General features: G+C 36.5%; 2 protein-coding genes across 5 annotated transcripts; both read left to right on the top strand.

Moving 5' to 3' along the window:
• The first annotated feature begins 26,031 nt into the window (after positions 1–26,031).
• Positions 26,032–28,608, top strand: LOC145062817 (F-box/kelch-repeat protein At3g06240-like). Of its 3 annotated transcripts, none has more exons than XM_079010406.1 (3): positions 26,032–26,192; positions 26,339–26,504; positions 26,891–28,608. In XM_079010406.1, the coding sequence occupies exon 3, from the start codon at positions 26,967–26,969 to the stop codon at positions 28,233–28,235; it is 1,269 nt and encodes a 422-aa protein (XP_078866532.1). In that variant the 5' UTR covers positions 26,032–26,192; positions 26,339–26,504; positions 26,891–26,966; the 3' UTR covers positions 28,236–28,608. The 3 variants fall into 3 exon arrangements, with proteins under 3 accessions (XP_078866532.1, XP_078866533.1, XP_078866534.1); XM_079010407.1 differs by having other exon boundaries at positions 26,339–26,459; XM_079010408.1 differs by lacking the exon at positions 26,339–26,504.
• Positions 28,609–35,957: 7,349 nt separating this feature from the next.
• LOC145064947 (F-box/kelch-repeat protein At3g06240-like) lies at positions 35,958–38,813 on the top strand. 2 transcript variants are annotated; one of them, XM_079012310.1, is made up of 4 exons: positions 35,958–36,037; positions 36,924–36,970; positions 37,348–37,403; positions 37,488–38,813. In XM_079012310.1, the coding sequence occupies exons 1-4, from the start codon at positions 35,977–35,979 to the stop codon at positions 38,680–38,682; spliced, it is 1,359 nt and encodes a 452-aa protein (XP_078868436.1). In that variant the 5' UTR covers positions 35,958–35,976; the 3' UTR covers positions 38,683–38,813. The 2 variants fall into 2 exon arrangements, with proteins under 2 accessions (XP_078868436.1, XP_078868435.1); XM_079012309.1 differs by having other exon boundaries at positions 35,967–36,100.
• The last annotated feature ends 33,276 nt before the right edge of the window (positions 38,814–72,089 follow it).

Raw genomic sequence — 72,089 nt, forward strand, 5'->3', positions numbered from 1 at the left:
AACTTACGCTTTAGCCCCTGACCCATAAAATCTTTTCACTTTAATCTCATATTTACCAAACAGCCCCTTATCCTCATAAACTCTTCAAATGAAGTCCCAAAAATCACCATTTAGTCCCTGCCTTCATAAATACTTACAAAACTAATCTGGAACTTACACTTTTAACCCCAAAATCCAATTTATAACATTTGGCATTAAAATACTCATAACGATTACATCTCATGGCTTCAAAGTTTATTATTTATTTATTAAATAAACGGGGTGTTAAAGATAGACATCCTGCATGAATACAAATGGGGCATCAAGATGGCAACTTTACTGCATAAGGGATCCTTTTAGCTTTGAGGGTGGCAACCCTAAGCCAAAAAAACGAGATTCCAACATACAGTTCCAAACTTGGGACCAAAACAACTCCAAAAATTCACTTCACAAGATCTATGCATTCATAAGTAAAGTTATGAACTTTATACCTCGGAAGAGCTCCAAACGATGATGGTATTCCAGATCTATGAGCTCCAAGCTCCCAAGTTCTTCCTTGCCAACTTCTTCTTTTGAAAAACTCAAGCTTACATCACCAAAATAACCCTCTTGAATACCAAAACACTCAAGGATGAAGATAAGATATGATATCATTGATATGTGCATAATTAGTTCATATTAAGTATACATTTTTATTCATTTATTAGCTAAATTATTGCATTTTATGGACAAAAGGTACTTAAAAGTGTTTGAATTATGTTTTCAGTCCAAAAATGAAGCTCGGAAGCGAAAGGAAGCGGGAGAAACAGTTGGAAGTTCGAGAATGGAACAAATAAGAAAAACATTGAAAAAAAGCCCCTACTCGGCGAGTAGGGCCGACTACTCGGCGAGTCCGATCGAAGAATCGAGAAGATAAAGACTCGAGATCCCAGAGAGTTATCACAATACGTGGAATGTGAGATGGACTCGACGAGTCGCCACCTGACTCGACGAGTCGATTCGTATATATAAAGATAACTTCACAGAACGATAAGGGGGGATTCTAGGACGATTCAGAAGAGCTTTGTTGCGAATAAGAAGTCAGAAAAACCCTGGAAGACGAAGTCATAAGCTAGAATTCAATCCCGAAGGAGAATTGAGGCAAATTTCATCATTATACTTAATCTTTCGTTTTATCATTATGGTTAAACAATTTGATTCTGTTTGTTTGCTGTTATCTACTTCAATTATGAGCTAAAACCTTTAGAATTCTGTTTGGGGATACAAAGTTGACAATATGGTTTGATTGATTGGTAGGATTAATTCTAAAGTTGGTGAATTTTTGTTATTTTAGCTTGCTAAAGAACCTTGTGTGTGAACAATAATTAATTTTCTGTTAATAGGAAGATAATTGATTAGCATGAACATCTATTGATTATTAACCTCATATGCTATGTGATCACTATGCCATATGTCTAGGATTAATGAATATGAAACTAGAATTAATAAGAAAATTGAGTAAATTCATGTGCAAGCTTGTGAGATGACCATCAAACAAGAAGTTAATTAAAAGAATAAATTAGTTAACTATTTCAAGTCTAACTTAAACCGAATAATTAATCTAGTAAATTTAATTAAATTAGACAACTGGCCACTGTTTAAGTTAGTTTATTTGCTAAGGATTAGTGTAGTGAATGCGAATCTAATCACTTGAATCGGTAACCAACGAAAGAATTAATCCATTACACCATTGACTTGAAATCAACCATAGAATCAACTAAGTTGAACTAAACAGAAGTTCCCTTCCATATATTGAATCTAGTTAGTATTTTGTTTTCTAGTTTTTAAGTAAGTAATAGTTAGTAAGTTTCTAGTCTTGTAAAACTAGATAAAACCCCTACTTATTAATTAACTTAGATAAAATTATTTTTTAGTTTTAATTTGTCGTTCCCTGTGATCGATACCCTGCTTATTTAACTATATCACAATTGATAGGTTCACTGCCTTTTGTGTGTTATTTGATAATTAAAAGTAGGTTTAAAACTAAGTGAGCTTTGCACACATCAAGTTTTTGGCGCCGTTGCCGGGGAACGGTTCAAATAGTTAATTTTATTTGCTAATTGTTATCGTTTTTATTTTAGTGATTAGTTTTATTTTTATTTTTATTTTTTTATTTTATTATGTATTTTCCAAATCTCGATGCTTTTGATGCTTTTCTTGAGGAAGTAATGCAGGAAATTGAGCAGGAAGATGAGGATTATGACTCAGATGATGATTTTAAGAAATTTGGAAGACGGTTAGATAACTTCTTGTCTAACGATCAAGAACAGTTTGAGTCACAAGAGCTAAAGATTTGGAGGAGCTGGAAAGGTTGCTAGCAGAGAGGTCGGATGAAGAACAAAAAACAAGCTGAATTGCAGGAACCAAGTTGTGGTTTGACCATTACCACGACATGGTCCCCTATTCTTCCGGTTTGTGTTTCGAAGCATGGGGTGATGATTCCAACTTTGGAGAAAGTTCTGAAGCGCGATCCATTTCTGATTAGTACCCGACCGGTTCCAACCCTTGTCAGAATTCTTGGGTTTTATGTATTCAAGCTCGTTTGGCCAATTTTAGAAGTAAAGAGCCAAATTTTACAAATTGGTCCAAAGAAAATATTTAATGCAACGGATGGATTGGCGTTGAGTTTATTGGAAGTTTATTAAGATGGGAGTCCAGCTCAAGACTCGCACAAAAAGAAGCGCTTGCGGGAGGCAACCCGTCATTAGAGTTTGCTTTTCTTTTTCTTTTAAACTTCTAGTATTTAGGGATAATTTAGGATTTTTATTTTGGTTTATTTTTATTATTACTTGGTATTTGTTTTTGATCTTTTCAGAATATAGGGTGAAGGATAGAATGAACGAATAAAGCATGAGGAAATAAAGTTAGGGGTCGAGTCGTAGACGAGAAGATTAGAAGATTTGAGTGATTTTATAAGTCTGATGGTTTTAACGGTTAAAAAGGAGTTTCGTCACTGAGGAATATAAGGAGGTGTATTACCTTAATACCCTCTTTGACCTCAAAAACAGACCCAATGCAGAAAGAAGAATTTGCACGATCAGAGCCGAAAACTCGTCGAGTGCACCCTTATAACTCGACGAGTTCCAACGAAAATTCACAAGTTCTGCCCATATGACGATTCAACTCGGCGAGTCTCCACATAAAACTCGACGAGTTGCTCATTCTTTTATCTTTGAGTCGACGATTTGATTCAATTCAAGGCGGCAATTGGCTATATTTTTGAAGACCATTTCTAGGCGATTCCAAGATGCTTTTTCCCACATATTTAGAGTTGTCAACCACACGAGATTTTGACACCCAAGACATGGATGAGCTGTTCCCATGTCTAAAGTCAATTGAAGATGGAGCTGAAGAGAAGATCAACCTCGCAACTACTATTCCAGGGGAGTTTGGTCAAATTCCCTCTTTATTTTATTGTTCTTTATCATGCATAATATGCAATGGGGACATTGCAAAAATTAAGTGTGGGGTAGGGGGTTGGTTATATTAGTTAAAATTTTAGTTAATTTTTGATAAATTTTGAAAATTTTGCATTAAAATTGCTAGGGCTAAATTAGAAAATTTTGGTAAAAGCAATTAGGTTTCATGCTAGTATTATGTTTGATGATTTTATGAAGACCCAAATGTTTAGTTGAGCCTATATACGTTCTAGTGCATTTGTGGCTTCCTTATTCTACTGAAATCATGGGACAAAAACACGACCTCGCTTAGTTTGAGGGATGCAATATGTTTAGCATCATGTACCAGAAATGTATCCAGGAAAATTATTATCGTTAACCAATAAAGGTTGAAGTTGAGCGCTCCTGCTTAAGCATGTAGGGTTTTGAGTGAAAAAAAGTGAGTTACATGTAAAATAAAAAATAAATACATATAAAAAAAAGAGAATTACAAGAAAAGTTGTAAGAATTTTGGAGCAATCAAAGTGAAGATCAAAAGATCAAAATTCCGAAGATTCAAAAAGTTGAAGATACCAAAAATCAAACAACAAGATGGTGAATTCAAAGAAATTAAAGATCAAATGTCAAAGAAGTGAAGAATTCCAAAGAGCTCCAATGTGGTATCATAAATTGTAATTGTCTAGATTATGTATGCTTGGGTTGCTCAACCAAAAATACCTTGAGGTTAGGAGATTTTCTGAGGATGGATTCGGAGGGATGCATAAAATGAGCATTGTTCGGAAAAAGTGGGCGAATGTTTATGAGGATTGTGAGTATTTGGAATATGGGGGGTACTTAGGACAATTTTAGACACAAATGCATGCGTTGCGATCTTGGCATAATGGCTGGGTTAGATTGGAATTGTCATATGTAATTCTAATGTGTTTAAAATTCAGTTTTGCTTGGCGGCAAGCAAAATACAAGTGTGGGGCATTTTGATATGTGCATAATTAGTTCATATTAAGTATACATTTTTATTCATTTATTAGCTAAATTATTGCATTTTATGGACAAAAGGTACTTAAAAGTGTTTGAATTATGTTTTCAGTCCAAAAATGAAGCTCGAAAGCGAAAGGAAGCGGGAGAAACAGTTGGAAGTTTGAGAATGGAACAAAGAAGAAAAACATTGAAAAAAAGCCCCTACTCGGCGAGTCCGATCGAAGAATCGAGAAGATAAAGACTCGAGATCCCAAAGAGTTATCACAATACGTGGAATGTGAGATGGACTCGACGAGTCGCCACCTGACTCGACGAGTCGATTCGTATATATAAAGATAACTTCACAGAACGATAAGGGGGAATTGTGGGACGATTCAGAAGAGCTTTGCTGCGAATAAGAAGTCAGAAAAACCCTGGAAGACGAAGTCATAAGCTAGAATTCAATCTCGAAGGAGAATTGAGGCAAATTTCATCATTCTACTTAATCTTTCGTTTTATCATTATGGTTAAACAATTTGATTCTGTTTGTTTGCTGTTATCTACTTCAATTATGAGCTAAAACCTTTAGAATTTTGTTTGGGGATACAAAGTTGACAATATGGTTTGATTGATTGGTAGGATTAATTCTAAAGTTGGTGAATTTTTGTTATTTTAGCTTGTTAAAGAACCTTGTGTGTGAACAATAATTAATTTTCTGTTAATAGGAAGATAATTGATTAGCATGAACATCTATTGATTATTAACCTCATATGCTATGTGATCACTATGCCATATGTCTAGGATTAATGAATATGAAACTAGAATTAATAAGAAAATTGAGTAAATTCATGTGCAAGCTTGTGAGATGACCATCAAACAAGAAGTTAATTAAAAGAATAAATTAGTTAACTATTGCAAGTCTAACTTAACCCGAATAATTAATCTAGTAAATTTAATTAAATTAGACAACTGGCCACTGTTTAAGTTAGTTTATTTGCTAAGGATTAGTGTAGTGAATGCGAATCTAATCACTTGAATCGGTAACCAACGAAAGAATTAATCCATTGCACCATTGCCTTGAAATCAACCATAGAATCAACTAAGTTGAACTAAACAGAAGTTCCCTTCCATATATTGAATCTAGTTAGTATTTTGTTTTCTAGTTTTTAAGTAAGTAATAGTTAGTAAGTTTCTAGTCTTGTAAAACTAGATAAAATCCCTACTTATTAATTAACTTAGATAAAATTAGTTTTTAGTTATAATTTGCCGTCCCCTGTGATCGATACCCTGCTTATTTAACTATACCACAATTGATAGGTTCACTGCCTTTTGTGTGTTATTTGATAATTAAAAGTAGGTTTAAAACTAAGTGAGCTTTGCACACATTAATCATAAAGCATAAAAGGTACTCTCCCTTCTTCTTAGAATGGAGAAACTTTTATCTTTTTGCCTACTTGATTCTTCTTATTCGTTCTGCTATTGATTTAAACTTTTGCAATCAATTCAGAATTACACTTAATCTTATAAGTATAATCATCTTAACTAAACCTTTAGTAAATCATGACGAATATCTTTGTTATTCTTGTGGTGAACTTGATCAGCACACAACTTTGTGTATTCGATCTCTTAGTAATCCGATCGAAATCCATTCCTTAAGCTTCCTCTCTTTTATTTGATCCTACAAAACATCAATTGTAATCTTATCACATTATGTATTAAGAATCTAGAATAGGAGCTTAAAAGAGTTAGTCAATGGATTTTACCTAAAGCGGGTGTGAATAACCATGCAAACTTACATGGTGCCCTCACATGTTACATTCACCTATTCGATGTGTCGGTAAACCACACACGCTCCATCGAACTATGAGAAACATTGAGTCACCCTTTGCTACCTTTTCTTAGAACCATTTAGTGTGTCGGTTAACCACACACGCTCCACTAACGTCTTCGCAAGGGCACAAAGTGTAATTTCATGGAATTGCATCAGTTCACTTTTGCCTAAGTAACTAAGATTGGGAATTTGTAAAAACATTTAGTTACTTTTGTACTTCATTATACTTATAATGGAAGGTTTTTGTCCTATCCTACCCGTTCGGCTAACGACCATCCACTAGTCAAGAGTGCGGTGGGTAAGAGTGGATACCCATTCAATCGTCATTTTATAGGCAATTTCCTTAAACACCCCTTATAGACCAGCTTCGTGAATGAGGCCTACTAACGGTAAGAGTGACTTTTACTCATACATATATATAATGTTAGACTTTTAATGTTATATATAATATAGGGTGTAATTTACACTTTTAAAATAATAGGAGGTAAAATTTAACAATTATACTTTTAATTCAATTAAATTGTAAACCTAAACTTTTATGGATTTATTAAACCTCTTTTAATTATACACCTTAATTAATTAATAAAACCATAAGGGTGTGATTTGAACTTTTCAAAACAATACTAGGGTTTTAGAATTTAACATTCCTAAATTAAACTTTTAATCAACTTTTAAATTCCAAAACTTGAGGACAAGTTTTTGAAACATTTCAAAACATTAGGTTTAGAATTTAAATATACATCAAAATTAAACTTTTAATCAAAATTTAAATTCCAAAACTTGAGGGAAAGTTTTGAAACCTTTCAAAACATTAGGGGATCAAATAACAAATAATCTAAATTAACATTTAATCACATAATTATCCATATTTGATTTATTTAATAATTTCTTGCAAAACAATTTACCAATTTAATCAAAATAATTAATCAATTATCACATAAGGAAATAAATATTTTATTAATTGATAAATATCTTCAATTAGATCAAGAATATACTCATATATATCATAAAATCGGATTTATATTGATTTAATATGATAAAGGCAAGTATCTCAAAGATCACAAAGCGGGTGTGAATAACCATGCAAACTTACATGGTGCCCTCACATGTTACATTCACCTATTCGATGTGTCGGTAAACCACACACGCTCCATCGAACTATGAGAAACATTGAGTCACCCTTTGCTACCTTTTCTTAGAACCATTTAGTGTGTCGGTTAACCACACACGCTCCACTAACGTCTTCGCAAGGGCACAAAGTGTAATTTCATGGAATTGCATCAGTTCACTTTTGCCTAAGTAACTAAGATTGGGAATTTGTAAAAACATTTAGTTACTTTTGTACTTCATTATACTTATAATGGAAGGTTTTTGTCCTATCCTACCCGTTCGGCTAACGACCATCCACTAGTCAAGAGTGCGGTGGGTAAGAGTGGATACCCATTCAATCGTCATTTTATAGGCAATTTCCTTAAACACCCCTTATAGACCAGCTTCGTGAATGAGGCCTACTAACGGTAAGAGTGACTTTTACTCATACATATATATAATGTTAGACTTTTAATGTTATATATAATATAGGGTGTAATTTACACTTTTAAAATAATAGGAGGTAAAATTTAACAATTATACTTTTAATTCAATTAAATTGTAAACCTAAACTTTTATGGATTTATTAAACCTCTTTTAATTATACACCTTAATTAATTAATAAAACCATAAGGGTGTGATTTGAACTTTTCAAAACAATACTAGGGTTTTAGAATTTAACATTCCTAAATTAAACTTTTAATCAACTTTTAAATTCCAAAACTTGAGGACAAGTTTTTGAAACATTTCAAAACATTAGGTTTAGAATTTAAATATACATCAAAATTAAACTTTTAATCAAAATTTAAATTCCAAAACTTGAGGGAAAGTTTTGAAACCTTTCAAAACATTAGGGGATCAAATAACAAATAATCTAAATTAACATTTAATCACATAATTATCCATATTTGATTTATTTAATAATTTTTTGCAAAACAATTTACCAATTTAATCAAAATAATTAATCAATTATCACATAAGGAAATAAATATTTTATTAATTGATAAATATCTTCAATTAGATCAAGAATATACTCATATATATCATAAAATCGGATTTATATTGATTTAATATGATAAAGGCAAGTATCTCAAAGATCACAAAGCGGGTGTGAATAACCATGCAAACTTACATGGTGCCCTCACATGTTACATTCACCTATTCGATGTTTCGGTAAACCACACACGCTCCATCGAACTATGACAAACATTGAGTCACCCTTTGCTACCTTTTCTTAGAACCATTTAGTGTGTCGGTTAACCACACACGCTCCACTAACGTCTTCGCAAGGGCACAAAGTGTAATTTCATGGAATTGCATCAGTTCACTTTTGCCTAAGTAACTAAGATTGGGAATTTGTAAAAACATTTAGTTACTTTTGTACTTCATTATACTTATAATGGAAGGTTTTTGTCCTATCCTACCCGTTCGGCTAACGACCATCCACTAGTCAAGAGTGCGGTGGGTAAGAGTGGATACCCATTCAATCGTCATTTTATAGGCAATTTCCTTAAACACCCCTTATAGACCAGCTTCGTGAATGAGGCCTACTAACGGTAAGAGTGACTTTTACTCATACATATATATAATGTTAGACTTTTAATGTTATATATAATATAGGGTGTAATTTACACTTTTAAAATAATAGGAGGTAAAATTTAACAATTATACTTTTAATTCAATTAAATTGTAAACCTAAACTTTTATGGATTTATTAAACCTCTTTTAATTATACACCTTAATTAATTAATAAAACCATAAGGGTGTGATTTGAACTTTTCAAAACAATACTAGGGTTTTAGAATTTAACATTCCTAAATTAAACTTTTAATCAACTTTTAAATTCCAAAACTTGAGGACAAGTTTTTGAAACATTTCAAAACATTAGGTTTAGAATTTAAATATACATCAAAATTAAACTTTTAATCAAAATTTAAATTCCAAAACTTGAGGGAAAGTTTTGAAACCTTTCAAAACATTAGGGGATCAAATAACAAATAATCTAAATTAACATTTAATCACATAATTATCCATATTTGATTTATTTAATAATTTCTTGCAAAACAATTTACCAATTTAATCAAAATAATTAATCAATTATCACATAAGGAAATAAATATTTTATTAATTGATAAATATCTTCAATTAGATCAAGAATATACTCATATATATCATAAAATCGGATTTATATTGATTTAATATGATAAAGGCAAGTATCTCAAAGATCACAAAGCGGGTGTGAATAACCATGCAAACTTACATGGTGCCCTCACATGTTACATTCACCTATTCGATGTGTCGGTAAACCACACACGCTCCATCGAACTATGACAAACATTGAGTCACCCTTTGCTACCTTTTCTTAGAACCATTTAGTGTGTCGGTTAACCACACACGCTCCACTAACGTCTTCGCAAGGGCACAAAGTGTAATTTCATGGAATTGCATCAGTTCACTTTTGCCTAAGTAACTAAGATTGGGAATTTGTAAAAACATTTAGTTACTTTTGTACTTCATTATACTTATAATGGAAGGTTTTTGTCCTATCCTACCCGTTCGGCTAACGACCATCCACTAGTCAAGAGTGCGGTGGGTAAGAGTGGATACCCATTCAATCGTCATTTTATAGGCAATTTCCTTAAACACCCCTTATAGACCAGCTTCGTGAATGAGGCCTACTAACGGTAAGAGTGACTTTTACTCATACATATATATAATGTTAGACTTTTAATGTTATATATAATATAGGGTGTAATTTACACTTTTAAAATAATAGGAGGTAAAATTTAACAATTATACTTTTAATTCAATTAAATTGTAAACCTAAACTTTTATGGATTTATTAAACCTCTTTTAATTATACACCTTAATTAATTAATAAAACCATAAGGGTGTGATTTGAACTTTTCAAAACAATACTAGGGTTTTAGAATTTAACATTCCTAAATTAAACTTTTAATCAACTTTTAAATTCCAAAACTTGAGGACAAGTTTTTGAAACATTTCAAAACATTAGGTTTAGAATTTAAATATACATCAAAATTAAACTTTTAATCAAAATTTAAATTCCAAAACTTGAGGGCAAGTTTTGAAACCTTTCAAAACATTAGGGGATCAAATAACAAATAATCTAAATTAACATTTAATCACATAATTATCCATATTTGATTTATTTAATAATTTCTTGCAAAACAATTTACCAATTTAATCAAAATAATTAATCAATTATCACATAAGGAAATAAATATTTTATTAATTGATAAATATCTTCAATTAGATCAAGAATATACTCATATATATCATAAAATCGGATTTATATTGATTTAATATGATAAAGGCAAGTATCTCAAAGATCACAAAGCGGGTGTGAATAACCATGCAAACTTACATGGTGCCCTCACATGTTACATTCACCTATTCGATGTGTCGGTAAACCACACACGCTCCATCGAACTATGACAAACATTGAGTCACCCTTTGCTACCTTTTCTTAGAACCATTTAGTGTGTCGGTTAACCACACACGCTCCACTAACGTCTTCGCAAGGGCACAAAGTGTAATTTCATGGAATTGCATCAGTTCACTTTTGCCTAAGTAACTAAGATTGGGAATTTGTAAAAACATTTAGTTACTTTTGTACTTCATTATACTTATAATGGAAGGTTTTTGTCCTATCCTACCCGTTCGGCTAACGACCATCCACTAGTCAAGAGTGCGGTGGGTAAGAGTGGATACCCATTCAATCGTCATTTTATAGGCAATTTCCTTAAACACCCCTTATAGACCAGCTTCGTGAATGAGGCCTACTAACGGTAAGAGTGACTTTTACTCATACATATATATAATGTTAGACTTTTAATGTTATATATAATATAGGGTGTAATTTACACTTTTAAAATAATAGGAGGTAAAATTTAACAATTATACTTTTAATTCAATTAAATTGTAAACCTAAACTTTTATGGATTTATTAAACCTCTTTTAATTATACACCTTAATTAATTAATAAAACCATAAGGGTGTGATTTGAACTTTTCAAAACAATACTAGGGTTTTAGAATTTAACATTCCTAAATTAAACTTTTAATCAACTTTTAAATTCCAAAACTTGAGGACAAGTTTTTGAAACATTTCAAAACATTAGGTTTAGAATTTAAATATACATCAAAATTAAACTTTTAATCAAAATTTAAATTCCAAAACTTGAGGGAAAGTTTTGAAACCTTTCAAAACATTAGGGGATCAAATAACAAATAATCTAAATTAACATTTAATCACATAATTATCCATATTTGATTTATTTAATAATTTCTTGCAAAACAATTTACCAATTTAATCAAAATAATTAATCAATTATCACATAAGGAAATAAATATTTTATTAATTGATAAATATCTTCAATTAGATCAAGAATATACTCATATATATCATAAAATCGGATTTATATTGATTTAATATGATAAAGGCAAGTATCTCAAAGATCACAAAGCGGGTGTGAATAACCATGCAAACTTACATGGTGCCCTCACATGTTACATTCACCTATTCGATGTGTCGGTAAACCACACACGCTCCATCGAACTATGACAAACATTGAGTCACCCTTTGCTACCTTTTCTTAGAACCATTTAGTGTGTCGGTTAACCACACACGCTCCACTAACGTCTTCGCAAGGGCACAAAGTGTAATTTCATGGAATTGCATCAGTTCACTTTTGCCTAAGTAACTAAGATTGGGAATTTGTAAAAACATTTAGTTACTTTTGTACTTCATTATACTTATAATGGAAGGTTTTTGTCCTATCCTACCCGTTCGGCTAACGACCATCCACTAGTCAAGAGTGCGGTGGGTAAGAGTGGATACCCATTCAATCGTCATTTTATAGGCAATTTCCTTAAACACCCCTTATAGACCAGCTTCGTGAATGAGGCCTACTAACGGTAAGAGTGACTTTTACTCATACATATATATAATGTTAGACTTTTAATGTTATATATAATATAGGGTGTAATTTACACTTTTAAAATAATAGGAGGTAAAATTTAACAATTATACTTTTAATTCAATTAAATTGTAAACCTAAACTTTTATGGATTTATTAAACCTCTTTTAATTATACACCTTAATTAATTAATAAAACCATAAGGGTGTGATTTGAACTTTTCAAAACAATACTAGGGTTTTAGAATTTAACATTCCTAAATTAAACTTTTAATCAACTTTTAAATTCCAAAACTTGAGGACAAGTTTTTGAAACATTTCAAAACATTAGGTTTAGAATTTAAATATACATCAAAATTAAACTTTTAATCAAAATTTAAATTCCAAAACTTGAGGGAAAGTTTTGAAACCTTTCAAAACATTAGGGGATCAAATAACAAATAATCTAAATTAACATTTAATCACATAATTATCCATATTTGATTTATTTAATAATTTCTTGCAAAACAATTTACCAATTTAATCAAAATAATTAATCAATTATCACATAAGGAAATAAATATTTTATTAATTGATAAATATCTTCAATTAGATCAAGAATATACTCATATATATCATAAAATCGGATTTATATTGATTTAATATGATAAAGGCAAGTATCTCAAAGATCACAAAGCGGGTGTGAATAACCATGCAAACTTACATGGTGCCCTCACATGTTACATTCACCTATTCGATGTGTCGGTAAACCACACACGCTCCATCGAACTATGACAAACATTGAGTCACCCTTTGCTACCTTTTCTTAGAACCATTTAGTGTGTCGGTTAACCACACACGCTCCACTAACGTCTTCGCAAGGGCACAAAGTGTAATTTCATGGAATTGCATCAGTTCACTTTTGCCTAAGTAACTAAGATTGGGAATTTGTAAAAACATTTAGTTACTTTTGTACTTCATTATACTTATAATGGAAGGTTTTTGTCCTATCCTACCCGTTCGGCTAACGACCATCCACTAGTCAAGAGTGCGGTGGGTAAGAGTGGATACCCATTCAATCGTCATTTTATAGGCAATTTCCTTAAACACCCCTTATAGACCAGCTTCGTGAATGAGGCCTACTAACGGTAAGAGTGACTTTTACTCATACATATATATAATGTTAGACTTTTAATGTTATATATAATATAGGGTGTAATTTACACTTTTAAAATAATAGGAGGTAAAATTTAACAATTATACTTTTAATTCAATTAAATTGTAAACCTAAACTTTTATGGATTTATTAAACCTCTTTTAATTATACACCTTAATTAATTAATAAAACCATAAGGGTGTGATTTGAACTTTTCAAAACAATACTAGGGTTTTAGAATTTAACATTCCTAAATTAAACTTTTAATCAACTTTTAAATTCCAAAACTTGAGGACAAGTTTTTGAAACATTTCAAAACATTAGGTTTAGAATTTAAATATACATCAAAATTAAACTTTTAATCAAAATTTAAATTCCAAAACTTGAGGGAAAGTTTTGAAACCTTTCAAAACATTAGGGGATCAAATAACAAATAATCTAAATTAACATTTAATCACATAATTATCCATATTTGATTTATTTAATAATTTCTTGCAAAACAATTTACCAATTTAATCAAAATAATTAATCAATTATCACATAAGGAAATAAATATTTTATTAATTGATAAATATCTTCAATTAGATCAAGAATATACTCATATATATCATAAAATCGGATTTATATTGATTTAATATGATAAAGGCAAGTATCTCAAAGATCACAAAGCGGGTGTGAATAACCATGCAAACTTACATGGTGCCCTCACATGTTACATTCACCTATTCGATGTGTCGGTAAACCACACACGCTCCATCGAACTATGACAAACATTGAGTCACCCTTTGCTACCTTTTCTTTGAACCATTTAGTGTGTCGGTTAACCACACACGCTCCACTAACGTCTTCGCAAGGGCACAAAGTGTAATTTCATGGAATTGCATCAGTTCACTTTTGCCTAAGTAACTAAGATTGGGAATTTGTAAAAACATTTAGTTACTTTTGTACTTCATTATACTTATAATGGAAGGTTTTTGTCCTATCCTACCCGTTCGGCTAACGACCATCCACTAGTCAAGAGTGCGGTGGGTAAGAGTGGATACCCATTCAATCGTCATTTTATAGGCAATTTCCTTAAACACCCCTTATAGACCAGCTTCGTGAAGGAGGCCTACTAACGGTAAGAGTGACTTTTACTCATACATATATATAATGTTAGACTTTTAATGTTATATATAATATAGGGTGTAATTTACACTTTTAAAATAATAGGAGGTAAAATTTAACAATTATACTTTTAATTCAATTAAATTGTAAACCTAAACTTTTATGGATTTATTAAACCTCTTTTAATTATACACCTTAATTAATTAATAAAACCATAAGGGTGTGATTTGAACTTTTCAAAACAATACTAGGGTTTTAGAATTTAACATTCCTAAATTAAACTTTTAATCAACTTTTAAATTCCAAAACTTGAGGACAAGTTTTTGAAACATTTCAAAACATTAGGTTTAGAATTTAAATATACATCAAAATTAAACTTTTAATCAAAATTTAAATTCCAAAACTTGAGGGAAAGTTTTGAAACCTTTCAAAACATTAGGGGATCAAATAACAAATAATCTAAATTAACATTTAATCACATAATTATCCATATTTGATTTATTTAATAATTTCTTGCAAAACAATTTACCAATTTAATCAAAATAATTAATCAATTATCACATAAGGAAATAAATATTTTATTAATTGATAAATATCTTCAATTAGATCAAGAATATACTCATATATATCATAAAATCGGATTTATATTGATTTAATATGATAAAGGCAAGTATCTCAAAGATCACAAAGCGGGTGTGAATAACCATGCAAACTTACATGGTGCCCTCACATGTTACATTCACCTATTCGATGTGTCGGTAAACCACACACGCTCCATCGAACTATGACAAACATTGAGTCACCCTTTGCTACCTTTTCTTAGAACCATTTAGTGTGTCGGTTAACCACACACGCTCCACTAACGTCTTCGCAAGGGCACAAAGTGTAATTTCATGGAATTGCATCAGTTCACTTTTGCCTAAGTAACTAAGATTGGGAATTTGTAAAAACATTTAGTTACTTTTGTACTTCATTATACTTATAATGGAAGGTTTTTGTCCTATCCTACCCGTTCGGCTAACGACCATCCACTAGTCAAGAGTGCGGTGGGTAAGAGTGGATACCCATTCAATCGTCATTTTATAGGCAATTTCCTTAAACACCCCTTATAGACCAGCTTCGTGAATGAGGCCTACTAACGGTAAGAGTGACTTTTACTCATACATATATATAATGTTAGACTTTTAATGTTATATATAATATAGGGTGTAATTTACACTTTTAAAATAATAGGAGGTAAAATTTAACAATTATACTTTTAATTCAATTAAATTGTAAACCTAAACTTTTATGGATTTATTAAACCTCTTTTAATTATACACCTTAATTAATTAATAAAACCATAAGGGTGTGATTTGAACTTTTCAAAACAATACTAAGGTTTTAGAATTTAACATTCCTAAATTAAACTTTTAATCAACTTTTAAATTCCAAAACTTGAGGACAAGTTTTTGAAACATTTCAAAACATTAGGTTTAGAATTTAAATATACATCAAAATTAAACTTTTAATCAAAATTTAAATTCCAAAACTTGAGGGAAAGTTTTGAAACCTTTCAAAACATTAGGGGATCAAATAACAAATAATCTAAATTAACATTTAATCACATAATTATCCATATTTGATTTATTTAATAATTTCTTGCAAAACAATTTACCAATTTAATCAAAATAATTAATCAATTATCACATAAGGAAATAAATATTTTATTAATTGATAAATATCTTCAATTAGATCAAGAATATACTCATATATATCATAAAATCGGATTTATATTGATTTAATATGATAAAGGCAAGTATCTCAAAGATCACAAAGCGGGTGTGAATAACCATGCAAACTTACATGGTGCCCTCACATGTTACATTCACCTATTCGATGTGTCGGTAAACCACACACGCTCCATCGAACTATGACAAACATTGAGTCACCCTTTGCTACCTTTTCTTAGAACCATTTAGTGTGTCGGTTAACCACACACGCTCCACTAACGTCTTCGCAAGGGCACAAAGTGTAATTTCATGGAATTGCATCAGTTCACTTTTGCCTAAGTAACTAAGATTGGGAATTTGTAAAAACATTTAGTTACTTTTGTACTTCATTATACTTATAATGGAAGGTTTTTGTCCTATCCTACCCGTTCGGCTAACGACCATCCACTAGTCAAGAGTGCGGTGGGTAAGAGTGGATACCCATTCAATCGTCATTTTATAGGCAATTTCCTTAAACACCCCTTATAGACCAGCTTCGTGAATGAGGCCTACTAACGGTAAGAGTGACTTTTACTCATACATATATATAATGTTAGACTTTTAATGTTATATATAATATAGGGTGTAATTTACACTTTTAAAATAATAGGAGGTAAAATTTAACAATTATACTTTTAATTCAATTAAATTGTAAACCTAAACTTTTATGGATTTATTAAACCTCTTTTAATTATACACCTTAATTAATTAATAAAACCATAAGGGTGTGATTTGAACTTTTCAAAACAATACTAGGGTTTTAGAATTTAACATTCCTAAATTAAACTTTTAATCAACTTTTAAATTCCAAAACTTGAGGACAAGTTTTTGAAACATTTCAAAACATTAGGTTTAGAATTTAAATATACATCAAAATTAAACTTTTAATCAAAATTTAAATTCCAAAACTTGAGGGAAAGTTTTGAAACCTTTCAAAACATTAGGGGATCAAATAACAAATAATCTAAATTAACATTTAATCACATAATTATCCATATTTGATTTATTTAATAATTTCTTGCAAAACAATTTACCAATTTAATCAAAATAATTAATCAATTATCACATAAGGAAATAAATATTTTATTAATTGATAAATATCTTCAATTAGATCAAGAATATACTCATATATATCATAAAATCGGATTTATATTGATTTAATATGATAAAGGCAAGTATCTCAAAGATCACAAAGCGGGTGTGAATAACCATGCAAACTTACATGGTGCCCTCACATGTTACATTCACCTATTCGATGTGTCGGTAAACCACACACGCTCCATCGAACTATGACAAACATTGAGTCACCCTTTGCTACCTTTTCTTAGAACCATTTAGTGTGTCGGTTAACCACACACGCTCCACTAACGTCTTCGCAAGGGCACAAAGTGTAATTTCATGGAATTGCATCAGTTCACTTTTGCCTAAGTAACTAAGATTGGGAATTTGTAAAAACATTTAGTTACTTTTGTACTTCATTATACTTATAATGGAAGGTTTTTGTCCTATCCTACCCGTTCGGCTAACGACCATCCACTAGTCAAGAGTGCGGTGGGTAAGAGTGGATACCCATTCAATCGTCATTTTATAGGCAATTTCCTTAAACACCCCTTATAGACCAGCTTCGTGAATGAGGCCTACTAACGGTAAGAGTGACTTTTACTCATACATATATATAATGTTAGACTTTTAATGTTATATATAATATAGGGTGTAATTTACACTTTTAAAATAATAGGAGGTAAAATTTAACAATTATACTTTTAATTCAATTAAATTGTAAACCTAAACTTTTATGGATTTATTAAACCTCTTTTAATTATACACCTTAATTAATTAATAAAACCATAAGGGTGTGATTTGAACTTTTCAAAACAATACTAGGGTTTTAGAATTTAACATTCCTAAATTAAACTTTTAATCAACTTTTAAATTCCAAAACTTGAGGACAAGTTTTTGAAACATTTCAAAACATTAGGTTTAGAATTTAAATATACATCAAAATTAAACTTTTAATCAAAATTTAAATTCCAAAACTTGAGGGCAAGTTTTGAAACCTTTCAAAACATTAGGGGATCAAATAACAAATAATCTAAATTAACATTTAATCACATAATTATCCATATTTGATTTATTTAATAATTTCTTGCAAAACAATTTACCAATTTAATCAAAATAATTAATCAATTATCACATAAGGAAATAAATATTTTATTAATTGATAAATATCTTCAATTAGATCAAGAATATACTCATATATATCATAAAATCGGATTTATATTGATTTAATATGATAAAGGCAAGTATCTCAAAGATAAACAGCAAGAAATCCCGAAAATAGCTCCATCTGACGCTCGAACTCACCGAGTACCCCCATGGACTCACCGAGTAGGGGGCAACTCGCCGAGTCCACAGTGGGACTCGCTGAGTCCGTCATGCAGAACCACAAAAAACGAATTTTTTCAACATACAAGGCATCAATACAATAGAAACCAATCTAGACTCTGATACCACTTATGGGTTTTAGTCATAAGAACATCCTATGTGCTCATACAAACCCTAATGCTTGGATCTAGGTTTCTCTATTGCACATGCAAGTTATCCAAGACTGTAAACCCTAATTCTAGCATACAAATAATCATATTAACATAAGAATGGGTTTAAGATATTACCTTGATTGTTATGTAGCAATAACAATCATAATTCCTTCTTGTATTGACTTTAGAAAGCTTAGAGTCACAAATGTCACTCCTCTAATGGTTCACAAACACCAAGAGAAAGAGGATGGAGGCTGCCCAAAACATGTTCTAACCCTAGAAGAGAAGTTCCCCACGTTTTTTGAGCCTTAAGGGTTCTATATATAGTGAGGCTATTAGGGTTATCTAACAAGGAAACCCTAATTTGGATGCTTAAGCCCTAAGCAACCCATGGACTCCTTTCCTTAAAGGCCTTGGACGATTTCTCATGGGTTTCCCCATAGAATTCGTCCACTCCTCAATATATATGGCAATCCATAGCCCAATTTGCAATTATCTTATAATTACAATTCCAGTCCCTTAATTTTAATTAATCTCTTTTACTCCATAATTCATCCTATCAAATTGTTTTGGTGAAGGCAACCCAAAAGGACCATGCACCATCGGGTCAAATACATACCAAAATAGTTATGGACCATGCTCATCGCGACACACGAGTCACACAGTTCACTTTATCCTAATAGAATACTACAACTTATCTGAAATCGTCTAACCTTCGACCTCCGTCGTCTACTAACCACTGATTCCATGTGGTTCGCGGTTCTTCCCATACTGACGAACTAACTCACTCTGCTCTAATACACCTGATGGAGAACAATACTTCTCAAATTGACCCCATCGATAAATCCGAAACCTCATCTTGCCTACTAAACACACGAACGAATCCTGACTCAAGCTCGAGATTCGGATTCAACAACATAGTTGGAACCACTGAATTCCAATCTGGTACACAACTCATGACCCATGACTTGCAACCCACACGTATACCACTTTTCCAATTCCCTTGGGTTGCGACAGCCACAACTCACTTCAGGGCATAACAATTCCCGAAAGATATGGAGACCCTAGTCACGCCCCTGGTTCGACCACCAGGCTCCCAAAAACTCAAATATTAGGGCTACTCAAGCCTAAAACTCTTTTGTGTCATGCTCTGACCAGAGAGTACCTTGCCACAACACCCCTTCATTGACTAGTGAGTGATATGACTCCCCGTGGCATCACAACAACCTCTCACTGACTAGTGAGTACTATAGCTCCCCGTAGCATCACAACATCCTCTCACTGAAGAGTGAGTACTACGGCTCCCTTCAATATCACAACATCCTCTCACTGACTGGTGAGTACTATGGCTCCCGCAGTATCACAACAACCTCTCACTGACTAGTGAGTACTACGGCTCCCTGTAGCATCACAACAACCTCTCACTGACTAGTGAGTACTATAGCTCCTCGTAGCATCACGACATCCTCTCACTGACTAGTGAGTACTACGGCTCCCCGCAGTATCACAAAAAAACTCTCTCTGACTAGTGAGTACTACGGCTCCCCACAATATCACAACAACCTCTCACTGACTAGTGAGACTACGGCTCCCAGTAGCATCACAACATCCTTTCACTGACTAGCTGGTGAGTACTACGGCTCCCCGTAGTATCACTACACCCCTTTGCTAACTCGTGCATCTTGCAGCTCCCTACAACCTTACATCACTTTCTCTTATCACCCATGGTCTCAACCTCAAGTCAGCGCCACATACTGTATCCATTAACCCACGTTCCACGGCCCATCATAGATAGGTGCACACATACCCATCCAAAAGTAAGTGTCACTACTCTTGATGGCAACTGGCACGACAACTCCTTTTCTTACTGAAATCCTCATTCTTTAATAATCTCGTTTAACGTCAATTAGTCAAAGTGCTCCCACTGGAACCATGGATGCTTGCTGCACCAGTTGCCAGCTCTCAACTCAGAACTCAGAATAATCTAGGAATAAGGACATCATACCCGGATACCTTGGTTCTACAATCTAGAACCTCATGATGTTGTGCTCAATCCGTTGATCTCACACTCATAACCCCATGCTTGGATACCGCATGATATTGCAAAATCTCTCAACCGATCTCCCTCTCGCACCACTTGTAACCTCAGAGTATTCCATCTCCCAATTTGAAACACTGAGGCATCGCCAATGGCTCAGAACATGATGTCGAAAACCCGAAACTCCCCCTCTACTGATCGTTACTCACACGGAAATATTCATATCGACTCTGAAATTGGTTGACGAATCAACGGCTGCCCTTCCAGGGGTATAGATTACATTCTATACCTATACTTGCAAACCTCAGCTATTGTATCCAACAATATATCCCACAGGCTGTTTACACTTGTAACATCGCACCTACTCTTGGAAGGTGCCACGCAACGCTCGATGATATCCCCGACAGAGATCAATAAACTCCTAATACCCTGAATCTCAGATGAAATCCTCAGAACTTCCCATCATGACTGCCTCTAGTCATTCAGAATCTCACACCATTACATCACCGGACCTCCCAACTGTCCAGTCTCAACCTTGACTCTTAGTCTGGAAATAATGAACTATCATTCTCCTCATCCTCGACTCCTCAACCAACGCTCCATCACGTCACCTATGATAAGAGCAGAAACCACATTACCGCTCTCGATACCCATTAAAGACAATAAGAGCCACCGCCCTGATATACTCCTCTTGATCGTCCGACGCTGCAGCTAACACATGCCCTACTATACTCAAATAGGGTGCATCCTGCTTCTTGACCATCTCAGTCCCCATTGACGACCTGATCGAGCTATATCTTTACCTCGCGTCATACCTACTGCCATATATTCTGATTGAAGATCACTATCAGTGCGATCCCACAGGGCTCACCTCCAACCTCAGAAACCAAAATATCAACACCTCGTACGTCTCCCATAGGAAACAAAATTAGCACCACTTAGGTCACAGAAAGTGACATCTCCACTATCGGCCGGTCGCCCAACCCAGACCGTATTCTTCCATAACGCACCATCCCTAATCATCCTCGAGTCTTGCGACTCCAACTGGCATCTCACCAACAATCCCTCGGAGCTAACTCGATTTCCCTCTCAAGGGATACACCACTAAAACTTGTTCATCATGGCCCCGTACTCTTTCACATCTGTTCTCAGTCTAGACAATCACCACGCAATAACCGATGAAACCAGAAGCACTAACCACCACATGTCGTGGTACTTAAACCATGTGGCCACCTCTCGTTCTGCTATGAATCATGGTACCCAAACCATGACGTCACCTCTTGATCTGCTACAAATCATGGTACTCGAACCATGATATCACCTCTCGATCTGCTACAAATCATGGTGCTCGAACCATGACGTCAACTCTCGATCTGCTACTTAGATCCTTCGGAATACTCCCTGCATCGAGTATGGGTCCTCTGCTTTCAGTAGTACGGGCCCATACTACCTGCCACATCTACCCATACTCTCTACACGGACCATCCCAGATTCCTTAAGTAGCTGCTCAACCTCCTCAATCACCAATCCCAACACGTGTGCTCGCTCCTCAGCGAAATGCTCTACTCCGACAACGTACTCATCTGACTAAGGCCACTTCCTATGCTCTTCCTAGGTTCTCATACTTCTCCGGCATCAGCTACTGAGAAACTACTTATGATGCCAGTCATCTACCTTCTGAATATCGTCACATTCACTTGGTAGCTGGCTCCCATCATCGGGAACTCCACAAAGCACGAAGCAAGCAGCATCCGGGCATCGAATAAACACGTAAATCCCCCTCTAGGTGATAACCCCACTTGCTCTACTCATACTCAAAAGATATCACTGAACTCTACAACTCTACCCCTCGCGGGTATCTAACTACTCTCTCGATAGGCTCCACAAATGCTCATCTTGGTATCTCTCCTAGATTACTCCTCTACTCAAATCCCTCTCTAAAGGATTCCTGCTGGATATTCTCACTCAGTACATACTCAAAAGCGCATCACAGATAGCACCAACTCCTAGGCTAAGGTATCATAAATCAGGCCACTCTAGTCCTAAAAATGAATACCTAGCCTACTCTAGCATGCATAATATCTCATAATATCTTATATCACATAAGTAAGGGTATTTTGGGAAATCACCGTTCGGGTGCTGGCTGACTGTACACACTACTTGTTTCCTCTTTATCTTAGAATTCTCTTACTTATTTTTAGAAAAAAATCGTTCCTTTTGAAAACTTTTCTCAAATCCTCAGTTTGAGTCCAGACATACCCGAAGGTGTATCCAAATCCCTCAAACCAAGGCTCTGATACCAACTTGTAACACCATAAATTTTCAAACAAAATTTTTAAATTTTAAAACTCGTAATCACATAAATAAATTTGAAAATCACAAGTGTCGATGTGATAAAATTTTCCAAAATAGTTTTCAAAAAAAAATGTTCAAATCCAGGATCCTTGTTCATGACTCTTTCCTTGTGTGTGTGTACAATCGAGCCGTCGCCTTCCTACGATCCTGATAGAAACCTGAAACACATAACACATAACACGATAAGCACGAAGCTTAGTGAGTTCCCCAAAATACCACATACAACACATATTAGCCACTCGAGGCTATAACTCTGTTGACCCTCTAGTCAATGTATCTCAGTGGGACCCTCTAGTCCCATAACTCTGCGGACCCTCTGGTCCTAACTTTGTGGACCTTCCGGTCCTATCTCTGTAAACTCTGAATCATACATAACACAAATCACATAGAAATCACATCATATAAAATGCATACAAAATACGCTGTCACATAACTCTAATTACCACTCTAGGTAAAGTATAGTGAGAAGACTCACCTCGGATGATGAACCACCCCTATAAACGCTGTTGCTACACACCGGCCACTAACTCTGTGCCAAGCCCAAAATTATCTCAATTAGAAACTAAGCCCAACTCCCACTCTTTAGGTCTAAAGATAGCCCACTGACAGCCCAAAATTGACCTAAAACCCATTGGGCCCACTAAAGGTCCACTTTCCTAAATTGTGCCCACTCCCTCCAATGGGCCTCACCCCAAGCCCAAATATATCCTTGGCCCATAACTTCAGACTATTGATGGCCCAATAACCCAAAACACAAAGTCCAATAGATACGAGTTACGTGGGGCGTACACCTATGTACGCTAAGCGTAACGACTCGATGGCGAGTACGCTGAGCGTACCTGTACGTACGCTCATTGTAACCTTCCTGTTAAGCCCTTTTTCCATTAAGTGCTTATTACTTCATCTCAGAGGCTACAAATTCAGATATGAGACCTTATTATCCTCTTAATCCTTAAAGTCATAATCCTGGTGACTTGCAATCCACTAAATAAGCTCAAACTCAAAAGGTAACAACATACTTTCATATCAAGGGCTAGACATCATGCATGAATACAAATGGGGCATCAAGATGGCAACTTACTGCATAAGGGATCCTTTTAGCTCTGAGGGTAGCAACCCTAAGCCCAAAAACGAGATTCCAACATACAGGTCCAAACTTGGGACCAAAACAACTCAAAAACTTCACTTCACAAGAGCTATGCATTCATAAGTAAAGTTATGAACTTTATACCTCAGAAGAGCTCCGAATGATGATGGTATTCCAGATCTATGAGCTCCAAGCTCCCAATTTCTTCCTTTCCAACTTCTTCTTTTGAAAAACCCAAGCTTACATCACCAAAATAACCCTCTTGAAGACCAAAATACTCAAGGATGAAGATATGAGATGTTCCAGGGTTTCTCTGAGGTTAGGGAACAAACATGGAGGCTAGGGTTTGCTCTATAATGTTCTATAAATAGTGGCACACCCTAAATTTAGGGTTTTTGAACTCTGGACGTACGTTGGGCATACACCAAGGAGCACCACTAATGGCCGCAACCATCACCACCGATTGCTACCACCATTCGCCACCGTCACCATTGACTGCCACCATTGTCCACTATAAACATCCACTCCCACCCTTACCCCCATTTTTCCTTCCTCATGCCCGATAAACTTCCCCATCAACACTGCCCTTCTAATTGATTTGGTTCTAATTTGGATTTGTTCATTAATTTGCAAGAGAAGCAGAACAGATTGTGATGAATATTATATAGGAGCGAAAGTAAAAGAACAGGTAGTTGTGTGAGGCTTTGAAGAAGAAGAAACAGAAACAAAGTGTGTGGGTCAGCCAAAGGTGAGTGGTTTTCAAAGGTATAACTTTATTTGTCTCTTTGTCAATTCATCGAACACTTTATGTTCTTGACAACCTTTCACACTTGTGAAAGTGATTCATCATCATAATTATTCCTTCTTCCAAGATTGCATTGTTTCCCCTCTCTGATTTCTTCTAAGCAAAACCAAAATCATAAATTCCTCAAGTCACCTTAATCACCCACAATCGAACACCTTCCTTCACCCAATTCCCGAACCACTAGATACCACCCTTAAATCGGATCATTGAGAGCTACGATCAAAAATACATACACACACACACCTATTAATTGAGCCATTAGGGCTTACTGGTTTAAAATGGTTGAATCTTGACATATTTGATATCGATTTCATCCCTTGATATGTCTACTACTTCTCAATCGATTTCAAAAAGTGTGTGTGTGTGTGAATCCTTACTAAAGCGATGATGAGCTAAGAATTCTTCCAAATATGCAGATTCTTCGAGACCGGTGACCCTCTGTGGGTTTTTCTTCCTCGTCTTCGGCAACAAAATTTCCGACCTTGGGTCGCTCGAAGAAAGAAGAACGGAGGTGGCATCTAACGATGAAACTCGAATGGAAGGTGGACAGAAGACTGGTCCGGTGGAACAAGGCAGGCAGGTAGGGGTTCGGTAGAGTTTGCTCGACGGGAAGAGAAGAGAAGTGTGAGAGATGAGGCTGTTGTCATGGCAGGTGAAGATTTAGAGAGAGAGAGAGAGAGAGAGAGAGAGAGAGAGAGAGAGAGAGAGAGAGAGAGGTGGGTTTATTTTGTTTTTCATTTTATTATAAGAATAAGAAAATAAATAAAAGAAATTAAAATATAATTATTTAAAGGGCATATTAGTCATTTAGGTGGAATGTGGACCACCAAGACAAGAAAATACAACCATAGGAATCAAAACCATACAAAATATCTAAAATTATACTAATAATGCATAAATATTTCGTTTTGGACCAAAACTATATAATTTTGCTTGGTCCCCATAAAAAAGGTTTCATATAACAACGTTTTGGCCCAATATTGTAAAGATTATAGGCAGCACCGCGGCAATCCAAAATGAAGAAGCGGGGGTAGCGCTTACCTACTGTGTTTCCGACTTCCTATGCGCCCTCTTCTATTTTCGATTCCATGACCATGGAAAATCCAAACGACGACATCTCTCCCCGAAACGAACGCCCTAACGGTTAGTTCACTTTCTTCTATTTCTAGTTCAAGATAATCGATTATACTTCCCTTTTCTGATTTTTTTTTTTGAATTCGCCCGACATAAATACACAATGCCTGATTCTTTCTCTTCTTATTTTTGGTTTCATTTTTCTGAAATACCAGCAATTAGAAGTTACCTGCTGCCGTTTTATTTCTGAATCGGACGGTTTTTAGTTGAGACTCAAGATTAGCTGCACCAGTTGGATTAATTTCTTTCTGAATCTTATCCAGTCAAAAGTTTGAAGTAGAGTAATCTTTCAGAATTGTACATTTTTATCTGTGTTGCCCTGTAAGTTGAATTTCTGGATATGTGAAGTTTTTTTTAAGAATCTGCAAAATCGATCTCTGATTTTGCTTAAATTTATTTCTCTGATTTCGATTTTGTATGAATCATTGTCCATTGAAATAGAACTTACTGATTTCGATTTTGTTGAATCATTGCTTAATTCGATTTTTTTGAATTTTAAAAATGATTTTGTTTAATTCGATGTCTCTGTATTATATATGTCCCATTATGGTGGTTAATTTCATGAATAACGTGTGTATTTCATATTTTCAGAACACAAACATAAAAGTAAATTGATGTTGGTATTGAAAGTATATCCATTTTTAGTGCCTTATTCTTTGAAAAATTTGTATATGTCACTACTGATGTGTTATATACTGCTGTTACAGGTCTGAAGCTCAGCGCCTGACATCCTTGTTACATTTAAGAACTTGTGATAATACTTTTGTTGAAAAGGGTGGAGCAATGCCTCCTCTTCCTCTTCTAACACATGAAGCATCAACAAAAAATGGTTCACTTGATACCTTCCATTTTTCCATTGGACAAGATCCGAAAAGATCAAGGGATTCACCACAATGCCCAGTGACACTAGAGAATCTCCCTAGCGATATTTTATTAAAAATATTCATCCGTTTATTGGCAAAACAACTTGCTCAAATGAGATGCGTCTCCAAATCATGGAATGCCATCTTATCTCAAACCTCCTTTATAAAATCTCACCTCCATCATTCCATCAATAACAACGATCGATTTCTCTTGATTTTCTACTACAACTTGTTATCTCTTGACCCTATACCTTTCACAATACACCCGTGTCGATTTCCCCATCATGAACTCACCAATTTCATCAAACTCCCCCCGGTCATTCCCGATTCTGAAGATACTACTAGTGACATGGTCAGTGTTATTGGTTCTGTTCATGGTTTAATATGCTCTCGTTACTCCGATAATGGCATTCAAATTTGGAACCCTTCTCTCTCAGCTGTGTTAACTCTCCCGCCACATTACATACCCAGCCGAGGTCCTTATGAAATCTTTTTCCAGTTTGGGTTTGATCCAAAACCCGATGATTACAAAGTAGTTAAGGTTATAGGACTTACTGCACCACACATCAGGCAACCTGATCTCTTACCATATCCTGTAAAAGAGTGGTTGCAGGTTGAAGTTTATAGCATGCGAAAGGGTTCTTGGCGATTCATCACTCAAAAATTTCCATCGCGTGTCACGGAGATTTTTTTACCCGATAACGTCTGTGTAGATGGGCATGATGGTCGTCTTCATTGGCTTGGTTATATTGGTGAGGAGGGGGATCGACTAATGATAGTGGCATTTGATTTGGGATCAGAGACATTCAGTGAGATGACTCTTCCGGTTCCAGATGCTGTGATAGATTGCAACGGGTGTTATCCTTTAGGGGTTTTGGCGGGAAAGCTTTGTTTTATCACATGGGTGGCGGATGATGATGTATGTGAGGTGTGGGTGATGGAGGAGTATGGGGTGGCTGAATCATGGGTTAAACGCCATGTGTTTTTGCAGTTTAATTATGGTGCACCTTCATTTGGATTCACGTCACACAGTGAGTTTGTTATTGAAGATGATGATCGTTGTCTTGTTTTGTATGATCTAATTGCTGACAAGGCTAAAATTTTGGAGAAATATTGTCCTAAATTTGGCACAAATAAAATCGTGGAGTATGTCGACAGTCTTGTTTGGGTGACACCTTCTGTGAGATGAGATGCGGCTATTGATTTCACATTTTGAAAAGGCAACGTGCAAACATTGGATTCTTCTTGTCTTGTTTTATTTTGTTATAACTGAGTGATCTACGGCTATTATTTTTTTTTTTGTAAAGTTAGGTAATCTTTAACTTGCTACCTATTGGGCATTGCCATGGGCACTTGGCCAGAAGATTTGCTGATGTGGACAGATGACTTGGCAACAATCCAACATAGTTGAACCGGTTTTATTAAATACCAAGTTTCAGTTTAGTTGGAATGTTTGTAATTTTTTTTCATAGTTCATGATCCAACAGGCTTCTGTCACATTGACACTGTAAACTAGAGCTTTCTTTTGAATACCTTAATTAATTTCGGGGTTTATCTGGTTATGATACAATGGATCATGACATTTGACATGTGTCACAATCCAGTCTTGTTTGGAACTCCCATTCTTTCTAACTAGCATAAGTTATGAAAAATAATAATTACAATAAATATAGTAAATGAATATGAATTTCATTATTGAACTTACCCAATTTCAACATAATCACAAAATGAAATTTGGAAAATTGAATGAAAAGTGTGACATATTTGTAAAAATATATTTATTTATTAGAGTACTAGGTGTAATACCCATGTAATTACAAAGGTTTCTTCATCAACGAATTATTAAAATAATACAACACATATAAGTGAAGACTTTATTGAATAAGTATATAATTGAACCCAAAATACAAAAAAAAAAAAAAAAAAAAAAAAAAAAAAAAAAAATCATTAACAAAATATTCTAAATAACTTTTAGAAATCATAAATTTCCAAATACTTCTTTGAATATAATATTAGTTGTCTTATTAGTAGGGTTTCCTTCGTTGTCTAAAATTAATATTTTCAATCCGTCTCTGCTTTTAACTCTAGACAATGCAACATGCAACTGTCCATGAGTAAACACTGGTTGTCTAAAAAACAAACCAACCTTTGACAGCGACTGTCCTTGACTTTTGTTTATTGTCATCGCAAAGCATACATCAAGTGGAAACCGTCTTCGCTAAAAGGTGAAAGCAATCCTTTTATCCGACGGGGTCAGTGACATTCATGGAATAAACGTACGTTTTCCTATATTAATTCCAGAAATTATCTCTGCTTCTATAACACGCTTACCTAATGCTATAACTCGCAACCTTGTTCCATTACACAAATCGTATTTCTGGTCAATATTCCTCAATAACATAACCAGAACACCAACTTTTAATACCAATTCATGAATTGGTAAACCTGAAGGTCTAAGGCCATTTAGAACATCAGGAGTGTATAAAGATTCGTCAAAGTCATCGTGTACAAAATCCGATTGACAAAGACTGCCTGAACTTAAGTATTCTTTTTCATCTCTAGGAAATAATGATAACAAACGATTGTTTATTTCTTGAACAACTTTATTTTCGGTGCAATGATTGCTCTTTCTTAATTAAACATCGGATTATTGGCATTTTCAACAATAGAAGGATAGACAAATGTAATTAATGAACCAATAGGATCCGATGAATTTGTAATGAGAATATCATCTGATATATCAATAATTGTCTCGCCGTCGTTTAAGCCACCAACCTTTCCTTCACCTATATTCAAAATCCAGTTTGTAAATGTAGTTGTTTCTTCAACATTAGATGTTTGAAGACTTAACCTCATGTTTTTTTGTTATTCTTAAGACCTTGTAATTTGACCAAATGTAGGAAGAACTTATTAAAGCATTGACGATGTCTTGTCTACTTCCATTAGGAACATCGGGTAGAATTTGTCTGAAATCACCTCCAAAAACAATTGCTTTTCCTCCAAATGGAAATTTTGAGTTGCTACGAAGATGACAACCCAATATATCCTTCAAAGATCTATCCAAAGCTTCAAAAGAATGCTTATGAATCATGGATGCCTCGTCCCATATAATCAATGATGTTTTTTTTTAACAATTCAGCAACATCACTTTCCGGCGTTATAGAACAAAATGAATCCTTGGTAAGATTTAAAGAGATTATAAATCGAGAGTGCGCTGTCCTACCTCCTGTCAATAATAAGGAAGCAATACCACTTGAAGCAACATTTAACACGGTTTCACCCTCCGATCTTAAAGCGGCGGATATTAAGTAATATTCATTTGCATGTTTTGCTATCGTTATTAAATTTATAAGTTTGATTATTAATAACAAACAACCATATATACATAGACATGCACCATATTTATCATACACACACTAACAATTTAAAACTAAATAAATGACAACATTTAATAAGCAAATCATAATCCGTACTTAACATAAAACGAAAGAAAACAAAATTTCTGAAACCAACAACGAAAGTATTCTTAACCAACCATAAAACCTCAACAATTATTGTTGGACTGAAATGTTAAATAAAAAACGAAAAACGGAAAATTGTTTGAAACGTTAATAATATCTCACTTCTCGACTTTAGGAATCAATAGTTGCGTGGACACAACACTTTCCTTGACACCAATGGATTTTTTTTGAAGGTTTTGTTGATGACTCACAAACAGTATCTTCAAGATCGTAAACATCTACAAGTTTACGTTTTGCATTGGTAGATGGTGAAAGGAGGCTAGTGGTGTCGTGGTTGGTTGATGGACTCATTGAAATGGTATTTGGAAAAGTAGAGATAGGAGTATTATCAGCAACGAATGAAGCAAAACCCTTAAATGCAAGAATTATTATATGTTAAAGATTGACATAGGAGTAATGTAAAACAATGAAAAGAAAAAAAGCAGGAAAGTATACCTTAAAACCAATTGTATCCTGAGAGTTGAAATTTGAGACCACAACATTAACAGACTCAGTTTCAATGTCCTATATAACAGTTTGTAAATTGTATTTTAGATTGGCAAATATCAACTATATAAAACGTAATATGTAAATGGATTAAGATTTAGTTGTAATATGTAACTAAAAAATTAAATTTTTTTGGCAGATGTATAAATTTATAGTAATGTTGATTAGTTGACCGATCACCGAGTAAAACAAATTGGTTCATCTCATGTTTATGTCTAAGTCATTAAAGTAAAACCAATGGAGACAAAATATAACAAAAAACAGAAAAAAATACATTTATGTAAATCATGACATAAATGCCCCTGAAATCAAATTATACTTTATATTACGGAGATACCATTGTAGGCATGTAGTCCTAACCTTTATACAAATTTGTCCTTGTTTGTTATTTATTTGCATTTCCTAAGTGCCATAATATTCTATATAAATCAGTTATCCAGATAGCATAAAAAGGAAATTTAATTGATGAAAAAATATTACTTTTCTAACATGCTTATCAGTTCTTTAAGAATCCTAAATACACTTCAAACTATAATTGGGCTTATTTCTGATTTAGAACTCTTATACTAAATATACTTTAACCTGTAATTCGGCAACAAAACATATATGGTGATTTATTTTTATTCGAATTAAGGGCATGGACAGATTTGTCATGTATTTGTGCTATAATTTTGATTATCAAAAACAATAAAATGTTTCTGCAAACAGGACAAAGCAGCCCAAATATAACGAAATCAAATATAATAATAACAAAATGAAATAAAAAAATAACAATTGCCAAAGCAACTATTTTCATTGAAGGCTTCTTTCAAACCTTTGTAAACGAAGTCAGACAAAAGAAAACTTAAACGTATGTCCAAGAAACACCCACAAATTCCTGAAATACCCTTGAAGACAAAAAAAGGTGAAAAAGCCAAGGACAGGGGCATTATAACAAAGCTTGACCCTTGTTGTTGCTTGATCTTTTTTTTTTGAGGATTTAACCAGCAAGAAACAAAGTATTCATAGGAGGTGCAACATTGTGAAACTATATTACATTCTTGGCAACTGTATTGATCTCTTTTTAGACGACATTAGTGAGATTTTGTATTTATCTCTTTCAAACCTTCATTGCTACCATTTTTCATACCATAGATAAAATAAAAAAATAACAATTGACAAAGCAACCATTTTTCATTGAAGGCTTCTTTCAAACCTTTGTAAACGAAGTCAGACAAAGGAAAACATAAACATATGTCCAAGCAACACACACAAATTCCCGAAATACCCTTGAAGACAAAAAAAGGTGAAAAAGCCAATGACAGGGTAATTGCATCTATAGTTCACCACCACTAAAATACAATACCAAAAATACTTATAAGTGCCTACAAAAAACCAAAGCAACAGATAGGGACACAATGACGTTTAGCAGAAAAACCTCCCAAAACAGCATGATAGACTCCAATAATATCCTTGAAAAACTTAAGGCCGTTTATTTATGAAAATAGTGACAAATGCAATCCACTTCCAACACATCTCCCGTTTAGGAGAGAAATTAAACCAAGAAGTTAGTGAAAAAAACTAAACATGATGCTAAAAAACTTTTGATATTTTGCACCTTTAAGTCTATCTTTACCAGAACCTGTTATACGCAAAGGAAGAACACACATATAAAGCATAAAAATAACCTTTGTTAGCAGTTGTTGTAGGTGATGATGAATTTGCAGAAGAAACTATATCAAAAGCGGCAAAGTAATCTCGATTTTGAGATGCAAAATAGATTAAATACTACAAAATATACATATATATATGGAATTTATATTAACATATATCACTCTATTTTCACAGCGTAAAGTATACATATATATGGTAATAGAAATTGACTTAATTTGAAATTTGAATGTAATTCATTATTAGTGGTGCGTGATTACAGGTTCCAAAAATATAGACATAGTTTTCCTATAATTATGAAATCAAATGTATGTTTTTGTTTATATATGGACTAAAATTTAGGAAATCAAGAAAATGACATTATAATTTTGATTCTGATTTGCTAATATTTAGGAAATCAAATCAAACATTGTATATACGTGTGTTTGTGTCAAGAATATGCATCTTCATTATATATGCTTAGGTGGCATTATAACAAATTGACAAGTGGAATATTAGATAAATCAAAAAATTAAGAAATGTCATATGTCCAATTGCATAATAAGTTGACAAGTGACAACAAGTTATTTATTTATTAGGAAGGATAGTAGATAGTAGATACGAGTCTATTAAATATAAAAACTTAATATAAAGATTTAAGCATCGAACATTTTATAAAGTAATATTTTTACGAAAATACAAAATACATAAGATAACACGCAAGCATTAGCTAGTCTCTCTTCCTAATAAAAACCTCTCTAAGGTGCCACATGTCCTTCTTTTACACCACCCTTCTGCCACGTGGCATTCTCTCCAGCATTATACTCTCTACTTTTCCCGCCCACTAAATCAGTGCATGAATTGACATTCAATTCCTACATATCAGCATTTCAGTTTTCCTTATTTGAAGGATATTATCTTATATCCTAAAATACCTGCAATCAAAACCATAAAATCAGCAATAGTTTTAGGTTAACTAATATTAATATTTCTGAAATCCCTACAAAAAAGGAACTCATAAGCTACCAAATTTATACTAAAATAATTATCTCATAGAAAACGTATCTACATTTAAATTTCCAATTACATCTATTGCTAGAATTTCAAATCATAAGATTACCTGCCGCAAGCCAATTTTAATTTATATTGATTATATGCAGAACCATTCAATCACTAAAGATACGATTACAATTTCGGATTTATAGACTAAATATTTGTATATTCAAATTAGTATATGATCAATTTCTTATTCCTTATTTCTCCATTCCTTATTATTACGTACTCTCATCATTTTATTGCACTTATAAAAGCCTTTCCACAGTAACAATTTATAGAGCACCTCTGGATTCCTGATTCTTGAATTCTATAGAGCAACTCCGCATTCTACAACTTTTCATTCATAGAAGTTCAAACCATCAGGTTAGTTTATAATCATCTAAAAATTAATGATTTATCTATTGATTATATACGTGTTCTTAGGTATCTGTTATGACCCGCAAGTGTATTGTTATAAACATGTAACATTTATGACAAATGTGCTTTTACTTTCTTTCTTTTTCATTGTGTGTGTGTGTGTTTTTTGTGTTCTTCTATTTCTCTTATCTTCTTTTTATGTATCTTCTGTTTCGAACTAATGTTCTGAAATTGTATTGAATGTGACTGACCAATCTGCCAAGTGCCAACATTATATTTGAAGACCAATATGCCAACATTCGAAGATATTATGGATGTTTGAATTTAAAAACATTGATATTAATGTATTTATCCTATTATTCTAAGCAAACATAATGGACAAAATAATATTTAAAAACCAATCATACCTGAAGGAATATTGCCATGATTCACAATAGAAAAAAAAAAGTAACGACAGATTATTGAAGACATCACAAGTTGGTGGCAGGTTGATCATGATATACCTAAAAAACATAGGAATATACTTATATAAATTTAGAATCTTGCATAAATAAACCAAATTTGTAAGATAAATATAATGCACTTAAACTAAAATGTCAAACTAAACACTACTGTGGATTTTTTTTTGTTGACTTATTCCATCTTTTTTTATTCATCTGTTTTTTTTTACATTGTTATTTTATTAAAATACATTGTTTTATATTGCCCTTTTAAACCAAGGGACAAAAAGGTCAAATTCCTATAAAAAAAACAAAAGATAAAACACTCATTCGTATTTGTGAACTCCATTTGCTTCATACAAGTTCAACACATCACTTGGGTATGCTTAGTTATTGTATATGGAATGCTACTAAATTGTATAGTACTACATTAAAACAAATTTTATAAGAGATAAGAATAATTGCCAGATTTTGGAATAAAATATTAAATAGTTTTATTCCTCATCTCAGCCATTTAGAAATTATAAATACCAACATAATCCCAGGAAAAAATAATACTCATTCTTTTTCAACTCATCGAGCCTATACACATAGAAGAAATGTCTTTTTGCTTCACACAACCAAGATTCAACGCGTTAGTGTATTGTGTTTGGTTTATATTACCGTCATGTTTAATTTGTCTTATCAGTTTATATATTTATTTTAAAACAATAATATAAACTTACTAACATAACTTCTAAATTTGTAAATTAATAGGCTTTTTTTTTTAATATTTGATTAGTCATTTACGATTTCAAATTATTAATAACGTTTTTATTAATAATTTAAATGTTTTATTTATTTAACTATAATTTAATGTGTCATTCAAAACTTAATAATATCATTTTATAATATATTATGGTCAATAGTTTTATAAGTCACTTTAATTTATATATCATTATACAAGATGAATATTTGTAATTAATTTATACTTAAAAAACGTCCTAAATATCCTCAAAGCATTTTAAATATTAATTATAACCACACATTATAAAATTAAAGACAATATAAATATGTAAACTAATAATTGTTTCAAAATAATTGATTACTCACGTAATTTACAACTATCATTTATTTGATATTTGATTATTATTTAATTCGTTAATCAAAAGGAGCAACCAATCGTATGTAACCTTTACTTTCAAATTATTAATTTTACTTTATTATTTTTATTCTTAATTATATATCAAACAAGAACATGAATGTCACGACAAGAGAAACATCATATTACTTACAAAACATATACTTTATCAATTGGTAAAGATTAGTTTATCAATTTTCAATAAATAAGTTATAATTTAATCAAAATTATTTTTAAATTCCACGGTTATAACCTAGTATAATTATATATCTAACTTTCCTGACTACGTAATTCATCTCCTCGATAGTTCCAATTTTACCTATGGCGACGGCGGGCAATGGAAGGGCTCGCTACAAAAGTGGCGGAGCCGGAGAAAAGCACGGTAAGAGGGCCTTCTGTCCAAGTTCGACACTGTTTCTCTCAGATCAATTATTAATTATTTCTGGTACTAGTTTTTTCTTTGTTTCATTGGACGATTGTTTGCATCTTTTTCAATTGAATAGGTTTTCTTCTTTGGCTGTAGAAACGCTCTGATTTGACCATCTCATAGGTCATGCAAATTGCAATTAGGATTTAGTTTCGTTTTCGTTGATACCCGTGCTCTGCATCATTGAATTGCTTATCTCTTTTTACATCGTAGGCTTTTGACATGTTTTCTATTGATCGAATACTCCTTGCTGCATGTTTCAAGAAAGGCAGTCATGATAATCGAAATAAGAAATTGTGAAATTTTTATGTGATTGACTAGGACATGATCTCATGCATGTGTACAAGTTCATTAGTAGATAGCAATGATATGACAAGAATTGCGAGCAGTATTTGTGGGAGAGTAGAAATCTTATCATGGTGAAATGTCCATAGGCGCATATTTTTAAAGTTTTGTTAGTGTTGAGAGTGCTCAAAGCAAGGGAAGCATGTACTTTGGAAATATAGATCTTGCTTATTACTAATTAATTTGAGATTATAGTAGACATAGGTTGCTTTTTATGAGGTAAATACCTGAAAACCAAAAGGTTGCGAGTAATTCTCAAAAGAAATAAATCTGAAATATAATCATAGTTATGTGGTCAAACCATCACATAGACTATGCTAATAATCGATCTTAATCGATCATAAGAGGCCATGGGTCAATCTTGCTGTAGATGTTTCTGTCTGGTCTGGAACTCAAGATATTCATAAGAATAAATAGTGTTTGTATTACCTCACTTGAATAAGAATTTTTTGTTTATGTTGTACATGCCCCCTTACAAAAGCTCTTATGTGACCAGAGATAAATGAAGAACCGCAGAATGTTTCTCAGGAGGCTGGGCGACATGTAAGTTGTTTTGGTGATTTGAATGTACGCTTCCTGAATCATTTTAGTTGTGTGCTTCATATTTTAGAATGGAGTATAATTAATGGGGTCAATAATCATATGCTAATAGCATCTTCAACACTTTACTGTGCTATCTTGCTTTTCTTGGCAACAACTTGTTCAAAAAACCCTCTTATGCTAGTTTGTTAATTGTTTTAAGTCCATACTCGAGATCTATCTTGTTGAGAGTCATTACAACTAACTATCAAAAGTAGATAGAGGGTACGTTTTTTCTTTACGATTTGATTAGTAATGTGTAATCCTATGTTGCTGTCTCAATGTTTTATCCTTATCAAAAAATTGTAATCTTGACGTACTTTTGATTTCCTGAACTGAAGAACTCAACTGGGATATCAGAGCTTGAACACATGTGGAAACGGAAAACCTTTACTAGGTTAGTCTTTAAGAGCAATCCTACATTGTTATTATTAACTCTTTGGTTGTGACTTTAATGATGTGTTATATACTGCTGCTGCAGATCGGAAATCCAACACCCACCAACACTGGAGAACCTCTCGGGCGATCTTTTATTAAACATATTCATTCGATTATTGGCAAAACAGGTTGGTCAAATGAGGTGCGTCTCCAAATCATGGAATGCCCTCTTATCTCGATCCTCCTTTATAAAATCCCACCTCCATCATTCCATCAATAACAACGATCGAACTCTCTTGGTCTTCTACAACAACATATCTTCTTCTTGTAACCGTAAACCATTCACAACACACCCGTTTCGATCTCCTAAGCTCAAACTCACCAATCTCATCAAACTCCCCCTGGTTAATCCCAGATCCGTGTATTCTGCTAGCATCATCAAAGTTATTGGTTCTGTTCACGGCTTAATATGCTCTTCTTATGGCAATGTCATTCACATATGGAACCCTTCTCTCTCCATGGTTTCAACTCTCCCACCACATTCTAAGCCCCCTCGCTATAATTCTGAAATCCATTTCCGGTTTGGGTTTGATCTCAAAACTGAGGATTACAAAGTTGTCAAGCTTATAGGCCTCACCAGTACTTTACCATATCTCGTTAAAAAGTGGCTTCAAGTTGAAGTTTATAGCATGAGAAAAGGTTCATGGGAGTTCATTACTCAAAGGTTTCCATCTGATGTCACAAGAATTTTTGACATTGATTTCGTTTGTGCCGATGGGCATGATGGCCATCTTCACTGGCTAGGGTATTTTGCTGAGGGGGAGAAGAGAAAAGTGATAGTGGCATTTGATTTGGGTTCAGAGACATTCACTCAGATACCTCTTCCAGATTCGATACCAAGTAACAAACACCCGAATGCTTTAGGAGTTTTGGATGGAAAGATTTGTGTGATGTCAGAGGTGGTCACGGATGGTGTATGTGAGGTGTGGGTGATGGAGGAGTATGGGGTGGCTGAATCATGGGTCAAACGCCATGTCTTCTCAATGTTTCTTGGTGATGTGGTTTTTGGATCCACATCGCACAACGAGTTTCTTATTTTAGATGGTGATTTACGTATTCTTTTGTACAATCCAACTTCACGCAAGGCTAAAATCTTGGAAAAATTTTGTCGTGGAAAACCAATCAAAGGTAAAATTGTGGAGTATGTCGACAGTCTTGTTTGGGTAAGCACACCTGCCCAGCGTGAGATGGTGGATGGTGTAGGACAAAAAATTGGAATGGAACGATGTGAAGTATGATACAAAGTTTTTTTAATTAGGTTTATGTATAGTATTCATGTTTAGTGTACATCTACATTCTCTCTCGTCATTGTGGTTTAATTTGATTTTATAATGTAGACAGGTTTCACTACTAGAAAACACAGTATTTTTAGCGACGAAAAAAATCCTTCGGAAACAACAACGGAATACTAACGGATTTCTAACGGACAACAAATTAGGATATTAGCGACGCTATTTCCGACGGTTTGGCAACATAATCAATTTTGTTGGTAATCCTTTACAATATACCGACGGTTTACTGACGAAAATCAATAAATTTGTAATTTTGTTGGTAATTCGTCGGTAAAATTAACATTTTTTATTATTATTTATTGTTGCAAGGGTAATTTGGTAAAATCAACATGTAAAAGGGCTTAAGCGTGGTTGCACATCGATTTAACCTAAGCTAATTCAAAGTGGGGCTCTGTTCTCTCTGTGAACGACAACCCTAGCCGTTGTTCGTGTTTCACCTTCGCCGGAACCTAGGGCCCCGACGCCGTCGCTCACTCCTATCCGCCTCCTATTCGACGTTCCACTACACTAAAGACACGGTCTGCCGCCAACAATTGCTTCCGGTCCACCGACATTCACCTCCGACAACATTCAATCTTACCCTAACATCTATTGGTATTGTACCCTCTGTTCTCTCCTTCCGCCCTCTCCTTCCTCGTACACCGCCGCCAGTACAATCAGAGACGGTTGTTTAGTACCTTCCAGTGCTCAGCCTCCGCCTCCATAAAGTTGAAGAAGAAGAAAGTCATTGTTATCTCTAGTCCTACCGGCGTCGGAAAAATCTGCCTCTCATTAGAGCTTTCTAAAAAGCTTAATGGCGAGATAGTTAGCACAGACTCTGTCAAGGTATATGTAGAATTAGCTATATCTTTTTTTGAAAGCGAATTAGCTATATCTTATTCCATGAAAGACTACAGTACTTCTTATTAAGCTTATTGGATTATTAGTGTGTGGATCCTTCTCAGTCGTTAATCCTTTGTATTTATTGAATTTCTTAAAGTAAAATGAGTATGTGATGAGAAAAATGGTAGAGAAAATGTTTTTTTTCAGTTGCGAAGTGATTTCAGAATTACAAATAAGGTTGAGCTTATGTTTTGTGAATAAATGATGAGATATACTTAACTTGATACTTTCTGCTTGATAACATGATCCAAGCTTAAATTGTAACACTCGGATCCTGCTATATGTTTTAAATCAAATTATTTATTTTTGCAAAGGGACTTGACGAGTTGGAGGCCCCAAACTCGTCGAGTAGGAATGGAATTTGGACACGAGACTTGAAGTCTACTCGACGAGTTGAGAGCCTCTACTCGATGAGTAGGGCTGCCAGAGTGAAACTATAATTTTCAGGGTTTTGCACCATATTTAAACACCTTAACCTCCAAAGGTTGGCCTCATTTGCAGCCTCTATCACCCTAAATCCTAGCCACGAAACCCTAATCAACTTTTGAGTGTTTTTGAGCCATTGTTGTGTGTTCTTTGTGAGCAAACTCATCAAGTCTAGGAGATGACTCAGCGTGTTGGCCATGGTTTTTGGGTTTTGAAGATTGAAGAACTCGACGAGTTCAAGGAAGAACTCGACGAGTTGTGAGTGAAATGTCCCGACTATGTTATGAGGAGGAACTCGACGAGTTGGATCGAGATTTCCAGGGTTTTATGGATCATGGAACTCGACGAGTTGACGGACTAACTCGGCAAGTTGAGTCAACCAGGATGTTGACTTTGACCAGGATGTTAACTTTGACTTTGATCGTTGACCAGAGTTGACCCTTAAAGGGGTTATGAGTATGAAAGTGTAATTAAAGGAGATTTTTATGTGTAGGAGTTTGAGAGTAGTTGATCCCAAAGCCGAGGAAAGTTTGGCTACTACACGACATTTGAGGTGAGTTACCTTCCAGTAGAAGTGGGTTAAAGGCACCGATGCCAGCCCAATAGTAAGAGTTATAGTAGAGATGATTGTCTTTGTGAATATTATCTGGTATGCCACTATCTGTTATGCTTTATGTGCTAGTATGCTATGATATTAGGTGATAGTGATAGGAGGGGTAGGATAGGCCACAATACCGGTCGAAAGGACCGAAGGGATATGCTAGCACTCTGGTAAGCTAGGCAGTATATGATTTATTTGTTTATGTACTAGGATGTTATATGGTAGAAGTAGGGGGTGAAATAGTCCTCGGTACCGATCGAAAGGACCGAAGGGATAGGCCAATACCCTGATATGCAGGTTAGGTACCGGTCAAAAGGATTGGAGGGGTAGGCCAGCTCCCTGATATGCTAGGCCAGTTGTCGGTTGAAAGAGACTGAAGGGGTAGTTCGGCACCCTGATATGCTAGGCAATTACCGGTTGAAAGAGACTGAAGGGTAGTCCAATACCCGTACATGTTCGACAATATGTTTATTGTATGGTATATGGTATGATGGGGGAACTCACTACGCTTTGTCCTTACAGTTTTCAGCTTTTGTTTCAGTTCTTTCTTCTTCGAAGGGAAAGGAGCCGGCACGATAGCAGCACATCGCACACACGATTTTCCGCACATGAGATTCTAGAGATTTTTACTCAGACATTATTTTCCTATGATATGTTTTTGAGATGGCTAACTTCTGATTTTCATGATATGGGATAACATTGATGGTATTTTCAGTAATCTGATTTATGAATCTTTAAATTAAAAATGAAATTTCTGGTCTTGAAATTTGGGATGTTACAAGTTAGTATCAAAGCCTTGGTTTGAGAGATTCAGACACACTTTTGGGTGTGTCTGGACTCAAATCGAGGGTTTGAAAGATTTTTACAAGAAGATAGTTTTTCTAAAAAATTAAAATAAAGAATTTTGAGAAAGAACAAGGTGTGTGATGCGTGGAATCGGACGAGCTCAAGTAAGTTTTCCCCAAGATACCCATACATGTTTGTTATGATATATGATATGATTATGAGAACTGCATGGTAGATTACGGCTGAGGATCTAGAAAGGATGCCTTATATGCCTGTTGTATGTGTATGAGAACTGCATGCTAGATTAGGGCTAAGGATCTAGGAAGATGACTTATGTGCCTACTATATGTGCTTGCTGAATTACATGCTAGAACTAATTAGTCAGCGATATGATGGCTTGAATAGGATATGATTGGTTTGGTTACTCGATGCCCGAATGTTGCTTGCTTTGTGCTTTTAGGAGTTCTAGTTATCTTTAACTAATTAGTAAATGAATACGTTAAGTTACATATTGCAAGGACAAAATAATTTCAGAAGGTTAGGTCTAGCCCTATTTTGCAGCTCTTGTTTGAGTCCAACCGTTGTAGGGTAGGACCTCTCCTTCGAAGAGTTATCTAGTCTTAGTGATATGTAACTGTATTCGCGAGCTAGTTAGATAAAGGTAGCAGGGATTTCTTATGCTGCTGATGGCGGAGAGTAGGTCGGAGAGTTACCCTAGGGTAAGCCTAGGATGAAATTAGTGCAGCGAGCAATACTAGTGAAAGGGACTTGGTAAGGTCAAGGCAATCCTTGAGAAAAGTACGGATAGATGTGGAAGGTAGTATAGGCCCATACTACTAAAAGCAGAGGATCTGTACTCGAGTCAAGGAGGGCTGAGATAGAACCAGGGAACTTGTAAAGTGTGTGAGACTTCTCGAGGTTATGTATGACCCTGAAGATTATGTTTTTTTTATTTCAAAATGGTGGTGACACGTCACGGAGAAGGATGTTCAGGGTCTGGGTCAGGTTCGGGTGTAGGTTCCGAGCCAGTTGATGACGGACTACGCGAGTTCATTACGTCTGAGATTATGAGAGGCATCCTTGAGGCGACCTCGATGATTTTCGGGTCGATCAAGGAAGGGATCATTGAGATAATGGAGGATCGCTTTCGGGCATTCCGGAGTGACATGGCGTCCAGCTAGTAAGGGACATGTGACATCCCCTAATTTCTCGGCTAGAAAAGACCGATACAGATCAAAAGCATAAACAAGACATTATAAGCCTTTCAACAGTTATTTACAACTACTGGCCTATAATCCAAAAATCTCTCGTTGTCCTCCGACTATGCTCGGGGTCCACTACCTATAACATAAAAAGCTGAGTGGGTCAGGCTTGGGAGCCTGGTGAGCATATAGGGTTTTCAACCCACAATAATAATAAACTTACTAAGTTCATCAATCAACAATAACCCTGATTACCCGTTCCCGTTATCCTCACTTTATGTCCCTAAACACTTGTCACAAGGGACCTAGCCTAAAGAATATCATCGGGATGGACACTACTGCTAAGGGGTTTCCTCAGCCATACATGTCCTAAAGGCAACCATGAGGGGGATGGAGTACAGCGAATGAACACTCTTAGTTCATTAACACCTACAGGTTGCGGACCTGCTAATGTTTCCCACTGGACTGTCTAGAAAGTCCGTGGTCGTCATCCAAACTCCGCTAGATGACTGGATCTCAAAACACATCGAGGCCTCTCATCAATTTTATTTTATCACACATCACAATCTACCCATGTTCTACCCAACATATTTGTAGATAAAAATACTTATACAATTTAAAACTTGTATAAAACATCAACACAACAATCACCTCAAATAAATAATTAATATATTTACACATAGCACGTATTATAAGGTAAATACTTCATATCTATGTGTAAAATGAAAGTGACTATACACTCACATGATTTGATGATAATCGGGCAGCAATTCGTTTCCTAAAACGATCGTTTCTAATAAAACCGGGAATTTTATTGAGAAACTGGGCTTTGTAAAAGTCGGGCTTCGAAACCGAAAAGATAAATTTTCCGGGCTTCTCGGGCACTTCGTGGGGTATTCCGGGCTTTACAATCGATATCGGGGCTTTGCGGGATGTTAATATGAAGAAAATATGGGTTTAGGGGCTAAATATGGCAAAATTCCAAAAATACCCGGGAGGTCTCGCACCCTCCTATTTATAGGGGGAAGCTTCTGATCGGACGGTCAGGAGTCTTCTGATCCGACGACTGAGAAGGCTCGCAGAGGGGGAGGCTCGCATGAGGGTTGCGCGTGCGAAGGGCTCTCTGGCGGCTTGTGATTGGACCGAGGTCTAGGGTCCGAAGTAGGGGGTTCGTGGCGCCTGCGAGGGTTCGGACTCATGAGTCACTACACACGCGTCGGATGCGAGGCTCGCCACCGAGGCTTCTACGTGTAGTCAGCGGATTGGACCGCAGCTCGGACTCGGAAGGACATGACACGCCTCGCCAGGTGGCTTCGTGACTCAGCAGCTTCGGTGACTCAGCAGGACACGTGTCACTTTCTAAGCGAGGGTGACGTGGCAAAGTGTGACTATGCGAATTTCTCGGTTTTCGTGCCAAAACTTCTAAAATCCATAACTTTCGCATACGAGCTCCGTTTTTGACGTTCTTTATATGCACGCGTAGCTAAAATTACGATCTACAACTTTCGTTTAGACTTCGTCGGCTAATTTTGACTTTAAATTTTATATTATTATTTTTAACAGACCGGGACAGGAAATCCGTTAAAAATTCATAACTTCTTAATCCGACGTCCGTTTTCGTCAGACTTTTTACCGTTGTGCTCCTAATGACGAGACCTTCAATTCTCGTTTAGGTTGTATCGGCTAAAAATCGCTCGATCTAAAATTCGAGTTTTTAGCTGTCTACTGCTACGTTGACACTTCGAAAAATCATAACTTCCTCATACGAAGTCAGATTTGGGCGTTCTTTTTATCGAACTTGTCGGTTTAACGAATACTACAACTTTTGTTTAGATTACTAAGGCTAAAAAGTAGTTTATCAAAAACTCACTTTTTACGACATTCAGCACCGTGCCGGTTTTGTCGCGAAACTTCGACAGGTCATAACTTCTTCGTTATAACTCGGATTTTGGTATTCTTTATATCCCCGAAATCCTTGTTTCGACCACTACAACTTTATGTAAAGATATCGGGCTTATCTCACACTTTAATTTTGACGCTTATTTTTATTCTTAATTAATTAAGCCTTAATAATTAAGCATAAAACACATAATTCACATAATATTCACATAACTCCTTTTCATTTCTTCAAAATGAGTTACAAAGGTTAACCTAGACTATCAACTCAATATAAATGCCTAGGCTAGAAACACGAGTGTTACAATTCTCTCCCCCTTAGGATGATTCCGTCCCCGGAATCATATATCACCAAACAAATGCGGGTAGCGACTCATCATGTCACTCTCCGTTTCCCAAGTGAGATTTGGTCCATTCGTATGTTTCCAGCGTACAAGCACTAAATCGACCATCTTGCGTCGTAACTTCATAGTCTTACGGTCAACGATTGCCTCAGGTTCTTCGATCAACCTCTTGTTTTCATCCAACCTTAACTCAGAAATCGGAATTATGTCGGGCACATCTCCTGTGAACTTTCTCAAATAACACACATGAAAGGTGTTATGAATAACCTCTAGTTCTTCCGGTAACTCTAGCTTGTAAGCTTGATTCCCGATTCTCTGAAGAACTTTAAATGGTCCAATAAACCTTGGACTCAACTTCCCTCTCTTACCAAATCTTATAAGTCCCTTCCACGGCGAGACTTTAAGTAAAACCGAATCTCCAACATCGAAGGATATCGGTTGTCTTTTCTTGTCAGCATAACTCTTTTGTCGATCTTGAGCAGCTAACATCCTTTCCCTTATCACTTTCAACTTTTCAGCAGTCTCATGGACTATTTCAGGTCCCATAAACTGCTTTTCCCCAGCTTCCAGCCAACATGATGGCGTTCGACACTTCTCCCCATACAAAGCGTGATAAGGTGTCATCTGAATGCTTGAGTGGAAACTATTATTATAGGAGAATTCTACTAAAGGTAAGTGTTCATCCCAGTTACCTTGGAATTCTAGGGTACATGCTCTCAGCATATCCTCCAATGTTTGAATCGTTCGCTCGCTCTGACCATCGGTTTGCGGATGGTAAGCTGTACTCAAACACAACTTGGTACCTAATTCCTCTTGTAGACTCCTCCAAAACCTTGAGGTAAAACGGCTGTCACGATCGGACACAATCGTTAACGGAACACCATGAAGTCTCACAATTTCCTTCACATAAGAATTCGCAAGTTTATCCATAGACCACTTCTCTTTGGCTGCTATGAAATGCGCACTCTTAGTGAAGCGATCAACGACCACCCAAATCATGTCGTGACCGTTCCTTGTTCTAGGCAGTTTAGTCACAAAATCCATGGTGATGTCTTCCCATTTACCCATGGGTACGGGTAAAGGTTCTAAACTCCCATACGGTTTCTGATGTTGTGCCTTAACCCTAGCACAAGTTACACACTCGACCACATACTTAGCAACATCGAGCTTCATCGTCGGCCACCAATAATAGGGTTTTAGATCCCTATACATTTTCGTACTGTCGGGATGAATCGAGTACATGGTCTTGTGAGCTTCTTCCATCAGAAGATCTCTTATTCCGCCCGTCTTAGGTACCCAAATTCTATCTTGAAATACCTTCAACCCTTGGTTGTTTGTACCGAACACTAACGTTTTGCCTAAACGTTCTTCCTTTCGGTCATTTTTCTCTAAAGCTTCCTCTTGAGCTTTCTTTATACTTTCCACAATTGTCGAGACAACTTCAATTCTCAACGCTCTTGGCCTTTTCTTTTCAAGGTTTACCTTCCGACTGAGAGCATCGGCAACAACATTTGCTTTACCAGGGTGGTAAAGTATCTCACAGTCGTAGTCCTTGAGTAACTCTAGCCAGCGTCGTTGCCTCATATTCAATTCCTTCCGATTAAAGAGATATTGGAGACTCTTATGATCAGTGAAAAGTTTACACTTGGTGCCATAAAGATAATGCCTCCATATCTTCAAGGCAAATACTACCGCTGCCAACTCCAAATCATGAGTGGGGTAGTTCTTTTCATGTTCCTTCAATTGCCTCGATGCATACGCGATCACTTTATCCCTTTGGGTCAGAACACAACCTAACCCAACTCCGGATGCATCGCTATAAACTGCAAAGTCATCAACTCCTTCAGGCAATGAAAGAATCGGTGCTTCACACAATCTCTTCTTCAACTTCTCAAAGGCTTCCTTATGCTTCTCATTCCAAGCATAAGTGGCTCCTTTGTGGGTCAAAGCTGTTAATGGAGTAGCAATCGAAGAAAAGCCTTGGATAAACCTTCGGTAATATCCAACTAATCCTAAAAAGCTTCGAATCTCCGTAGGACTTTTTGGTTGTTCCCACTTCATTACAGCTTCAATCTTTGCTGGGTCAACTATTATTCCTTCTTGGTTAACCACATGACCTAAAATTTGGACTTCTTGAATCCAAAATTCACACTTGGAGAACTTTGCATACAACTTCTCCTTTTTCAGGACTTCTAGCACTTCACGCAGATGCTTTTCATGCTCCTGCTTGCTTTTCGAATAAATCAAGATATCATCTATGAATACTATCACGGATTTATCTAAGAATGGTTTACAAACCCTATTCATCAAATCCATGAAAGTTGTTGGGGCATTGGTTAGTCCGAACGACATAACTAAAAATTCATAGTGTCCATATCTCGTTCTCAAAGCAGTCTTTTCGATATCCTGCTCTCTCACCTTTAGTTGATGGTATCCCGACCTAAGATCGATCTTCGAGAAATAGCTCGAACCCTGCAACTGGTCGAACAAGTCATCGATCCTTGGCAACGGGTACTTGTTCTTTATCGTCACTTTGTTCAGCTCTCTGTAATCGATGCACATTCTCATGCTTCCGTCTTTCTTCTTTACAAATAACACAGGGGCTCCCCAGGGTGATGAACTAGGTCGAATGAAACCTTTGTCCAATAACTCCTGAAGTTGTGTCATAAGTTCTTTCATTTCGGTTGGCGCTAATCGATAAGGTGCTTTCGCTATCGGCGTCGTTCCTGGTAACAAGTCGATACGAAATTCTACTTGTCGATCAGGGGGCAATCCGGGAAGATCTTCGGGAAAGACTTCCGGATAATCGCACACCACCGGAATATTCTGCACCTCCTTCTTTTCCATCTTGGCATCGATCACGAATGCTAGATATGATGTACATCCCTTGGCCAAACACTTTCTGGCTTTCATTAGGGAAATGATTCCAGAGTTTACTCTGCGTTTGTCTCCGTACACCATAAACGACTCTTTCCCTGGCGGGTTTACTTTTACTATCTTCTTTCTACATAGTATTTCTGCATCATTGGCGCTAAGCCAATCCATTCCTAAAACTATGTCGAATCCATTTAACTCGATAGGCAATAATTCCTCTTGGAACTTATTCCCATCCAAGTCAATGAGGATGTTTTTCATACGATGGCTAACAGGTACAAACTTTCCACTAGCAATCTCGACTAATAAGGCATTAACTAGCCTATCTACAGGCAAAGCTAGCTTTCTACCAAATTCATGCGATATAAAGGAGTAATTGGCTCCAGAATCAAACAAAATTTGGGCAGGCAATTCGTTTACGAGAAAGGTACCTGAAGCGACATCGACTTCTTCTTTTGCAGCTTCAAGTGTCATCTGAAAGGCTCTCGCCTTCGGCTTTGGTGGTAGATTGGGCTTTGCGGCATCCTTCCTCTTTGGACAGTCTTTAAGAACATGCCCTACTTCATGGCACTCAAAACATACCCTCTTGTCGGACGGACACACGTTGGCATAATGCCCAGTCTTACCACATTTGAAGCAAGTCACCTCCTCACTACATCTCCCAGAGTGCTTTCTCTTGCACTTCTCACACCATTTCACTTCACCTCCTCCTCCTCCAAACTTCTTGGACTTAGAAAATTTGCTTTTCTTGTTGGAACCCGAAGTTCCTTCAAATTTTCTCTTTTCACCAACTTCTGCCCTCTCCAGACCCTTCTCCTTGATCTGAACCTCGACATTCTTAGCAGCCCATATGGCGGCTTTCAAAGTGGTTGCTTGCTTAACCATCGGACCAAAGTCCGCTGGTAATCCGAGGGCAAACTTGTTGACCTTAGAGAGTTCAGTTGGAACTAGATGAGGAACTAGCTTCATCTTTTCCATAAAACTAGCAGCATATTCAGTAACGCTCATCTTTCCTTTCTTTAAATTCTGAAACTCATTGTTGATTTCCAGAAGATCCTGCTCAGAGCAGTACTGCAATTTCATTTGGACCACAAATTCTTCCCAAGACATCTTACTAGCTTCACCCTTGGGCATCGAATCAGCTAGTAACTTCCACCAGCTCAACACACCAGACTTTAACAGAGGAATTGCAAGTGCGGTCTTTTGTTTGTTGCTGCACTCGCAACTTTCAAACATCGTCTCCATTTCGGAGATCCAATTCATGACTTCCACCGGTGTCGGACTCCCAGATAGACACGGCGGTTTGGATGCCATGAAATCTTTGTATTTGCATCCGCGTCCATCAACTCCTCCATCCTGGTTGTTTTGTCTAACTATCGGTGGGTTGGCTTGACCAAGAGTCCCATTGTAGTTACCTCCTACTGATTGCCCTTCATTCAATACGGGCTGTTCAACAGGCATCGTAGTCTCTTCCCTATGTTGTTGTAGTAATCGCCTTGTCTCCTCCATTTGGCGATCTAACATCATTTGCATCATTGCTTGTACCCCAGCCATCGTCATTGGCTCAGGTGCAGCTCCTACAACAGGTACTTGCTCAACTACTTGAGGTTGAGGCTGTTGATCCCTGTTTCCGTTTGCATTTACAGCTCCACTACGAGTTATGGCCATTACAATCTATATAACGAATAAGGCGAATTTAGGTCTTTATCCTTGTTAGACATGTCAATTCCCTTATCACTCCGAAACGTTTATGTGTTAGTTCTAATCTCGTAATCATACGCTTAGAATCCTATACACATAAGGTTTCCAGATCCGGCCGGCAACAGACCATAGATCCGAACAAATAATGGCACACATGGCAAACACATAGCATTTAGCACATAAGGGCATTTTAGGCATCTTCCCTAAAATAAACTAGTGCTCGTGTGTAAAATATGGTAGACACTCATCTCACAATCATCACTTAGCATTCTAAGTTCAAGTCTTAGAAATTCTACAATTTCTTAGTTCGCTTAAACTAATGCTTTGATACCAACTGTGACATCCCCTAATTTCTCGGCCAGAAAAGACCGATTTAATTTATGCTTTTTAAAATAAAATCAGAGAAATCTTTTTAAAAGATGTTGCGGAATTGGTCCCCAAACAAAATATGATAAAAGTTTATCAAAACCCTTCATTAAGAAGGTATATGTTTTCCATATATATATCAAAACCTCGGGATGTCATGTTCCGATACAGATCAAAAGCATAAACAAGACATTATAAGCCTTTCAACAGTTATTTACAACTACTGGCCTATAATCCAAAAATCTCTCGTTGTCCTCCGACTATGCTCGGGGTCCACTACCTGTAACATAAAAAGCTGAGTGGGTCAGGCTTGGGAGCCTGGTGAGCATATAGGGTTTTCAACCCACAATAATAATAAACTTACTAAGTTCATCAATCAACAATAACCCTGATTACCCGTTCCCGTTATCCTCACTTTATGTCCCTAAACACTTGTCACAAGGGACCTAGCCTAAAGAATATCATCGGGATGGACACTACTGCTAAGGGGTTTCCTCAGCCATACATGTCCTAAAGGCAACCATGAGGGGGATGGAGTACAGCGAATGAACACTCTTAGTTCATTAACACCTACAGGTTGCGGACCTGCTAATGTTTCCCACTGGACTGTCTAGAAAGTCCGTGGTCGTCATCCAAACTCCGCTAGATGACTGGATCTCAAAACACATCGAGGCCTCTCATCAATTTTATTTTATCACACATCACAATCTACCCATGTTCTACCCAACATATTTGTAGATAAAAATACTTATACAATTTAAAACTTGTATAAAACATCAACACAACAATCACCTCAAATAAATAATTAATATATTTACACATAGCACGTATTATAAGGTAAATACTTCATATCTATGTGTAAAATGAAAGTGACTATACACTCACATGATTTGATGATAATCGGGCAGCAATTCGTTTCCTAAAACGATCGTTTCTAATAAAACCGGGAGTTTTATTGAGAAACCGGGCTTTGTAAAAGTCGGGCTTCGAAACCGAAAAGATAAATTTTCCGGGCTTCTCGGGCACTTCGTGGGGTATTTCGGGCTTTACAATCGATATCGGGGCTTTGCGGGATGTTAATATGAAGAAAATATGGGTTTAGGGGCTAAATATGGAAAAATTCCAAAAATACCCGGGAGGTCTCGCACCCTCCTATTTATAGGGGGAAGCTTCTGATCGGACGATCAGGAGTCTTCTGATCCGAGGACTGAGAAGGCTCGCAGAGGGGGAGGCTCGCATGAGGGCTGCGCGTGCGAAGGGCTCTCTGGCGGCTTGTGATTGGACCGAGGTCTAGGGTCCGAAGTAGGGGGTTCGTGGCGCCTGCGAGGGTTCGGACTCATGAGTCACTACACACGCGTCGGATGCGAGGCTCGCCACCGAGGCTTCTACGTGTAGTCAGCGGATTGGACCGCAGCTCGGACTCGGAAGGACATGACACGCCTCGCCAGGTGGCTTCGTGACTCAGCAGCCTGGTGACTCAGCAGCTTCGGTGACTCAGCAGGACACGTGTCACTTTCTAAGCGAGGGTGACGTGGCAAAGTGTGACTATGCGAATTTCTCGGTTTTCGTGCCAAAACTTCTAAATTCCATAACTTTCGCATACGAGCTCCGTTTTTTACGTTCTTTATATGCACGCGTAGCTAAAATTACGATCTACAACTTTCGTTTAGACTTCGTCGGCTAATTTTGACTTTAAATTTTATATTTTTATTTTTAACAGACCGGGACAGGAAATCCGTTAAAAATTCATAACTTCTTCATCCGACGTCCGTTTTCGTCAGACTTTTTACCGTTGTGCTCCTAATGACGAGACCTTCAATTCTCGTTTAGGTTGTATCGGCTAAAAATCGCTCGATCTAAAATTCGAGTTTTTAGCTGTCTACTGCTACGCTGAAACTTCGAAAAATCATAACTTCCTCATACGAAGTCAGATTTGGGCGTTCTTTTTATCGAACTTGTCGGTTTAACGAATACTACAGCTTTTGTTTAGATTACTAAGGCTAAAAAGTAGTTTATCAAAAACTCACTTTTTACGACATTCAGCACCGTGCCGGTTTTGTCGCGAAACTTCGACAGGTCATAACTTCTTCGTTATAACTCGGATTTTGGTATTCTTTATATCCCCGAAATCCTTGTTTCGACCACTACAACTTTATGTAAAGATATCGGGCTTATCTCACACTTTAATTTTGACGCTTATTTTTATTCTTAATTAATTAAGCCCTAATAATTAAGCATAAAACACATAATTCACATAATATTCACATAACTCCTTTTCATTTCTTCAAAATGAGTTACAAAGGTTAACCTAGACTATCAACTCAATATAAATGCCTAGGCTAGAAACACGAGTGTTACAGGACACACACACTCTCTTTCAAGGATTTCAGGGGATGCGGTGCAGCAGACTTCCACAGGGTGAAGGACCCCATTATGGCCAGGAGATGGATTGTAGACATCGAGTCTGCACAGTTGATGAGCTTTTTCCCTAAGGGTTCAAAGGTCTGGTATGCTACGGGATGTTTGAGAGAAAGAGCTAGAGACTGGTGGGAGGCAGTCAGTGACACGTTGGGAGCCCTAGCTATTGAGGCTATGACTTGGTCAGACTTTGTGACCAGGTTTAGGGCTGAGTTTGCACCAGTTGTGGAGATTCATCAGCTGGCCAGGGAGTTTCTTGATATAAGGTAAACGACTGAGTCAGTGGTGGAGATTACCGCCAAGTTCAGGGAGAGGGCCTTATTGGTGCCTCAGTATGTGGGTGATGAGGAGATGAGGAAGACCCGGTACTACGATATGTTGAGAGTTGACATCCAGAAACATGTTAGCTACTCGGCATGCCCGACTTTGGAGTACATGATAGCCAGGGCGAGAGAGCGGGAGATTGATATAGAGCATATCTGGAAGAGGAAGGTGGAGGCTGGGTAGGTGACTGGGGTTTCGGGGAAGAAACCCAAGGGATCCGACTCTAGGTCGAAGGGCCAGTAGGGCCGGAGCCACTGTGGGAAATGCTACAAGACACACGAGAGAATTTGCAGATTAGGATCATCGGGCTGCTATAAGTGCGTCAAGCTTGGGCACTTTGGCAGGGATTGTACTACCCCTACCCCTACCTTATAGACATCAGATCTGATTTGCTTTCATTGCAATCAGAATGGACATAAAAAGGCCAACTGCTCGAGATTGACATCAGGAGCGCCAGTGGCGACGCCAGCTCCAGCGACCCTACGGATCACGGATGGCCAACATGGCAAGTCAGATGCTCCAGTGGTGAGGAGCAGAGCCTTCCAGCTGACCGCCGAAGAGGCACATGCCGCACCGGATGTGGTGATGGGTATGTTTTCTTCTCCCGAACTCTTATTACATTTTGGTCATGTTATTTATGTTCTATGTTTTATGTGTTTTGTTTAGGATCGTTCCATGTGAGTGGTATCCCAGTTCAGGTGTTATTCGATTCGGGGGCTACCCTATCATTTGTCTCTCTTGCACTTAGCAAGAGGTTTTCTGAGTCTTCGGGCATGTTGGGTTGTCCTTTAGAGGTCGAGATTGCTGACGGCTGATTTGTTCGGGTATCAGAGGTCTTCAGAGATTGCATCTTAAGATTGTACGGTAATCGGTATCTTGTGGATTTGGTTCCCGTTCCTTTGAGGGGGAACAAGGTTATCATAGGCATGGATTGGTTGAGACCTAATGGGGCGGTGATCGACTGTGTGCAACAGTTGGTACGTGTCAGGACCCTAAGTGGGGGAGAGCTGGTGATTTGGGCCGAGAGGCCGCATCATGGACCAACTTTGTGTTCGGCAGTGAGGGCTAGGCGCTACCTCCAGCAAGGTTGCACAGGGTATGTCACCTACGTTATGGATACCGGGAGGCAGGTAAGGCGACTGTGAGTGATGTGCCAGTGGTGCGAGAGTGTCCAGACGTATTTCTAGAGGAGTTTTCGGGGATACCTTTGGAGAGACAGGTGGAGTTCAGAATCAACCTAGTCATTGGTGCGGCTCTGATAGCCAAGGCACCATATCGGTTGGCTCCTCCTGAGATGCAGGAGTTATCTACATAGTTGCATGAGCTTTTTGACAAAGGATTCCTTAGGCCGAGCAGTTCGCCTTGGGGAGCCCCGATCCTGTTTGTGAAGAAGAAGGACGGGTCGCATCGAATGTGTATAAATTACCGGGAGCTGAAAAAGGTAACGGTGAAGAACTGTTACTCACTCTCGAGGATTGATGATCTCTTCGACCAGCTATAGGGGGTATCTTGGTTTTCCAAGATATATTTGCATTCAGGCTATCACCAGATGCGAGTCAGAGATGAGGATATACCGAAGACTGCTTTCTGGACTTACTATGGCCACTACGAGTTCGTGGTGAGTCCCTTTGGGCTCACCAATGTCCCTGCCGCATTCATGGACCTCATGAACCGTGTGTGTAGACTGATGCTGGATCTGTCTGTAATAGTCTTTATTGATGACATCTTGGTTTACTCCAAGACGTAGGAGCATCACGAGGAGCACTTATGGGAGGTGTTGGATACCCTAAGGAGGGAGAGCTTGTACGCCAAGTTCTCCAAGTGTGAGTTATGGTTGCGCGAGGTGCAGTTTTTGGGGCACCTTGTCAACCCGAACGATATTTTGGTTGACCTGGCTAAAGTGGAGGTCGTGATAAGATGGGAGGTTCCGAAGTCTCCATATGAGATTCAAAGTTTCCTTGGGTTAGTAGGCTATTACCAAAGATTCATAAAGGACTTGTCCAAGATAGAAGTACCCTTGACCCGACTGACAGAGAAGGCCATTGTATTTCGTTAGGGGCCTGAGCAGCAGACAATGTTTGAGACGTTGAGGCATAGATTGTGCGAGACGCCGATTTTAGCCCTGCCAAAGGGCATTGAGGATTTTGTAGTATACTGCGATGTGTCCATTTCGGGTTTGGGCGCAATGTTGATGCAGAGAGGGCACATCATCGCCTACACCTCAAGTCAGCTGAAGCCTCATGAGGCGAACTATCCGACGCACGATCTGGAGTTGGGGGCGGTTGTTTTCGCCCTCGAGAATTGGCGACACTACCTCTATGGTGTAACATCCCGATTTCCGAGAATGATATTTTAGGGATTTCATGCAAATAAAGAAGCCTACTCGATGAGTTGGAGGCCCCAACTCGTCGTGTAGAGATTAATCAGCCCGCGTGATTCATGAGGTCTAATCGACGAGTCAGAGGACCCCAACTCGACGAGTAGGAGCTGAATGAGGAAACCATAATTTACAGGGTTTTGCACCCTATTTAAAGGGTCATTAACCACCCTCTGCCTCCCTTACCATCCCCCTTGAGCTCAGAAAACCCTAATCGTACATACTCTCCATTTTTGTGTGTTAAGAAGCTTGGAAGGTGGATCTTATAAAGAGAACTTGAAGTCTAAGGAGCTTGAAGCAACGAGAAGCTTGTGGATATGATTTCTACTTCATCTTGGCATCATCTTGAAGGTAACAAGTCATTACCTTGAATCCTATCTAACTAGATCTCTTCATGCAAAGGTTTAAGGCCATTTTTAGCATATTTGTGGATCATTTTGGGTATTGGGTATGATCTAAATATGTAACTTCAGATCTGGACTCCTTTAAGTCCTTATAGTCATAAAGTTATCGAATTTAGCAAGCTTTGGCCCTTCTCTTTGGCTTAAACCTCTCCATTAGCTTGGTTTTGGCATTTAAGACCTTGCATGTACGTAAAGTTTGCAACTTTACGTGGAAACCATGCTATAGGAGGTTAGATCTGTAATTTGGAGCTTTGGGGTAGCTTAAAAATGTCTGAATGAGAAATGGAGTGAAGGTAATCGACGAGTTGCATGGCCAACTCGACGAGTCGGATGAAGATTGCCTGTATTGGTTCTGCATGGACTCGGAGAGTCAGTGAGATAACTCGATGAGTTAGTTAGGGTTTTTCCCGACATTTAGACATCACATGGACTCGACGAGTTGTTTGGAAACTCGGCCAATCAATTAGGATTTTCACGATTCTTGAGTTCTGGAAGAACTCGACGAGTCAATGGGCTACACTCGACGAGTTTGGTCAACATGGACTGTTGACATTGACTGTTGACTTTGACTTTGACCAATGGTTGACCATTTTGACTTCTAGGGGTATTTTAGTAATTTGGGAATTTATGGAAGTGGATCATTGGTGGATGTAAGTCTTTGAGTTGGAGTTGTATTTGAAGGAGTTTGAAATTATCATTCTGAGGTCTCGGTGAATTTTGGGAAGCATCCGGGAGACAGTTCAATGTTTCAGGCAATTCAGTGATTCAGGCAGTTCAGTGTTTCAGGCAGGTCAGTATTTCGGGTAGTACTGGTATTTTTAGGATTTCATGTACGGACAGAGTAACTGATTGATTGGGAAGCGATAAGTCACTCGCAGTGGGATTAAATAATCTCAAAGTAGTTGATTTAACTCTGTTGCGCACCTCTCGTATGAGTCTAACCGTTACACGGATGAATCTTCTACTCGAAGGATTATCTAATCATTCTGTAAGGTGTAAGAGTTTTGTAGCCGATTATGGACAGTTACTTGTTCCCTTTTCAGCAGCAGCATGATGGGTGACAGTTCGGTCTGAGGGGTTTGATAGTGAGCCAGACCACCGAGACCTTAGGGCTCGAATTTCAAGGAATGTAGGATTGGTTTTACTTGAGAGATCAAGGAGTCATTCTTCACCAAGTTTGAAGAATTACTCTAAGGATGGTTTTAGTAGACCGGGATAGGCCGATAGATGAACATAGTGGAAGGGTGGTGATTTTTCTGCTAGCAGTTGCGGGATCGACGAAGAGTTGTTTCAAGTTGTTTCAGCATGGGCGAGCCGTCGGGAAGTCGGGTTACGATAAGTTTTAAGTAATATAAGGTAGAAGTAGCTTACAAGGGTTGAAGGTTCGGGTGATATATTCGGGATAGAAGTTTTAGTTGCCTTGGGAAGGCCATTGATCGCACAGAGTGATGGTTGTACCCTCAGGATGGCAGGTGTCAGTTTTCGTAAGAAACGCCAGTTGGTTCATGGCAAATCGAGGGGGGCGCAAGCATATCACATGATTCATTTTTGGGATAGGTGATTGCGGTAGACTTCGAGGATGGAGTCTAAAATAAGTAGGGGAAATTGTAACGCCCAGTTCCTTGTAGGTATTTTAAATAAGAATTCTCATTTTTGCAAAGGGAATCGACGAGTTGGAGGCCTCAAACTCATCGAGTAGAAATGGGAATTTGGATGCGGGTTAAGAAACCTACTAGACGAGTTGGGGAGCCCTAACTCGACGAGTAGGACTGCCAGAGTGAAACTATAATTTTCAGGGTTTGCACCCTATTTAAGGACCTTAACACCTCATTATGGCCTCCCTCATCGCCTCCTTCAGTCCATCAAACCCTAATTCGTGATCTAGAGCCTTTTGAGTGTGTATGGGTGAAAATAGAGTGATTCTTTGGTATTTCCTTGAAGGAGGGGATGCTTGAAGTGCTTGGTTGAATAAGGAAGCTTTGGATCCAGAAATTTCGTTGTCAAAGCAACCTTATTGAGGTATAAACTCTATACCTTGACTATTCATTCACTAGATCTCTTCTTGGGTAGTTTAGGGCTCTAAGGAGCATATTTTGGAACCTTTCATGGATGCAAGCATGTTTGGGGTAATAACTTCAGATCCAGATCCTTTGAGGGACTCCATAGCATAAAGGTGTCAATTTTATGGCCATGGGAGTCCCATGCATCATATTAACCACTTTTTAGGGCTTTTTGAGCTAAATAACCAAATCATGCACGTAAAGTAAGAAACTTTACGTGATATATCGATCCTAGGGAACCAGATCTACGTTTTGGATGCATTAAGCCCGACTAAAATCGACTGTATCGATTTGGACTATGGGGGACTCGACGAGTTGTTCATACGACTCGACGAGTTGGGTCGTGGTCCCCCAACCTTTTTTGTTACTGAGTAAACTCGTTGAGTCTAGGAGATGACTCAGCGAGTTGGACATGCTTGGGCTTGAAGATTAAGAAGAACTTGACGAGTTCAAGGAGGAACTCGTCAGTTAGGAGCAAATGTCCCGAATCTATATGATGGAGAACTCGACAAGTTCAAGGAGGAACTCAGCGGGTTATGAATAAAAGGTACCGACTTTGTTATAAGGAAGAACTCGACGAGTATGATCGGGGGTTTCAGGGTTTTATGGATCTTGGAACTCGACGAGTTCATGAAATCACTCGACGAGTAGGATCGAGATTTCAGGGTTTTATGGATTATGGGACTCGACGAGTTGATGGACCAGCTCAGCGAGTTGAGCCAACCAGGATGTTGAGATTGACTTTGGCCATTGGTCACAGTTGATCATTATAGGGGTTATGAGTATGAAAGAGTAATTGAAGGAGATTGTTATGTGTAGGCGTTTGAGAGGAGTTGATCCCAGAGCAGAGGACAGTTCAACTGTTACGTGACATTTTAGGTGAGTTACCTTCCAATAGGAGTGGGTCGAAGGCACCAATGCCGACCCACTAGTAAGAGCTATAGTAGAGATGATTGTCTTTGTGATAATTATCTGGTATGTTGCTATCTGTTATGCTTATGTGCTAGTATGCTATGATGTAATGTGATAATGGTAGGAGGGGTAAGATAGACCCTAGTACCGGTCAATAGGGCCGAAGGGGTATGCCAACACCCATATAAGCTAAGCAGTATATGACTTATATGTTTCTGCACTAGGATGCTATGTGGTAGAAGTTGGGGTGAAATAGTCCCCGATATCGGTCGAAAGGATCGAAGGGGTAGGCCAACACCCTGATATGCCAGGCGAGGTACCAGTCGACATTACTGAAGGGGTAGGCCAGCACCCTAATATGCTAGGTAAGTGCTGGTCGAAAGGACCGAAGGAGTAGGCCAGCACCCTGATATGCTAGGCAAGTTACCGGTTGAAAGAGATTGAAACGGTAGTTAGTACCTGGATATGTTAGACAATATGTGCTATGTATGGTATGTGGTATGATGGGGGAACTCACTAAGCTTCATGCTTACGGTTTTCAGTTTTGGTTTCAAGTACTTCGTTTTCAAAGGAAAGGAGCTGGCTTGATCGCAGCGCATCACACTATCATTTTCCGCATATGAGATCTTTGGGATTATACTTTGATAATGTTTCATTATGACATGTTTTGATTATCAACATATTGGGTTTGTTATGGGATGACACGATGGATGATTTTATACTATTAGTTTTATAATAACGTAATTAAAAATGAAATTTTTTGTCTTGAATTTTGGGATGTTACAGAAACCCTAATTTTCAGGGTTTTTCTCCCTATTTAAGCACCTTAACCTTCAAAGGTTGGCCTCATTTGCAGCCTCCATCAGCCCAAACCCTAGCCACGAAACCATAATATACGTTTAAGTGTTTTTGAGCCATTTTTGTGTGTTCTTTATGATTTTGAAGTTGAAGAAGGAAAGAGAAGCTTGGGTATTCAAGAGGAAGATAGTAGATTCAGAGTTTGAGCTGCATTTCTGACCCATTTGAGGTATAAAGTTGATACCTTGGCTTTCTATTGCTTAGATCTTCATTTAGGGTTTTATTTTGTCACTTTTGGGCCATATTGAAGTCATTTTCGAGATTTGAGTGTATCATGAAGTTGTGACTTCATATCTAGGCACTCATGAGCTTATGAAGCTTAAAGTTGCCAGCTTTATCAAGCCTTGGCCCTTCCCCATGCCCTAGATCTCTTATATGGCTTAGTTTTGGTGTTTTAGCTTCATAACACCATGAATGAACGTAAAGTTAGCAACTTTATGTGGTAACTTAGTCCTAGGGGACCAGATCTATGGTTTGGAAGCATTGAACTCGATTGGAAGTGACTGAATGGATTTAGACCAAGGGGGACTCGATGAGTTGTTCATCCAACTCGGCAAGTTGGGTCGTGGTCCCCCAACCTTTTCTGTTACTGAGCAAACTCACCGAGTCTAGGAGATGACTCAGCGATTTGGCCATGGTTTTTGGGTTTTGAAGATTGAAGAACTCGACGAGTTCAAGGAGGAACTCGGCAAGTTGTTAGTGAAATGTCCCAACTCTATTTTGAGTAGGGATGTCAATGGGGCAAAATCATGTTATTGTTTATATATATATATATATATATATATATATATATATATATATATATGTGTGTGTGTGTGTGTGTGTAATTCATTAACGGGGTCCCAAAGGGGGTTTCGGGATGAGATTGGCTACCTCGCCCCCGAAATTAAAACGGGGGTTAACCTTGCCCCCGCCTCCGATTTTTTTAAAAAAATTCCCCCAAACGGGACGAGCCCCCCACTAGAACGGGGTCCCACGGGACTTTTTGACATCTCTAGTTATGAGGAGGAACTCGACGAGATCATGAAAGAACTTGAAGAGTTGAATTGAGATTTCTAGGGTTTTACGGATCATGGAACTCGACGAGTTGACGTACCAACTCGGCAAGTTGAATTTGATCTGGATGTTGACTTTGACTTTGACCATTGACCACATTTGACCCTTAAAGGGGTTATGAGTATGAAAGTGTAAGTAAAGGGGATTTTTATGTGTATGAGTTTGAGAGTAGTTGATCCCAGAGACGAGGACAGTTCAACTACTTCACGACATTTATGGTGAGTTACCTTGCAGTAGAAGTGGGTCAAAGGCACCAATGCCGACCCACTAGTAAGAGTTATAGTAGAGATGATTGTATTTGTGTTAATTATCTGGTATACCGCTATCTGTTATGCTTTATGTGCTAGTATGCTATGATATTATGTGATAGTGGTAGGAGGGGTAGGATAGGCCCCAATATCGGTCGAAAGGACCGAAGGGGTATGCCAGCACCCTGGTAAGCTAGGCAGTATATGACTTATGTGTTTATATACTTGGATGTTATATGGTAGAAGTAGGAGGTGAAATAGTCCCTGGTACCGGTCGATAGGACTGAAGGGGTAGGCCTACAACCTGATATGCTAGGTGAGGTACCAGTCGAAAGGACCAAAGGGGTAGGTCAGCAGCCTGATATGCTAGGCAAGTTACCGGTTGAAAGAGACCGAAGGGGTAGGCCATCACCCTGATATGCTAGGCAGTTACCGGTTGAAAGAGACCGAATGGGTAGTCCTGTACCCGGACACGTTAGACAATATATTTATTGTATAGTATGTGGTATGATGGGGAAACTCACTAAGCTTTGTGCTTACAGTTTTCAGTTTTTGTTTCAGGTCCTTCTTCTTTGAAGGGAAAGGAGCCGACACGATAGCAGCGCATCGCACACACGATTTTCCGCACATGAGATTCTGGGGATTTGTACTCTGACATTATTTTCCTATGATATGTTTTTGAGATGTTTGACTTATGGTTTTCATGATATGGGATAACATTGATGGCATTTTCAGTAATCTAATTTATGAATCTTTAAATTAAAAATGAAATTTTTGTTCTTGAAATTTGGGATGTTACATAAATTGGTGTTCATTTATTGTCGAATTGAGTATGAGGGCAGTGAAATCTACAGTCAATTGGTTAATTTGAAATCACATGTGATGGTCTATTGTTATTGCTCGTGATAGGTTTACCAAGTTCTTGATGTTGGATTTGCAAAACTAAGTGAAAGACAGATAACTTAGAGTTAAAAAACATTCACAACCCTTATATTCAAATGCATACTTCTGGCATCATAGTTTTCTTGTGTATTAACACTTTCATACTTTACAAACCAGTATATGGTATGAATCATGTTTTCATACAAAATTTATCAATAGTGCTTGGATGCAAGTAAACAAAAAATTTTTGAAAAGTTCTTGGGTTATATCGTTGAAATGTTATGTATAATATAAAGCAAACTTTGTTTTGCAGGAATTGCCACATCACTTAATTAGCATATTACACCCTACTGAAGGTATTTAGCCTTTAAATCTTGGAAATCATTGTTTCAGACTTTCAGTCTATAAATTCTACTTTTACCCATTTACTTTAAATCTTGTAAATCCTGTAAACCAAAGGCCCTCATTATACTTTTAGCAAAAAGAGGACTTGTTTGTTAACTTAATGATTTTTGTCCCAGTTATAGATAAATTTGAGCTTGAAGCTACAAAGTCAGAAATTCAAAAGTGGCATTCTACATTTCAGAATGAATCTTTTATTGCAACAGGTTAGATTATGTAACATATATCTTTAGCATCTTATAAAAAATAAATTATGGTTATTGATGATATTTAACTAATTGTTGTATGTAAAACCTAAAAATGCTGTTAGATATCTCCATAATTTAAAATCTTCTGAGGAGTTACTTAGAGGTTAATTAATAACATCTTTGTGTCAGCAACTTAACTAAAGAACTAACTTACCATGTGCTAACCCCCACTTAAATATACATACTCCAAAAAACGAAAAAAAACAAAGGGAAACAAATTAGAAAACATTTGAGTGGAGGGCATTTTGGGAAGTTTGCATGATTTTGGCTACAGGCCTGTTACATAATGTGGGGAGCTATTTGTTGGAAGCATCGTTTCACTAATTGGCGAATTTCCACCCGAGAGAGGCTAGGCTCTTAATCCTCTAACATTATCCTTATGTTTCCTTTGTTTATCGTGTTCATTTTGGTTCTTTGAAAGTTGAATCATTAGAATCATTTGAGAAATTTTGTTTGCAGCAATACAGTGAAGTTTTAGGGTTCTATTGGATTTATTTTTCATTTGGTTGTTAAAGTGCTGCACCATGGTTTTTGAAATCTAATTCATCTTTTTGAACTATATAGTTGTTCAGCTAGTTAAAGGAAAGTTGCATTTATTGTAACTATTGCAAAGCGGGAACACAAGAGATGAGATTTAAATGTATTTTTTCTATTTGTTTCATATGCTTCAAGTTGTTTACTTTTTCATTTTTGAAATTATAATTTAAAATTGTTGTTCATAACGGAAATGTTCAGTCTGCAGTTCGGAATTTAAGATCATAGCTCAAGCCTCCATCAAAGCTGGTATTTAAATATTTTTTTTTCTCTTCTAATTTTTATAGTTAAATCAACTGATTCTGACTTTTAAAAGTCACATTTGAAAAATAATTAACTACATTAATATGTTTAAACTATATGAGTAAATTTTTAAATAATAATAAGGTGTGATTTTTTTTGGTTTTGTGAAAAAAATTGTTGGGAAGGCTATTACTTGATCAAGCAATTTACTAAGAGTTTACATGTTTAATCGTATATGGAGTAGACCCTAGGTGATATAAACATATAAGTTATAAACCTTTTTTATATACTCATAAAAAATAAACAATTTAAGATATTTGAATATAATACGTACTTAGAAAGCTGCACTTAGAAAGGAATATAATTAAGGACAAATAGTAGTTCAATTCTAATACTTTTGTCATTAAATTACTCAAGTTGTAGGTGTTATTTTACTATGTTCATGTTTATTACTAATGTAAGTCACATCATTTTTAACACATGGAAACAAGTGGAAATTAGTTTGTTTGTTGGATGTGAATTACCTAAGCAGTAACTCATGTATAGCCTTTTTCAAACTAGTGAAAATTGTTTTATTTGTAGAGCAAATCAAAACATAGAAAAGAAGGTTGGAAGATAACAAAGTGATTGCCTCTCCAACAAGAAGAGCTATGATGACATCTTTGTTAAATAGGTGACAACTACTCATTATATTATAGTTTTCTTGTAAATCATTGTTTCATAGTTTTGGATTTAAGATTTTATGTATTTATTTATTTATTTATGGTTTTAATGTATGTCGAATATTAGAACTTTTTTATTTTTATACTTGTCGGTTTTAATATATAGTTTTTTTTTTAATTTTTATATGTGTCAGTTATAAAATATAGATTTGATGTATATTTTAAGATTTTTTTTTGGTTTTGAATATGTAATTATTTTTAAATTTTTCATGAATTTATAAAAAATACTTTTGTAATGCCAAATCCGTCGCTAATCTGTCACATACAGTCTGTCGATAATCTGTTAGTGAATTATTTTTATACTCTGTCGGTAATCTGTTAGTAGTTATTGTTGGGTTTTGAGCATTCTAACACTCCTAAGTGTACATGCAACCCTAAATACCTTGGATCTATGTTTTCTCTATTATACATGCAAATAAGAACATCCAAGGTATTATCCTAATCTAGCATATAAAATTATCAATATAACAAGATAGAATACATACCTCTTTGATGTAGGAAGCCTTCATGAAGCTTGAGTGCCTAGTGACCCAAGTGTGACACCTCAAATGGTTCACACAACACCAAATACACTTGGAATAACTTGAGAGAAATCTACACTTCATGAAATCGGCTAGCCCTTCTCTAGAATGATACTAGTCGCCGATTTTGTCAAGAATAAGATCTTTATATAGTGTTACAATTAGGGTAAACCCTAATTGTCATGACTTTCCATTTCCTTGGATCCATGGGTTCAAATACACCATGGAGCATCCATGGACCATATAGCACATATAATCGATCCTATATCCGAAGCATATGGGAAACGATTCATGATGTCTCACATAAAGACTAAACCAGTCTTTTGCTATACTATTACCATTTCAATTTGCCAAGTTCTCATAATTCAGATTATGAAAAGGGATGACGTAATCATAATCGAATTTTAGAACGCAAATAATGGACCCATATACAAAATTTCCTTATGTTGAGCCATTCCAACATGAAATTCATATAAATCCTTGACTAAATGATTAAAACCTCACGATCTAAGCTTATAGATTTGAGATGAAGTATAATTTCCTCTCCCTTAATTATAGCAAAACAACTCTTTCCCAATTGAAACTTTTGTTTTCTATAATTAACATTGCTAACTTGCAATACTTATCATAATTATCATGCTCCCACTAACATGATGATTATTAGCATAACACTTATGCTCCCACTAGCTTTGACATGTACTCAGAAATCAGCTGACTTTCTTACCAAAGTTCAGATTTCTGATACTAGATTGTTTTGATAAAAATTTATCAAAATCATACACCTTCCCTTAGATAGCACACTTGTGTGTCTAAACAATTTTGAATAGGGATGCCGTAATCATAATGGTTAGACCTTTTTGCCACTTCTCACAAGTCCAGGTTAGTGTGCCGGTAAACCACACACGCTCCACTAACGACTTTGAGAATGCAAATATCACAATTGCTATCTAGCTAAAATCTACTTAGTGAAAGTGTTTCCTCACCATCATTTTCATGAATCGGAGAGAAACCTTATGACACTTAGATTTGCTGGTGTATGTGTTCTTATCCATGTGAATTGTCATAACCATAGTCAGAAGACAAGGATAATGACAAATCCACACTCATATGGATTGAACTCAATCTTAATTTCTTGCCACCTGGCAGCTCAAGGGCCTGCCATTGCTTCCAAGTTGTTGTGCAACCAATTGAGAACTCTAAGAACTCATATGCAAAGCCAACTTTAACTGGAATGGGCACAGAATATGTCAACACGATAGGTTATAAACCTCAAGTCGTGTGCTAGTGAAGAACTTCAAGTTTTATTCTTGATTAGTTCTTGAGACTTTCAAGACCTTTAACACTCCCACTGTCCTCTTGACATATACGACTCCCTTGTCAAACATCCAAGAGATAGTGCGGATTCTAATCAAGACAAACACTTCACACAATTGGCCTTAGTTGGTCTTTGTTTTATCCAAAACATCACAACTTACCAATTTCAAATGTACAAGAGTAGAAAACTTTTACTCTTACATTTGACAAGTGTTTTAAACCTTCTTTAAGACATGTCACTCAAGTTACAATCTTGGAGTATGACTCTAAGACTTGTATTGGAACGAAGTATGACTCATCTTCTTGATTTAACCATTTCAACAATTCAAGTTCCTCTTTTTAGTCATAAGAATACACTAAGATTTCCTTAGAGAACTAACTTTGATATGGTTTCTTAATCATTAAGATGATCACAAAAACTGATACTAAAGTACTCTCCCATCTTTTCAGATTTGAGAAACTTTTATCCTTCTGCCTAAGTTGATTCTTCTTATTCGCTCTACCTTACATTGAAACTTTTCCAATGTCTCAGAATTATACTTTAGTCTGTAAGTATAACCATATTTACTAAGCTTTAGTAAATTATGACAAATAATCTTATCGATCTTTTGTGGTGGACTTAATCAGTGCCCATGAATGTGTACTCGATCCCTTAGTCCGTTACTTGACTCACACATCCATGTGAACAAGTAGTTAGTCTTAATTTTCAAATACTTGAAAGTTCTCATTCATCATGCTATACAACTTGCATGATCCCAAGTTCCGGTCCAATTGAAACTTGGGTGATGAGAATCTTTCCTTATTTGGTAAATTTAGACATTACCACAAATGAAAGAATCAATTTCATATTTCCACTCTTGCTATTAATGGAATCTTATAAGCAACAAAAATTTCCACAGATGCCATTGTAAGGATATTTTAAAATAAATAAAATCAAAATTTTCCTTTTATTTTAAAAAACTTTGCGGAAAACTTATCCTTACAATCCATATGAAAACTTGTTGTTATCTATTCCTAAGCAATATCTCATAACTCCTAAGAAGTAGCTCAAGAATCCGATCTTCAAACTATGCGATAGAAATCCATCTATGCGATCAGATTCATCATATTCTTTCTTTAAGTTTCTTCACTTTTCTTTGATTCTTAAAACATCACCATGTGACCCAGTCACATCATGTATCAAGAATCTCAGAATAGAAACTTAGCAGAGTTAGATAGTGGACTTTACCTGAAGTAGAGTCAAACTTATTGACTTTGACATCCTTAGGTAAATTTGGCAGATTCGTAACCAATGTCCCTTCCTTTGGCAATATAAACATATGGACCCTTTGATAATGGTACACGGGACTATCACATACTTAGCTTTTCTCTTTACCATTTGGTCAACCGAGTTGACTATGGCCGATCCCTTTCCACTGGGAAGAGAGAGCCTTACTAGATATCCAATGTCATCATTGTCAATGTCCATAAAGTTTTAGGAAGTTGATCTTATCAAATATATAAGATCATTAAGGGTCTTGTCATAGTCTGTTTCATAGGTGTTCCAAAAGAGCTCACTATATGACTTAGAAAGTAGTTGAACCACCAACTTTCTCAAGACTTTGACACCCAACTCTCCCGGCTTGTCAATATGTGACTATATCTCCAAGATGTGACCACACCTAGACCTTGCCTTGCCAATAGGGCTTGAGTGACCTTAAACTTTTCAAGAACTTGTGGGTTAGGGAGAATAATTTGAAGAGGTGAAGAAGTATGATATCCATGGGACATCATCTTCATTAGGAAAGCTTGTTTCAAGTGATTTGGGGAGATCATAAATGTCTAAAGCAGACATCTTTTGGGAGATATTCAAGATAGTTGATCTTAAGTCCTTAATATGACACCCAATATGAAATATTAAGGCTAGGACCCAACAAACTATTTTATAACTTAGAAGAGGTATGCCGAAATCCAAGCTATAAAATATTTGAAGGTAGGGGAATGATGATTCACCAATTTCCACCAAGATAAACAAAATGTATTATTAGGTTTTAATTGGTTTTGAAACTCCTAGATCTTTTGAGATTCATTGAACTGTTCAATGGCATGTTTCAATCTCGAGTGTGCCCTTCAGGTTTTGTGACTGGTATGTCGAGGATCACAAAACAAGGTGTGAAGTAACCATGCAAATTACTTGGTACCCTTAAGTGTTCACCCCTCAATCGATGTGCCAGTTAACCACACACGCTCCATCGATACTATGATAAACATTAAGTTACCCTTTACCTACCTTGTTAAATACGAGTTAGTGTGCCGGTTAACCACACACGCTCCACTAACCGACTTAAACAAAGTGCAAAGTGTAATTTCATGGATTAGCACCTTATTCACATTTTCCTAAGTAACTAAGATTGGGTATTATTAAGAGTTTAGTTACTTAGTATTTATCATTAATACTTTTAATGAAGGGAGAATTATAGTCCTGTCAAACCCATTCGGCTAACGACCCTCCACCAGTCAAGCAAGCGGTGAGTGAGAGTGGACACCCATTAAGTTGCCATTTTATAGGCAACAACTTTATACCCACCTTATAGACCGGCTTCGTGAATGAGGCGTACTAGCGGTAAGACTGACTTTACTCTTATACATATATATATATATATATATATATATATATATATATATATATTATTAACTTATAATATTATAAAGTATACGGGTTGAATTTTAACTCTTTAAAATTCTAAGGGCTAACTTGGAATTAAAGTATTCATAAGTGAAAACTTTTCAAATTCCAAAACTTGAGGGCAAGTTTTGAAACTATTCAAAACTAATTAATTCCATAACTTATGTGTTTAAAGTAGTTTTAATCCAAAAACTCTTCAAGTTCCATAACTTGAGGACAAGTTATGGAAGACTTTAAACTAATAAAAGAATTAACTTTTCTTTATTTTATAACTTATGGAATTAATTAAGGTTACACTCTTTTTTTTATTATTATTTAATGAAGAGACTCTTGGTCCTCCATAACTTGAGGACAAGTTATGGAGTCATAAAACCATTTAATTAGAACTAGACTCTTCATTTTTGTAACCTTTGCCAACTATTATGAGTTTTATGAAACTTAAATGTGACTTTTCATATAACTTGAGGACAAGTTACAAAAACACATTTTAGAATCAACTCTTAGATTAATTTGGATTGAAAACAACTATTTCACTCAACTTTTCTATTAATCTAAGCAACGCATAAGAACAAGATAATTCAAATCAAACTTTTTCATGTAATTAGTCTAAACCTTAAACTAATACAAAACATGAATCTATTGACAATTATCTTTGAAATTGGATTAGCATGAACATTACCACATCAAAAACAAGTTTATAAGTTCAAAAACATCTTAGGGTAATGTTCCTAGTCCAACTCCAGCCAAAAAAGTCAAATTTATGCTGTCTGGGGGTCCAACTCGTCGAGTGCACGAACCAACTCGGCGAGTTGGATGCTTTTTGCCTTGGACTCGGCGAGTCCGTTGGGCAGACAGCATCAAAACTCGATTTTTCAACTCCAGTTGCAAGTATAACAAGAAAACAAGCCTAGGCTCTGATACCACTATTGGGTTTTGAGCATTCTAACACTCCTAAGTGTACATGCAACCCTAAATACCTTGGATCTACGTTTTCTCTATTATACATGCAAATAAGAACATCCAAGGTATTATCCTAATCTAGCATATAAAATTATCAATATAACAAGATAAAATACATACCTCTTTGATGTAGGAAGCCTTCATGAAGCTTGAGTGCCTAGTGCCCCAAGTGTGACACCTCAAATGGTTCACACAACACCAAATACACTTGGAATAACTTGAGAGAAATCTAAACTTCATGAAATCGGCTAGCCCTTCTCTAGAATGATACTAGTCGCCGATTTTGTCAAGAATAAGATCTTTATATAGTGTTACAATTAGGGTAAACCCTAATTGTCATGACTTTCCATTTCCTTGGATCCATGGGTTCAAATACACCATGGAGCATCCATGGACCATCCTATGGGTTTTAGCCCAACTTGATTATCCATGGAGCATTAGCCCACTATACAAGTATGGATGATTTACACAATCAACCCATATATTTAATTAGTCTTCTTTTGATCACTTAATTAATCCTAGATTAATTCTTGATCAATACTAATTAAATAATCTTATTATTCTTATTATTAATATACTAGAACTTATAATATATTAATAACCATAAGTGTCTTATTTCTCTCATTATAGTCTATCCAAGTGCATGATGCCACGCAACCCAAATGGACGATGTCGGGTCGGGTCAAGTCTTACAAATTATAGTTATGGACTTAGACATTAATCCAACAGTTATTCCGTTGGTAATCTGTTGCATAAGCATTCTGGATTACTCGGTAATCCGTTGCAAAAATATTTCCGTCGGTGATCGGTTACTAATTACCGACAGAGAAATATGTTGCTAAAATTTGTAGTAGCCTGTCGGAAATCCGTTACAAATAATTAGCGACAAGAATATACTGATGCCTTTGGGTTTGTTGCAATTTTGTCGGTAAAACCTATTATCGACGGATTACTAACTCCGTCGGTAATGCTCTTTTTTGTTGTAGTGTTAGTACAACACACAAGATAAAAACTACCAATTTCACAAAATATAAAACGAAAAAAAAGAGTTGAACCTCTTCAAATGGAACACAACCCCAGAAAATAAAACCCACAAAGCTTTAGCATTTTTAAAAGATACGATTTTCATCATAACCCAAATCAATATCTATACATTACTTTCCTAAAAAATAGAAAATTTTCTTTCACTAGACTTGAAATTAAAAATAAGAAGACTCCTTGAATAGAAAAAAATGGCTAAAAGACAATGGTTGAATGCAAATTAAAATTGGCAAATGATGTAGCAGCTCACCGAATGGCAGATGCTACCCAAGCAAGGCTGTCAATATACTCCACGATTTTACTCACACGGTATTCCTCATAAAAAGATTTCTTCAAGATATTATCCTCGTGTGCAGCTGGATTGTACAAAAGAAAATGACCGCTGTCATTTACAATACAAATCTCATTGTGTGATGTATATCCAAAAAAGAAGCTACTGATACACTGTACAAGGAGACATTATTGTGCTTCACCCATGATTCAGCCACCCCATACTCATCCATCACCCACACATCTATGCTACCCCCACCCTTGACCCATCACATCACACAAATCTTTCTAGCCCAAACTCCCAAAAGTTTTGATCGGTTGTTATCTGATGATAGAGAATCCGGAAGAGGTATTTCACAGAATGTCTCTAAACCCAAATCAAAATCCACTATCGTGTATACATCCCCTCGTCACTATAACCAAGCCAATGAAGATGGCCATCATGCCCATCCACACAAAGGTAATCAGGTTCAAAAATCTTTGTGACGTGAGATGGAAACCTTTGAGTACTAAGCTTCCATGAACCCTTTCTCATGCTATAAACCTCAACTTGTAGCATCTCTTTAACAACATATGATATAGTACACAATCTTGAAGGTGGTTCGATAAGGCCTTGAAGCTTAACAACTTTGTAATCCTCAGTTTTGGGATCATACCCGAACCGAAAATAGATGGTGTTACCGCTGCAGGAGGGCGTAGAATATAGTGGGAGAGTTGACATAGCAGAGAGAGAAGGGTTCCAAATGTGGATGACATCATCTCCATAACAAGAGCATATTAATCCGTGACTGGTGGGAGTTTGATGAAATCTGTGGGTATATGATGGGGAGCTTGACATGGGTGTGCCGTGAACGGTTTATGTTCAGAATATGTCTTTTTGTAGAAGACCAGGAGAATTCGATCGTTGTTATTGATGGAACTATTGAGATGGGATTTTATAAGGGAGGGTTGAGATAAGAAGGAATTCCAAGATTTGGAAACGCACCTCATTTTAGCAAGTTCTTTGGCCAATAAGCGGATGGTTTGATAAAAGATCGTTCGGGAGGTTCTCCATGGTCGTTGGGTGTTGGATTTCAGACCTGTAAAGAATCAACTGGTTGGAGAATATCAGGAAGTTTTGGTGGATCCTGATCAAGTTCCTTAAACTTGATAGCTGATCAAAAGTTAAAGAGGTCACTTAGGGGGAAATTGTTGAATCATAAAAATGACCCTCTTAAACTTCAGCCACTGTAGCCTCCAAGCCACCGCAGTCAAGCCGCTTCATCAGCAATCATCAATCGAAGTCTCTACTACCGCAATTTCTATCTAGTTTGCATTACTTTGTCTTTTCTGTAAAACACTCTATTGTCCAGTATGCCTTGCATGGCTACTCTTAGAGTTGTAAACCTGTGATCTTTATGAGTCTCTATAAATAGAGCTCATTCTCATGTAATCAAAATAAGAGAGTGCTATATATTATCGCATCTAATTCTAATACACATCTTAGAAGTTATCTTTCTATGTTACTTATTCACTCTTCTTACTCTTATAATCAATCACAACCTCTCTTCGGAGCAAGTCCTTTGTAACTTAATCACTAAGTTTTATCTCACTTATTAACTTGGCTTGAATGCATTCCTCGTTATGAATCAGCTTATGTGTATACTTGATATAACAATTGTTGTCATTTACATTTCTTTACTTTTCCGCAACTAACTCTCTAACTTCTAATTCTTAATATTATTGTTGAGCTTTTAGATCCTTCGAGATTAACTATTTTACTATATACTTGTTCTAACGTTTGTTCAAGTGTGTCTCAAAGTTTTTCTCTCAACAA

Source organism: Lactuca serriola, chromosome 7, assembly GCF_051521515.1.
Source record: "Lactuca serriola cultivar US96UC23 chromosome 7, Lser_US96UC23_V15, whole genome shotgun sequence".
Taxonomy (NCBI): Eukaryota; Viridiplantae; Streptophyta; class Magnoliopsida; order Asterales; family Asteraceae; genus Lactuca; species Lactuca serriola.

Excerpts from the sequence above, each read along its gene's own strand:
- LOC145062817 (XM_079010406.1), top strand. The coding sequence starts at position 26,967 with ATGCCTCCTCTTCCTCTTCTAACACATGAAGCATCAACAAAAAATGGT.
- LOC145064947 (XM_079012309.1), top strand. The coding sequence starts at position 35,977 with ATGGCGACGGCGGGCAATGGAAGGGCTCGCTACAAAAGTGGCGGAGCC. Across the intron at positions 36,971-37,347 it reads CTCAGGAGGCTGGGCGACAT|AACTCAACTGGGATATCAGA; the intron begins GTAAGTTGTTTT and ends CCTGAACTGAAG. Across the intron at positions 37,404-37,487 it reads AAACGGAAAACCTTTACTAG|ATCGGAAATCCAACACCCAC; the intron begins GTTAGTCTTTAA and ends CTGCTGCTGCAG.